This window comes from Alosa pseudoharengus, unplaced genomic scaffold (assembly GCF_046254945.1).
Source record: "Alosa pseudoharengus isolate Yale_2024_CS ecotype anadromous, Long Island Sound unplaced genomic scaffold, YU_APseudo_1.1 YU_APseudo_1.1_scf_11, whole genome shotgun sequence".
NCBI lineage: Eukaryota > Metazoa > Chordata > Actinopteri > Clupeiformes > Clupeidae > Alosa > Alosa pseudoharengus.
Window position 1 is genome coordinate 23,928,907 of NW_027468576.1, and position 72,089 is coordinate 24,000,995.

Genomic DNA, 72,089 nt, shown 5'->3' on the forward strand with positions numbered 1-72,089 from the left:
GTAACTTGCCCAACACTGTTAACAGCTCAGCTCAGTGAGAGAAATTCACTCTACCTTCATCAGTGGAGGTATCCTTAGGAAGAGCCTGAGGGCTGAGAAATTTAAGCAAAGCACCTTGAGGGAGAAAGAAAAGATATGTTAGCATTTCCATATTTTGATATTTAGAAGGGATGCAGCTGCTTTCTACCAATGCTTACTGTAAAAACATCCCAAGCTAATGTTATACATTAACCTAGGCCTACTTGTAGCTTAACATAGCATTTAAAAGCATTCTGCTGTTTGAGAATTAGACAGACGCACCTGGTGCTTTAAAGACAGTAAACAGCTGGCGTGCATGAATACTGCTAGACATGAATGTTCCAGTCTGCTTTGATGCACGGAATTTATCGTGTGGTTTTCCTAACCCCCATTTGGTAAATAGATTATCACGGTCGAATAGTTAGTATAACAGAGAAGCTATGCCACTTTCATCAAAACCTATTACAAAGCTATAGCAATGTTATGTCATTAAATACGATAAACAGTGATTCTGGAAAGATCTGCGTCTTCCTTATCCCGTTAATAAACATATTACAGTATGTAACCATATTCCGTCCGTTCGGTTGCTCTAACTGTTCTAGTTTGTTACAAGCAGCATTGGACGTCAAGCAGGTAGTTAACAAAATTTTTTTTTGCTAGGCTAGCCTTCCTGCTGCGACATTACACCATTACAAGTAGAGCTATTTTATTCAGTGTAATTTATCACTTACCACTATCTTGTTTTTTCTTGTCATCCTCTTCCTTTCTCTTCTTTCTTTTCTGGCTTCCGGAGCATAACTCCGCTTCATTATGACTGCCTGTTTTATATTTTCGCGGCAGCAGAGATCACAAACCTGGCTGGCTGTCAGCGACTACTGAGAGGGGCCCCCTTGAGGGGGATCCCGGTATTGCCGGTAACAGTGTCGTTGCACTTTACTGCATTGACTATCAAAGGGGCGCTCACAGTTTGTCGTTGCATTTTATTCTTAACCAGTCGTTGTCTTGGGGCCCCTGGCCAGCTCGGGGCCCCAAGCAATTGCTTGGTTTGCTTGCCTTCTAGCGACGGGCCTGAGTATCTGTAAGCCTGTGCTTTTGGACTTTCAAGAAATCCAGACACAGCAAACACAAAAGAGCTTTATCAGATCAATCCTTTAGTCCAACTGTAAACTGCCAATAATTCATCATGAATCATTTTGCTTTTTAACCAAATAACTTTCAGTGTCCCGCCGGCGGGACGGTTACCCCCCTCCCTCACCTCCCCCCAACATTCTAAATCAATTGTATGCACCATATTGCTATGTAGCATAGTAATGTTATACACCATTTCAAAGCTTTGGCTCTTGGAATCCAAAAATGACAACTTTTTTCATGTACAATCTGTATAGTGCTTTACATTCTCAGATTAATTTTATTATTTCTCAATTAAATTTGATCGAAAATGCCCCCCTCCCCCTCTTCCGCTTTTGGTGATACCCTGACTTCTGGCTGCAGTGTAGCTGCAGCACAATAAGTAGATGCCTCATATTGGGTACTGAAATATTCACAAGAATCCATAGAAATTGAATCTTCATGTTGTATTATCCAATATTAGTTGTACAGATGTATAGTCTATCTTCTACACACTCAGTCAGTCTATATCAGAACACCTGACATACAATCTAAATAGTCCACAAGAAACCTCAAAGTGTTACCTTTCATTTGAGACCAGGATTATGCTTCTACACAAAGGGGTTCATGTGCAGTAAGCATTTGATTGTCAGTATGCATTAATAACAAAAAGTCCTATGGGGAGTATCCATAGGCATTTTACAAAACGCATGGGCATACCTTGGCAAATAATAGTCTAAAGCACTCATATTTTCATTCTATATTGATCAACTTTTGCACACAGCTTCACAAGACCTGGTACTAGGGCTCAGTTGTGTTTCTAAGGGATATCAAGTGACCTAGAGGGCTGAAATATGGTCAGTTCAGAGATGCTTGTAATCCGGCAGAAAGAAAAAACTATATTCTAGCCTCTGTAGCTCTTTGTCAGTACATCACACAGTTATCTTGACTGCTTCCTACGAAAGCTACAGGTTCTCAGCTTTCTATAGAGGTCCAGCACTTGATGGTTGACCCCAAAAGAGGTGGGAACAATGCCCTTGTAAATAGGCACAGTGCAATTTCAGGCAAAAACTTGAAATTTTGTATACTAATGGATACTTCATTCTGACACTAAACTTACCCCAAACATATTTTTTTCTTTTTGACTGATGAGTTTTCGGAAGCATTTCCAATCATCTTTATAAGAGTGCCAAATATTCTGGAGGGCACTATATTTCTTGTGAATCAGAGTTGAATTCCTTCAGTGACTAAAGTTGGTGACTACATGCTCAAATGTTCTTGCTTAACATGATGTTTTCAGAGGATGTATGTCGCCACAGCCTAGATCTTTCATGCTGGAGAAATCCTTTGGTAAAAATACTAATACATACACACAAATTAAGTTACACAGACCTGAGATAGTTGGTTATTCTGAATAATTAAATAAATGACAGGCTACGTTTACTATTTAGCAATAAGGCATTACAACTCTGGCATATGTCCTGGAAAAAGATTACAAACAACATCTCTACAGGCTAAATTGGGGCTTGCATCAACTCTGTCATCAGCTGTAGCTCAAGAAAAGAAATATGGAGGAGATTCTGTTCTGTTGTGTTTTGGGACTGCTTTGCTGTTTCTGGCGCATTTAATCTGTACAGCGCACAATGAAATCTCAAGAGCAAAGATTCTAGAGCTACAGTACATGTATCTTACTCAGCTCTAAAATCTGTCTAGGCATTCTGGAGCAAAACATTCTGCCTACATTCTAAAGTTCTGTCTCAGGTGCAGGTCACGGGTCTTCCAAAAGGATAATCACCCAAAACAGTTAAAAATACCAAAGAATGACTAGGAAGTGCACTATTCTAAAGTGGCCTTTGAGCCCTGATCTGAATCCTATTGGACATTTATAACTCCCTTCAAACCAGCAGATAAATCAGAGCTAAAACAGGGCCAAACTGTATGTGGACAGATGCAGAAGTCTCATCGAGAGCTACATAAATCACGTATTGGCAATGATTGCCTCTAAAGGTTGTGCAACACAATATTGCTGCAACACATCATTTTTGTCCATTCCATTTTCATTTGTTTTATTATGTAAAATAATCTTTCGAATCAAAGGTAAAGGCTGATTTGTATTAAACATGGAATAAATAATGGTTGCCAATCACATGTCAGTTTCAAGTAATTTCAGATAAGATTGTAGGTTTATTTATTGTGGAATGCCTATAAATTGTCCACATCTGTATATTACATTAAATACATGATCCCTTTCTCGTCATGTGTGTATGTATTCTGTGTATGTGTCTGCTCCTTTTCTGGCAAAGGTACCTATATGCAAACTGTGACAGGACAAACTGCAACAAAGAGGAAAGTGGAGAAGAGGAGAGGCATTATCATTCCTTATGATTTTACAGTTCACCCTAGACAATGCCTAGACAATGTATTGAATATGTCAAACTGTCAGTCAGGAACCTACAGTATAATCACAAGGCAAATGTATTGAAAAAAAGTTATAGCCTAGACAATGTATTGAATATGTCAAACTGTCAGTCAGGAACCTATAATCACTAATTACAAGGCAAATGTCAACATACCTGTTATGTTACGTAACCTAATGCTGTAACCATCAGTCCTAAAAAATGCATACAGTAAAATACAAAATATGAGCAACTGTATTCACATAGTTACAATTTAAAATTGGTGGTATTCAGGATACAGTTACACTGATACATTTAAGGGATTACATTTTAAATAATCATAAAATGTAGGTCAAGTTTAGAGTAATAATTAAAAAAAAATGTGTGCATCTCCTCTGATTTATCTACACATTAGTTAACATTAATGAAATAAATTGTTAACCTGACATATGTTCTTTAATTAGCCATATATGAAATTATTTCAGCTTCTGAAGGCCAGTGAGCTGTCTGAATCTGTATGGCCAAGCTTAGATTGAGTCATTGATCACATTATGCATTATGTTGTTTATTACAATATACATTATTACATTGGGATGTTTTATTATATTTTTGGAACATTATGCTATTGTTGGTGTAAAAAAAACAATAAACAAAATACACTGCAATATGTGGCGAAAAGTATTCATTTGAACAGTTGATGTTGCTTGTCACCTTGTCACGGCTTGTCACCTTCATTAGTCCAATGGAGGGGTCCATTGACAAAGTGAAATCATACAAATACGGAACTTGTTGTGCGTCTTTAAATGTCACCGATCACTGCTGTAGCTGTTAGCCGGTTAACCAATATTCCGTATGCAGTTGTAACGCGTCAGAGTTGATGCATGATGCAGGCCTCTGTTGGTGTGCCCAACTTCAGAATGTTCCCCCAACAATTCCTGGCGCAAAGGGGGTGTTAGATGGGAACAGAGACAATAGTGGGAAGTGGTCCAATGGGCGGAGGATTGTATTTCTCCACGCGCATTAGCCGTCGCAAAATATCATCGTGGTCCCTTGGCCAGCTGTATATGTGGGTGTTCTGAAGCCATCTGGGTACGTGCCACTGCAAAAGACAAATTTCCTCTGTCAAACATGATTGGTTAAGCAAGCTGAAACAGGTTGAAAATGCACAGCAGCGAACACGTGGTACTGTATAGTTAGAGGGATGGTCACATTCTCAAAGTGAGAATGGCTGAAACCATTCAAGTGCATGTGAAGCGCAGATATGAAACCAGACGAGAGAATTAGACAATACAGAACAGGAGACATTGTCCATGACCATGACGAAAATGACCCAATGATGATCAACAGTCTTCCCCTCTCCTGAGCTTCACTATGGGTTGTGATATGTTGAAGGCTGTGATATGTTGCATGTCATTTGTAGGTATTTGCTGCATATAATTGTTCTTGAGACTTCACTGTTATGTAACTTGGACCTGAATACACTGAAAACCAAGTCCTCCCCTCATGCGACATGCCCCACGCCCAACTACAATGAAATGTTCAAGTTCTTCACTGAAAGTTTGAACTATGGTTCTGAGTGAGGAGGACTTTTGGGAGCTCAGGGGGTTCAACACATTGGGCTCTATCTTGGCGATCTAAAATGCATGGTCAGTGGCGAATAGCTTAAATAACCTTGCAGACTACATTTTTGGATTATTCTACATTGGACTGCTGCCATTAGAGCTGCAGCCAGCCAGAAGCAGATGGGCTCCCCCTATTAAGTCAGGTTCTGCTCAAGATTTCTTCCTGAAATATGGGAAATTTGATGTGCTTGTAGGGGGTAAAGGGTTAAGGCTGCCAGTCTTTCAGTCATTGTGTTCTTTAAACGTTTGAATATAAAGTCATTTAATCACAACACATACTAAGATCATTCTAAGGCAACCCGCTTAGAGTCCACATCAACGGGGCCTAAGCATTTGTTAGCAAAGCCTATATATATATATATATATATACTGCTAAGTATTTCTGATATGTCGATGATTGGATCATGAACGGCTACATGTTCTTGATAATGACTGACTTTGCTCTATTATTGTGTTACATGCTTCAAATGTAAAGCACTTTGAGCTGCATTTTGTGTATGAAATGTGCTATACAAATAAAGCTTATTATTATACAAATAAAGCTTATTATACTAGGGGTGTGTCCAGTCCACATTCAGGGTGGTTTTGTTAGCAAACGTTGGGCGCTTGGTGCAAAAAGGTTCTTATGTTTCTTAATCAGTCATGGGTGTGTTTTGGGCGTAACATACTTTAAACCAATGAAAATGGCCAAAAACCAATGAAAATCTGTCATTCTCTTTAACAGGAAGCACTGTAACTTCAAACAGCACATTGGTATTTTGACAGTCTGTGGCACATTTGAAGGAATCTGCTTGCACGCAAGACCGCATGGAAGAGGTATTCCACTAAACCATGCTTTACTAAAACATAGCAGTATAGCCTACTGTACACGCATCTGCACTCGTCTATTATTTGAACTCATTGGCAAAGTGAAACTAACTTCATCATGGTCTCATAATCAACGACAAAACAGTATACTCAGTTAATTACTTTCACTATTGACTGACAAGGGGTTACCATCGAAAACATATCCTGAAAAAAGCAACACTTACCCCAATAATGTTCGAATGACTGAATAAAAATCCTAAGGCTATTTATCCGAAGTTGTTTGGGACTGCTTGTAAGGACTGCTTACATCTCGTGACAGTGCGTCTCAAGCTGTGCTTTAGATGTGCCTTTCGCTATAGACCAGGTTTTTCTTGGTCAGTGGCGTAATGATTTTTAGAGGGTGTAAGATAGTGATTTTTGGATCAAGCGCCAGACCACACCTTCTGCCACACTCCTGGACGCAAGGCTTAATAAAAGTGAAGCGCATGGCAAAAACAATTGAGTGTAAGATAGGAATAAGCTTTGCATGGGAAAAGAATAAGCTTTGCGCCCCGTTTCTGATCGTCAAGATAGAACCGTTAAACTTTTACAGGTCATGTGTATAAAGTAACAAATATTTTCTCAAGGGCTGGTAAAGGCATGCAGCGAGGAGTATGTTTAACACAGTCTGAACACAAACAAGATGTACTGTAGCGGTACAAACTATGACCGCCAATCAGTCCTGCACATTCTCAGCAGAAATAAATCACACTTATCAACTTCTTTCCATCTCCTACTCCATCCCCTACTCTGAAAACTCCTTCTTTGTGTATGTAAGTAAGTGTGTACATGTTTGTGTTTGCTTCTGAGTGTGTGAGAGAGCTTGTCTGTCATCTACAGTACAGGCCGTCAGGAGAGCAGGTTATGGGCTATGTTGATGCAGCCTCTTCAAACAAACATACCACAAAAATGTGCAGTGGTTCAATATGAAAACACATCTATGTAAGGTGCACAAACTGAGCACACATAAGATAAAATAAAAGGTAAAAAAATCTTGTTGATGTAGATTCATGAACAATCACGTGAATATCAATATTCAAACAGCAAGAATGAAGCTCACCTTTTTAGCTCCTGGAAACAGAATAGGTATGAACCTGAAATTTTTGCAGCCATTCTGAATGAATTCATTCTGAAGCTATGAAAACAAAAACAATACAGAAACCAGTAAGTAGTAGTGCACTGGGTCTGCTCTGCAAGGTATTTTTAATAATTAGGAAAGTTACTCAAAGTATATACTATATTTGACAAATTAGTATGTTAATTAAAATACAAATGTTGCAAATACACATTTAGCTGAGACCACATGGAAAGCCTATAATATGAGGAAGAGTGTATTATACTCCACCTGCTTATGAATGTAAACAGTGTTTAAGGTCTCATCGTCCTCTGTGTAGGCTGTTGTGCTGGTCACCGTCTCGTAGTACTTCGGACTGATGACAAAAATAATCAAGTAGTCTTTCTAAATGACATCAAGACAGAAAGGTAGCTGGGATTAGTCATTAGAGAGATAAAGTCCAAAGTCTACACACAAACAACTTGGGGTTAAGTGCCTCGCTCAAGGGCAAAACGGTGGATTCAGCAGATTCAGAGTGACAGATGGCCACACAGTAAAATGAATAGTGTGATAATTGCTCATCTATCAGAAAAAACATTTTTTTTGGTGTGTAGGGATGGCTGTGAAGCCTTTTCATGTAGATTTTTGCTCCTTGTAAAAACATAGTTGTCAGTAAAATCAGTGTTGTCTGTAATTAGCTAGAAACTGTAGGCTGATAACACCATTTTCAGGTCCACGGTTTCAGTCAGGGTTAAAACAGATCAGACATAGTAGTACTTCTAATTAAAACAGATCAGACATAGTAGTACTTCTATAGTCACAAACTTGTTTAGATGCTTTTAAAGCTTCCAATCATATAGGTTGGACCACTTGATATATCACTTTTCTTTGCTAGCACTATTCACTATTGTGAAATTTTCCGTATGTGTTTAGGGTTAATGTCATGTTTGACTCAAGAGTCTGATGATGGACACCATTTTGCGTGACGTTGTGTCCGATTGTCTCTAACATTGTGTCCTCTGATTCATGGTCAGATGAAATCTGCAAATGCCTAACTTTTCCAAAACAGTCTCAAGCATTAGCGACGTCATGCTCTGCCACTCTGTCTTCAGCTGACACCATCTTTAAAGGAGATGTTAAACTCGACACTGCAGACACAAGTGTGAAGTTTGTCAGACAAACGGTTTGAGAAATATTTGAAGAACAGACAGACAGACGTTCCTGTATATCATAGATAGATGTTGAGCCTAAACTCAGAAGTGTGTCCGCCAGAGGCGAACATTCATGGCGAACTTGTTTTCTTTTGCATTTTTAGATTTGACTGTTTTTGTGTAAACAAATCAATAACAATTCAAGTCAAATCATGTTCTTTCTAGTAAAGAGGCCATTTAAAGAAGGCTTGAGACACAGTGCTTTGCTTTACCTCACTGATGTAACGCTCCATGAAGTCTATCTTGTTGATGCTTCTGAACTGCTGCTCAAACATGTCAATCTGTAGATCACAGAAACACGTCAGATTTTACATGTAATTACAGAGGGTTTAGGACACAAATACACACTAAAACACACAACAACAAAATCAGTTGATACTACAAATTCAAAAAGTCAGAAGAATTGCACATTATTCTTGTATAGTATACTAAAGGGATGCCTGTTCACTTTAGTATATTGCAGGTATGATGTGCAACACTACGTGTTGAATGGGTCTAATATATTCACAGAATTGAAGCAGATGACATGACTAATGGTTTAATTCAATTTAATATGTGGTATTGTGTTGTATAGTAAACAAAAGCAGTTTATAGGTTTTGGTCTCACATGTGTGTAGAAGCCATTGTGCCTAAGCAGTGCCACAAAATTGATGACCTCCTTCACATGTTCGTCATTATCCGTCTCATATGTGACAAACACCTTTCCTATATTTGTCAAGGAGATGTTAAACAAACAAACAAACAAGCAAACAAGACACAACAAAACAAATATGAGAAAATAAATCAACTCGAGTCAATCTGTGCAACAAAACATACTTCATATACTTAAGTCATGATGATGGAATATCGAGCTATCTAATCATTTATCAGCCATGACTCTGAAGGTTTTAAAGTCCCTTTCTAACCAAATACAGACAGACTAAACCTTTAATGTACAGTATATGCTGTACTATGTTCTGGAACAGGGTCTATGGTCTTAATTACCACATATATGCCTTGGACTCTGTAATGTAAATAGATCTACACGTGCATTATTGAGTTCTAATTGTTTGATGTAGAATTGCATACACACTTTGTTCAAAGGAGAGTTGTGCTGTGTCCGACTTTGGTCCAGGGTTCACAGGACTGTGGTCTCTGCAAAGACATCAGAAGCAGACAATGTTGTAATCAAGGTAATGACTAATGACTAATGACAATGCCTGGGTGGCACATATGTGGTTGCAGATGTGTGTAAAATAATAATGTCAATTACAAAACACATTTCAAGCAAAACAGCTCACAGTATAATCAATAAATAAATGCAGCTGTTAAAACATAGACAAAAGAGCAAAGGGGAAAAGTAAGTTACATATTGCCAAGAAAAGAGGAAGTCCTGAACATGAAATTACCTGTGAATGCTGTTTCTGTGTAAAGGTCCAATCGGATTAGGGCCTGAGGGAGAGAGAGAGAGAGAGAGAGAGAGAGAGAGAGAGAGAGAGAGAGAGAGAGAGAAAAGGGAGGGGTACAAGTTACAGTACATACAGTAGTGTTCCTGTAATTAGGTTGTGGTTCTTCATTGAAGTTTAGTGGAAGTTTTACATGAGGCTGTTCACCAGGCGAACCGGTTGAAGAAATTAGTTTTATAATAAAGACTTTGTTTGCACTCTCTCAATATTAGCTAAAGTTTGTGGATCTTCCCTGTGAGATGGATCTTTCTAAAATGGCCATGCTACACCCCTCAACCAAGCTTCATGAACCAAGTTTATTTCAGTATCTTTGCCTAATCCTGCTGTCTAACAGACTGACAGACTAAACCCAAAGGAAAACATAACTTCCAAGTTGGAGGTAATTATGAGCTACGCTTACAAAAAGCATGAGAACATGACATTGGACCCTAGTGTATCTGTGTCCTGCTGAATGTATTCATGTTGTCACACATTGCTCCATCTTCAACTCTAACCTATGTACTGTATGAGGATAATTAGGGTGCAAAATGTCAAATAGAGACATCTGGGGAAGAGGCCTGAAAAGGTGAACTTGGATACCATCATGTGCTTAGGTTTGCTGCCAGAAAAACCTCTTGTTGTGAAATCACTAAGTAAGGGAAAGATGCCAATCTTTGCATTAAAGCAACTTACTCTGCATTACACCGGAATGGCCTTAGGCATTGTTATGTCAGTAAAGAGTTAAAGTAGACAATCTGGGGCTGTCATTTTCTGTTTTTGGATAAATACATACAGACAAACATACCGGTCAAAAGTTTGGGGTCACTTCGAAATTTCCATTCCACTCCATTATAGAAAGAGTACCAGCTGAGATCAGTTGCATTGTTTTTTTATTCAGGGCAGCAGTTTTCAGATTACATTATGTGTTTACATAATTGCAATTCTAAGTGACCCCAAACTTTTGACCAGTAGTATACATATATACATTGCATACATTATAGACACTACATACAGTCTTTTCCAAACATCCCACCACCAAGACACCTCAGTGATATATCGCACACAAAGCACAGTCTGTCAAATGCATATCTCCTTACCAGGCAAAAATGGTTATTAGTCTGTGTCATTTGTGCTTTTCCTCAATCTGAATCTGCTATGTGTAAAACAGTCAGCTGTTTATGGAAAATTCTAAAACTGATAGTCCCGGTCCTTGATTGTGATTGGCTGAATCACGTTTGATGCCGTTGTAAAATGCAGCATAAACATACACCTTGACCGCATTTCGTTCTATATTACTGTGCTACCATAACTTGATACAAAAGTTAAAGTAGCTTGGCAACCATTCAGGTAGAGGAAATATATTTCTTGCCGGTTGATTATCTATGAATAAATCCTTACATTTCTCGTTGCTGTGGCTTTACTGTATGAAACTTTGCCAGGTATTTATAGCAACAGTTTTAGAAAAGCAATAAGCCCCGAGAGGCCATAGGTTACACTGATTTTACAACAGCTAAGGGGCGTTGTTAGGCACGACGCGCTAGCGGAGTCTTAAATAGACAGGGTCCAAGGCTTGTTACGGGTCCAAGTGCCCACGGGGACCCAGGTTCGAATCCGACCTGCGGTCATGTCCCGATCCCACCCCATCTCTCTCTCCTGCTTACTTCCTGTCTCACTCTTCACTGTCCTATACAAATAAAGGCAAAAAAAGCCCCAAAAATATACTTTAAAAAGAAAAAAAATAGACAGGGGGTCTGCATTCTGAAACAAACTTACAGGAGGGCAGGTAGGGTCTGGGGTTCCCAGGGGCCTGATGGGGTACTGGGTCTATCCTCAACACTTCCATGGGACACTGGGCACAGCAGGCCATCCTCCACCGTGGGTGGGGATAAAGGTGGAAGTTTTGCAGCGCAGCTGGCATGGGGAGGGAGTGGAGAGAGCATGGCTGCTCCAGACCACTCTGGTCGGGGCTGCACCTCCCTGACAGGGGCAGGGAGCCGCAGTGGGGCCGGGAGAAGCTCATCTCTGACTGGTAATGGGAATGACTTCCAGAGATCATGAAGGAGGGCAGAGGTCCAGCTGAGTAGCCGTCCAATGAGCTGTCACAGGCGGGCATTGGATGGTGCCAGACACCTTTGTGCGGGTTGAGGGTGCTCTGAGATTCCTCCGTCCGGCTCGGGAAAGGAGTTGGCTGGCTGTAGCCTGCTGGGAGTCCAAGCGGCCGCTGGTAGGGGACATAACTGGACGTTTCGCTGGAAATGGAAAGGTTGGAAACCGTGCACTGTGTCCTGGTAGGCTGCCTAGAGCCATCTGGGAATTGAAAGAGAGAGCTGTTAAAGTCTGACGATGGACTGCACTGTTTTGGCCGAGGGCTGCCCAAGGCACCGTCCATTGCGCCATCTTTGCTCAGAGTCTCATCATCCTCCTGGGGGTAGTTGACTGAGTGTGGCTGAGGACAGCAGCTGGAAAGATGGGAGACAAACTGTTAGTTTGTGGTGTTTTATATTTAAACAAGAAAGAAAAAAGAAAAAAAGAACACTGTATCTCTTGGAAGATATGCACATTTAGTAAACCACCTATGTGCAAAGATAACAGAATAGTGATCTCATGCAGGAAATGTATGTATTTGTGTATCACAGGCCATTCATACATAAAAAACAACAACAATTGCATGATTTAAAACCAAAAATTCAAAGACTTCGGAATTATCTACAGATTTGTGCTGTAACCAACATTTATTTAAATGGTTACACTTTAGTGTAAAAGAGCATAAGCCCCACACCACACCCCCTGCTCACTACACAACTGTGGGAAAATGAAAAGTATTTACAAACTCAGAGAGAAACATACCACTCATGTGGGGAAATTCGGGAAACACATTCACCCTTGTTACATTATCTGATATTTAAATGCCAAACCAAACAACAGTCATAATACACTTACTCATCACAATTTCATGAGTCAGAGATAAATGGGTTGTAAGCTGTCTTGAAGAAAATGAAACCATCATCTCTGCATGATATCATTCAGTATGGGAGAGGAAGAGCAATTACATTAACAGTTGTAAGTTAAAATTTGAGTACCGTAGTAGCCTAAGTTGTAATGAAAGCACAAACTAATAAATCCACAAACTGGTCTTCAGAAGGTTGATGAAAAACTGTATAAATTATAATTTTAAAGTTTTAAGAATTCTATTTTCCTGTGAAAACAAGTAGGGCGGCTATTTTTCTGTCGGAAAAAATGCGCAATGGTAGCAAAAATCAAGGTCAAAATGAGGGGGACCCCAACAACCACAGAGTGAGTGACGCCAGAGAAAATTACCCAAATGAACAGGGTAAACACTGTTGGGCAATGGGCAAAATATTTTTAAAACACAATGGCCAGAAAAGTGATGACTTAACTAACGGAAGACAGTCAAACTTTTCTCATTTGTCTTTGATTTGACATGTGTTTCACACGGTAGGTAAGTGACTGAAGCGTCCTTTACTTGCCATATCTTCAATCAACATCACACAAGACGCGTAATATCGAGAGCTGCGTGTTTTCCTGTCAACGCGCACCAGATAACATCAGTAAGCGTCTGAGGATGTTTGTCCTGTCTCTACTTTAGCCTACTTTGTTAAACATTTAAAAGGGGGGGGGGGGGGGAAACTCCTCTCACAATGAACTACATAAGTCTGTAATTTATTAAAACTTGAATATGTAAGCTGTTTCACAGAAACAAGTGTAAATGTTGGCTTGACTGACAATTAAGTGCAAATGTTTGCTTGGCTTGTTCCGAGGTTCAAAGTAAATACCCCCGAAGTTATACGAGTTGTTCTATAATTATAAACTCAAATATCTTCCTCGCCATTGTATAGAAACTGACCTAAACACCATTCACCATGGAACAACCCAGTAGGTTACATTTTAAATGAAAATGGGCCAACGATTTCAAGCAATATCATGATTTTGCTTCACAGGTAAAGAAAATCAATGTGGTTAGGCTTCACTTAACCTACATAACACTTTCTCATTCTGTCATACCTTATACTGTACATACCTCATTCTGTAACGTATAACTGTTCCACCGGCAGTCCAAACATGCCACAATCTTGAGTTCTGTGAATAATCCTTTGTTTCGTTCAGCGCACAGTTCATCCACCAATCGCTCGAGCTTCTGAACGTGTGCGCTGCTCTGACAGATAATTTACAGCCTAACTGTGGGAAGGGTTTGACTTCCGGTGAAGGTATGCCTACAGTAGGGTAGATTTTAGCTGTTGTCTATTTTCGAGAAGGCCCTATGCCTTCACAGCCCTTACCTTGCACCTCACTACAACAACATCAAAAGTAATGAAAAGGCACTTTTAAAAAGGCTTTGTAGGCCTACTCAAAATAAGGTAAGGCCTAGGTTATAGTGCCCTCCAATTTTTTTTTTTTTTTTTTTTATCGTGATAGGCTATAGGCTACCACATGGCACAATACTTTATTATCCAAATATCCATTGGATAGAATGACTTAAAAAGTGGGGTGGGTGAAACACACACACACACACCACACATACAGTAACTGTAGACTGAGTAGCCTACAGTTGAGACACTTTTTGCCCACACAAAATCAAACAAAAAATAGATACTGAAAATAAGTGATTTTCCACACGACATTCCACATGCCATTTCCTTAGCTTGTAGACTTAAATATTATCAATCAATAATGCCCATAAGTAGTTTATATTTTCCACAATTAGCTCATAAACATAAGGTGCATTTTTTGTCTTGACTGTGTCTCAACTGTATACAGTTGAGACACCTACCCGGTAGCCTAGTTGAGACAACCATCTTTAATGATGTAGTTAACTAACCGTTAGTTGGAAAGTTGAATAAATAAAAACATAGCAATTGCAAAGTGTTTGTAGTTCAAATTCATTAATTTCATAGTGTCTTAGCGTTGGATAAAAGAATAACATCATGAACAAAATGTGACACAGGAACAGATATGGCGAACAGTAGCCTACAAATGGAACGTTCAAGTAATAACACAATCCAATGTGTCTCAATTGTCCCCCGCTGACCACCTCACACATTTCTCTAGATTTTACAACGACCTTACATGACACAATGCCATAAAATGTGCCAGTTTTTAGGACACAGAATAATGTTTGTAATGATACCATTAACGTTTAACAGTAACATAAGTGTAATGAGCTATTCATTGTCTAAGGTGCATGGTGAAGTGAAATTCTTACTTTGGAAAAAAAAACATTTGCCGATATCCTTGGATGGGAGATACCTGTGTCGTTCAAATTGTCCATGATCAAAGAGTACACTAATACGCGTGTGCATAGCAAAAATCACAACTTGGGCTTGCTGTGCAAGCAAGATATTTAAGGTGTCTCAACTGTACACATGTCTCAACTGTACTCAGTCTACCCTACATATGTGGTGTTTGGGTTTACTGGACCCGAGTGTAATAGATGCTACCTTGTGTCCTCCTCCTAACTGGGCCTGCTGTGTGTGTGTGTGCGTGATTGTTGTCTTCCTGCACCTGCTACAGGGGTAAACGGCAAATATGAAGCAGGGTACATGATGTCTTCATTGCCAATTGAGCTAAAGTATACATCAGATAAGCATTTTTACAAAACATTTTATGGCTATATTGATTTAAAAGCCTAATAATGTGATGGGTTCACCAGACTCGGGAACATTGGCTGAGTAACAAAAATATGAACACATTACACTGTAGGACCAGTTTCAGAATATATTCTTCGGTTGTCCACCAGAGGCCCCTATTGGGAATACCCTGAAACCTCCAGAGGACCTACCAGTAATAACCTCCAATGTTAACTTGACACTGGAGACTACCGGTAGTCATGTGTTGCCTGAATCATGGACCCTGATGTGACTTGCATGCATGCCCTCCTCTGGTCTCAGTAGGCTACTGCAGAGTTTTTCAACCACTGTGCCGGGGCACACTAGTGTGCCGTGAGAGATCATCAGGTGTGCCGCAGAAAATTACCCAAATGTCACTCACTGGTCCAGAAAAGCAACTGTTGCATCAAAGAATGTATAACCACATGCTCTCATTGATTGTATGATTGCACTATTTGTGGTATGCAGGCATTGTACAACGGGGGCCCCATATCCAGTATTCACAGAATCATCACATATCCAGTTCATAACAACAATTAAACCAATTAAAACAACAATATAGTCAACTTCAAATGAAACAGAGGGCGCTTGTTTTATTGAGCAGGTCTTGCATAGAAGCCATAATAAGGCCATATCTGTGTATTATTTGAAATTTTAGGCTATGGTATGTTTATTTTTTCTTCACACAGGATGTGTGTGTGCCGTGGGACATTTTAAGTGTCAAAAGTGTGCTGTGCATGGCACAAAAAAGGTGGAAAAACACTGGGCTACTGGACCTCTGATCACCAATTTCTGATGACACGATATCAACGTTTTAGAATACCATTGCCATGGCAAAATATATCACGATAACGATATTATCGCAATATCAATAGCAATCATCATTATAAAAGACAGCAATCACTTAAAGTAGGGCTAGACTATATATTTATTTTATTCTAAAAGTTTTCCCTCTTCAAAAACATACCATTCAAGCCTACAGTACAACTCCCACTTTCTCTCATAAAACAAAATGCCCAAAACCAGGTCAACAACATGGCTATTTTCAATAAGACATATTTGAACATGAAATTGAACCAGCCCTATATCACTGTATATTTGAGTACCTGTAGTTTCATTGTTTGCCCATGTTCAGGGTGGAAAAGAAAAAAGAAAGATTTGCATAAGACAAGTCAAATTGGTGTTTTTAAAAATAAGGGATCATGGAGAATAAAGAAAAAATCTAAAAATATCTTTGTTTATTTCCACAAGGTGTTTGGGTACTCTGAAAGTGAGAACCAAAATTATTTTTCAGACTTGTTAGGTCTGCTGTTCAGACCCTGAAGGGATTTCTTTTTTGTTCATTTTTGTGAGAGTATTTCTACTTATCTCAATAAGGAAAATAAATTAAGAGCCTATGTTGAGTACAAATATGTCTTTCGCCATACTGCTGCAATGCCTTAGTTTACACAGTAGAAAAAAACAGAATATTATCAAATCTTCATTCTGTACACAGCTAAATGATCCTACGCTCTCTTTCTATCTTCATTTGTTCTCTGTGTAAATGGTGTCCATACTTTATACAGATTATATGTCATGTGAGAAATATCCCCCAGTTACACTACTATGGTATACTTTAAATATACAGATAAAATGTATGACAATACAGACTGTGAAACATTAATGACTAAGATGTTATGAAATACAAGTATAACTTTATTTCCATTACATTGGAAGCCAAACATCATCCGTGGCAATATTTTCCTTCAGACAGAAAAAAATAAGGTGGTGGCCGTTACAGTACAGGTGTCATTGATCATTGCAGCTTGTGCAGGAATGATGAGCTGCTGACTTTCTTCTGTTTGGAAAAGCAGGACTCTAGCCACGTCTTGTTCACAGCTACAGCCTGGGGGTAGTGGCGTACAAGCTCCCGCAGCTCCTGAGTGCAGACACACACAACACATCAATGTCACATTTACAGTGGGCATCGCTTTCAAATGGCCACTTCAGTCGCGCATTACGAGGCGTGAAGCTGCGTGAAGCTTTAGTACCACTTTCAGCCACTGTGCGTCGCTCTGCCACTGTACATCGCTCTGTCAGTAGCCTGACTGCCGCCCCTTCTGAAAAAGCAGGAGGCTACCAAACATAATTGTTACCGAGAGGAATCCCAGCCTACGAATTCAATAACAAAATAAATCATGCATAATTAAACATTACCTCGATTAAGGCTACTTGGGTATGGCTTAAGGCTTGACTACACGGTGGTAGCGAAAATCGAAATCTGCTATGTTATTGTCAGTGTTGGGGGCAATGCAACTACGCAAATCAAAACAGTGTCTTAATTTACCCTACTTCTTGACTGCAATGTAGTCAGTTGACTGCTTGACATGTCATTTTTATTTTTCTGTTTCTGTACAATAAACAAATACATCTGCTTTATGCCGCAGAATTACATTCAGCTGACTGCAGACGCGCCACTTCCCTCCCGATATTCCAAGATTAAGATAGTAGCCTATACAAAAAGCATAGGCTACTATCATAAAAATTCGTTAAAACGAATAGCTATTTGCAATTTGACAAAACACTGGTCCTCATTTTGCGAATGCGAGGAAGATATGAGCCTGTTGCATTTAGTTAGATGTCCGAGTCACGCATGTTTGAAAACCACTGGCTCGTAATCACAATAATTTAACACACGACAGTTGGATAGCCTACTTCATCATGTCCCCATGCCTACATTTTTGTGAGTAGCATAGAGATCGTTAAAAACAATAAAGTAGCCTATGTCTCTCCGTTTGGGACATCGAAAACGTATAGCCTATTTTTAATAGGGTAGACTACCGTAGGAGATGCTGACTGGCAAAGGCCTCGGGATAACACGTTATCTCCACTATCATCAGTAATGCCCCTTGATCAAAGTGGGGAATTAAATAAAAGTTTGAGAACCACTGGGTTAACAAGTTACCTGCAGTCCAAAGCAATATTCTGATGATCGGCGATGATATCGGCAAATGTTTGTTTTCCAAAGTAAGAATTTCACTTGACCATGCACCTTCGACAATGAATAGCTCATTACACTTGTTACTGTTAAACGTAGGCCTAACTGGTATCATTACAAACATTATTCTGTGTCCTAAAACTGGCATATTTTATGGCATTGTGTCATGTAAATTCGTTGCAAAATCTAGAGAAATGTGTGAGGTGGTCTGGTCAGCGGGGGACAATTGAGACACACATTGGATTGTGTTATTACTTGAACATTCCACACATATCCACAGCTGTGGTAGGCCTATCAGGGGCAGGAGGATTACTGTTAGCGCAGGCTTTATATAAAAGTCTTCAACAGAAGGCCTCGAATGCAGGCTTGCCCTGTGGTTTGCGCAGCCTACAGTAAATAACAGACCCGCCACAATGTGCGGTATGATGCTTTTTTACGAGCAAGATGTTTTTGGTGCCCTACGCACACTGCATGTTCTTAAATAACAATGATCATCAGTAATATTCGACCATTCATTTGTGTAAATGGGCAAGCGTGACCACCTTGATTGGCTGATGATTGTAACGCGGGCATGATTCCAAACACCTCCCTTACGATAATGAGTGACAGGTGACAGGTCTCAGAATGCGTGCGCTACACAAGGACGGAAGATGATGAATAACTGGGGCCGTAGGCTATTCACAAAGGCTTTTATCTTACCACTAGGAGTAGGCTACTCCTAAATCGCACTAAAAGATTTTAGCTTGGAGTTTTCTCTTAAAAGTTATTCACAAAGCCTTTCAGACAACTCCTAAACTAAGAGTGAGTCTTCGTTGCTATGGATGACGTCATTACTCATGCACGAGCTTGACTGAAGTGACCACCTTGATTGGCTGACGATTGTAACGCGGGAATGATTCCAAACACCTCCCTTCCGATGATGAGTGACAGGTGACAGGTCGGAGAATGCGTGCGCTACACAAGTAGTGAGAAGGAAGATGATTAATAACTGAATAAAAAGGCCTAGCCTAAATGAATAATGAGTAAGGCAAAACAAATAGCCTAGTAGCCTAATGAAACATACGGATTGATTAAATTATTCTGTTACTATGCCTACGTTTGCAAAAGAGAACATTTTAATTTGATGCACAATAATGTTACATTTAATTTACATTTTGACAATGATTAGCCTAGTTTTGGTTGTTGTTGGTGGCGTTATTGCATGTTAGTTATGCCTACAATGCAAAATTGCTTCCTCACTATTGAAAGCTGCATAGGATTTCAAAACACGGCAAAATGCCGCAGGTTTGTGAATAGGTGTGAGTTCTTTTAAGCTGTCAGAGGTGGGAAGGTGTGATTTGTTGGGGGCAGGGCCGAATTAACTGGTCACAAATGTCTGATGGCCCCCCTTCCCCCCCAGCCAACGTGAATCGGGTGGTCAGTTAATAGGCTGAAGATTTTTCCTGCCATCTAAGGCAGCGGTCCCCAAACACCGGGCCGCGGCCGGTACATTCCTAACCGGGCCGTAGCCTATACGACATGAGTTTTAAAAAAATGCATGCAAACTAAACTCGCAATACTGTCACGTTTTTACATGGCATAGGCCTATATGCAGTTGTTTGATCGCACACATGTTTGCATTTTGCCAGGTCTATTTTCTTACGTCTGTCCCGCCTTCAACACTTTACATATTGCCTTCAGCGCTGAGCAGCCTCAGGTCAGCTCACTTCACTTGATCAGTTCTTGGCGAACGGTAGTGTCACACGAAGTTAGCTAAACTGCTAGAATGAGCATCAAAAAACAAGCATCTTTAGCAGACACTGGCCAGGGTGTTTAAGTTGCGAGAGCCGCTGCAGAGATTTCTTACAGAAAAAAAGTCACCGTTAGCTGCACATTTTAGTGATGAGGACTGGGTGTCAAAACTCGCTTACCTATGTGGCATATTTGGGTTGCTTAATGACCTCAACCTGTCACTCCAGGGGAGAATGACGACTGTATTTAAACTGGCAGATAAAGTCGCTGCATTTAAAGCCAAGCTTGATTTGTGGGGACGAATGGGGACGGGGTGTATTTGATATGTTCCAAACAGTAGTGGGGGTTTTGGGAGAGACTGAGGCAGGGCCCTTTCTCTTGCAGCTGGTGCGCGATTACCTTGTTGCGCTTTCAAATGAGTTTGAGCGTTAGGCTACTTCCCATCCTCCAAAGATCCACGGCAAACCAATGAGTGGGTCCGCAACCCATTTGTCAATATCCCGAATAGTCCTAACATGTCAGCGCAGGAGGAAGAGCAGTTGATCGAAATTGCAAATGACTGTGGTCTTAAGAGTGTGTATAAGGAAACCTCTCTGGCGGGTTTTTGGATCAAAACCAAAGCAGAATATCCCGAGATAGCCGTAAAAGCGCTGAAAACGTTGCTACCATTTCCCACCACGTAGGGGAGCGCGGGGCACAAAGTAACGCGGGGTTAAATGTAACACGGACTTTTTCCCTATTTGCAGGGGGTTGATCGAGGCATGCTATTGGTCAGTTAATCACATTACTATGAGACGGTGTTCCACAAATTTTCAGTCAGTATGGACGTGTTTCCACGTAGATCTGCAGCAAAACGCCTTTTGAAGACATCAACTTAAATGTCTAGGTGGTACTTGTCTTAACATTACTGAGTTGTGGGTGCAGCTCACTGACTCCAATCTTCTATCATCTTAATAACCGTCTTGTAGGCTAAAAATGAACACCGTTTTGAAACATGTAGCCAACTCATAGCAGGAGCTAGCTTATCTTATAACAAACGTGACCCAGCGGGGTTAGTTGTAACGCGCTGTTACAACTAAGCCACTCATACTGTACAATGATGTTGCAATACAAAAATATGCGCGTATTAGTGTTAGTTTAGTTAGTTTTTGTGATGTTTTGCATTTTGCCTCATGTGTTTTCAGGTTTGAGGGCTTTTCTTGGCAGGATTGACCTTGGTTAGACTCTTTGCTTCCATTGGCGCATATTTCTCCGTATAGAAAATAAAGTCAATTTTCGACACACGTCTGTTGTTAGTTCATGACTTATGTATCATAAATAGTCAGATCCTATTCTATCATACACATTCAGATACATTTATTGAATTAATTTAATTAAAAACAGCCGTTGGGATGTGTTACAACTAACCCCGCATATGGGGCAGGTTGTAACATTTCACCTATCGCCACTCTCGGTGGAATTGTAAAAGAACAGTAGCTCCTACAAACAAACTTCCAGTGCATATGTGTAACAGAGATATGCATGTTGCTTGTTAAAAAGTATAACTAGTGAAACTCAAATGATTTTAGAATTATTTAGCCTTAACCAAAAAGTGTTACTTTGTGCCCCGCGCTCCCCTATCTATGCGAGGCCGGGTTTTCTGCAATGACTGCAACTAAAACCAAATTGCGCAATCGACTGGACATTTCAAACACACTGAGGATGTCACTGTCTTGTTGCAGGGAACAAGCACAGGGCTCCCACTGATTATATTCATAATGCATGTTTAGTTCCCATGTTTTGTTCCCATATTTTGTTAAGCATGTTCACACTTGATAGATGTAGCTTCAAGTTGTTCAATTTTCATAGTTCATATTGTTACATTTTCACTTCTTCAAGTTCACGTTTTTCACGTTTTTAAGAGTTCGTTACCTTCACTGTTCATACATAACTGGAGCTAGTTCTTTTCAAGTAATGCATGCACAACACATATGGAACATGGAACCCCCGAACCCCCAATACCCCCCCCCCCCCACGGTCCGTGAAAAAAAAATGGGAATCAAACCGGTCGTCGAATCAAAGTTGTCAACATTTTGAATATTAGTGTCGGGTGAATTGAAATGTTCTCAAAGTAGCCTTATGGCTGAAAGCTGCTTGGGATCCCCCCGTCAAGCAATATAACCATACAAACGCGCTTCCTGCACTCATTGTTTCAAAAAACTGAACTGAAGAGCTGTGAACGGCACGGCACGGTATGCCCAATGAAAATAAATTAACGCAACGCAATGCAACACAACACAGACACCGCTTCTCTCGCGTCAGTCACTGACATGAACAAAACACAGAACCCGCTTCTCTCACGGCAGTCACTGCAGTAGCCTAGAATAAATGCATGGGGAAAAACACTTCCCCATGACAAAGACATCGTAAAACACTGAAAGTTAATATTTTGTCACTAGCAACATATCGGAACTCCCCCTATTACCGTCGGTCCCGTATTTCCACCGTCTTGCGTGTATGTGTCACTTATATCCATTTCTATACAAACCAAGACAGCGGACTCCTAAAGAGACGCAACCACCCACACCATAGGTGTATCTAAATTAGCTATGTACCAAAAATGACATTTTACCGTGACTCAAAGAGCTGTAAACAGTGTTGTAAGGCTGCGTGTACACAACCGCTTGGAGCTCCAGTGGAATTTTAATTTCACGACAAGAATTCTCGGTCTAACCGTCCATGTGCCGTTAAGAACCAAACCAGATTTTGTTCAATCTACACACCTATGGCTACTGAAAAATGTAAGGTTCATTTAGCAAATGTTATTTTGAAGTGTTAAAAAACATCGTTGTTTTAGAATTTCTGAACAAAAGTGGTGATAATTGGGGGTGTTACGATACATCTGTCCTTTGTCAATGTGTTATGTTCCAAATAGCCTATGCGTAATTCTGCTGTCTAAAGTTGTATGTTTATGACATTCAAGCAAGGAAAACGATGATTTGAACACATCTGTTTTGTTGGAATGGCAAGGGGTAGCAACAGGGCAACACAGAGACAGGCCCGATGGCAGGGTTGTTATGACAGTATTAAAATCTGGGATAGCCTATTCTACGGCAAGACAGCGGGGGAAAGTTAAAATACGTGATAAACACGGAAAAAGTTGGCATGCATTGTTTCGGTCCCCATGCACAGGGATTATTTGTCATATTATTAATCACATATGATTATTTGTGAAATTGTGCAAACAGGCGCAACACATTTGAAAAGGAAGGACTGGTAGCATGCAAGCTCACGAAAGATTGATTTAAGAACGTTATCACAGTGTGTGGCTGTGGCGCAAAGCAGCGCGGGCGGAAGACGGCAAGGGGAGGGTCATGTCTTTTTTAACAATTCTGTCGGAGGGTCATTGAACAATTTCTAGCAGGCAAGGGAGGGTCATGCAACTTTTGACTGAAGCACTCAAAATTCATCCGGTGGCCCCTTCAATAAATAACGAACAGTCCCTAGATTGCTGCTGGGCTAGGCTATATGTCTTGGTTCATGTCCGTTCACAACTCATTGCCGTCAAACGCGTAGCCTATCTCGCGGTTGCATCCATTACAAACAAACATGCAATGTGAACGTCTGGGATTGGGAAGAGCACTAAATGCTCTACTGAATAAGCACGAAGTCAAACCTTTAAATGAAAAACACTCTTTAATAATCAAAAAAATAAACCGCTAATGAAGTAAACTTGTGACCTTAAAAAATCGTTTATGCCTGTAACTCCGTGATAACAGGACGTAACAGGAAGGCATTTGGCTGAGCAACGGAGGTTAATATGCTCTATATTTGTCCAAATGATGTCTGTCTATCATCGTTGCACTCGGAGAAAACCAGAATGTTTAATTTGTCCTGCGTTTCTTCTACGGCTGCAAACGGGATTCACTCGCAGTTAACCAAATATTTCTTTATTAGGGCAGGGCAGGCATATTTTTGGCTATTAAATTATTTCTAAACCAGTCTGCTAAAGTCTGTAGTGAAGTCTGTGTAGGGTTTTCCAGGCTCCATTTCTTTTTACGAGACACCCTACTCACTTGAGCCGTCTACCGGTTGTTTGGGTTGTTGCAGCGTCTCACTGGGAAAATACAAATTAAAGTCGCGTGATACCGCGTGATCCCACGCGCGGACCGCGAGTGAAGCTGGCCAAGTCGAAGCACTGCCCACTGTAGGAGGAGCAATGTTCATGCAGGAGCAGCTCCAGGTCAATCTGGTCAGGGGCCAAGCGGCTAATTCCAACGTGTACCCAAGCCTTAAGAAATTACATGCTCGGTAACAAGGAGCAGGAATACATTTGATCTGATAACCTCATCATGTAAAGAGCTATTTTGTTAAAATCATAGTGTAGCATTAGTAAAAACACTGTTGTTGCCATACGGTACACACAAGTATTTGGTTGGCATCATGTTAGGCCCACATAGATTTACTTTGATAATGTCAGGTCTCATAGATGAAAATCTGTGAGAACTGTCTGCCAACTACCCAATAAAGGCAACCTATTTTCTAAAAAGCCAAGGCTGCTTTAAGGAAGTATGGTCATTTCTAAATGCTTCAACATATATATATATATATATATATATATATATATAAGCCTACCTGTGTGTATGCAGGATTATCCACCTCTGCCACGATATGAGTGACGTGTGAACTCATGATGTCCTCTTCGTCACCGTCATAGGTGCAATTATGGTTAAGGCAAACCAGCTCTTGTTTAACTCTAAAAACTCTCAACACATTCCCAATGTAAGTATGACAGACTTAAGCAATAATGTATGTATAACACATGTATGTATGTGTTGAATTTTACAACGGCATCAAACACGATTCAGCCAATCATAATCAAGGACCAAAACATTTTAGAAATGTGAATTTGTATGTCATGCGAGTTCATGTCTGAACTGATAATGTCATTATTATCATTATAATTATTACGTTATAATGACATGATAATGTCATTATTCATATGTCATTATGTCATATTCATTATCATCATCATGATTCAGGTAATGCAGAGCCCTTCATGTAAAAATCTACCTTCAATGACCTTTGCCAAAACTACATGGATTCGGATCAATAACAAAAACACCTTTCAAGAAAGTTCAACGAAACACACCTATCGTAAAAGCACCAACTACCGCCCCTTTCGTTCGAAAATTCTAACAACAATGTTTTTTAATACTTCAAAATAACATTTAATAAATTAACCTTACATTTTTCAGGTGTGTACATTTGAACCAAATCTGGTTTGGTTCTTACCAGGGATTTTACTGCCTGAAATATCTGATTTTGTTTACCACGTTCAGAGTTTAGTTCTGGGATGGTGGGTGCCTATTTCCGCCCTTTCACACGGCACATGAACGGTTAGACCAAGAATTCTCGTCGCCAATCAAAATTCCACTGGAGCTCCAAGCGGATTTCTACACGCAGCCTTACAACACTGTTTACAGCTCTTCGAGTCACGGTAAAATGTAATTTTTAGATTTAGATACACTTATGGTGAGGGTGCTTGCGTTTTTGTAGGAATCCGCCGTCTTGGTTTGTATAGAAATTAATATTAAGTGACACATACACGTAAGAGAGCGGAAATAGGGGATGGGCAGGAATAGGTGGCGTTCCTATAAAGTGGTGTAGAAAATAGTTGTTGCTAGTACCAATAAGTCCTGTTCTTACTTGTATAGTTTTACCATTTACAAATAAGCAATTACCTCCAACACTCCAATAAAGGCAACCTGTGAGTGATTCAGCATACTCAGTGTTAACCACTGAGGACATTACCATCTCAAAACAAAGCAATACAGTTACCATAACCTTTTGGGAGATCAAAGTAACAAGTTATTGTTGATTTTGCAACTCGAATAATTGTAGATACGGTAATTAATTGCACTAAGCACCTGAAAAGATATGCAATGAGGTGGCGGGACAGCCTCTTCTTGTCTGATGCCGCCATGTTGTAGAAGAAGACGCGAACGCCGCTCATGAAATCAGACAGGCTGAACGTGGTCGTAGCCGTGCTGTGACTGGACCCGGCCGGCTCTACAGAACCGTCTCCCCTAGCTGCTCCCCCGGGACTCGAGGAACGCTGGGAGGCAGGCGATGCCGGAGAGTCAGGCGGAGACAGGAGTGCTGTTTGGGCTGGTGGGGAGACGCTCTGGTCGCCGGCTGGTCGATGTGCAGATGTGGACGGAGTCGAGCTGGAAGCCCTGCGATAGTAGTATCTAGACAAGATTAAGGACTAATGACAGGCAACAGTACTACTTATTTGGCTCTATACTTATCCACAATTATTAACCCTTTATTCCCAAACAGACACCCGCTATTGAACCCAACACTTGAACACTTGTCTTCTCTTTGTGATATGGAGAAAAATCACTTTTTCAATCGTTGTGAGCGCTGTGCAGCAGAACTGCTTTCTTTAGCTAATATTCTTCTTTTTTTGCTAATATTTTATCCAGAAATTCCGACTTTGTGTGCAGCTGAAATGGATACATGGATGTTGGAACGCCCCTTGTGACCAGGTGTTTCCGAATGAGCCTCTCGGTGCCATACCAGTTAAAGGCCTTTGTTGCGTGTCCAATGCGGGGTAGGTGGACACTTGCTGGAAGAGACAATGGACACTACATACTTAACTTCAGTCTCTAATGGTAGTGAATTTAAGGCAGAGATATACTGATGAATACAGAAAGATACTTAATTTTGGCCCAAAGAAAATGCAGGCAAGTAATAAGCGATACAAAATACTTCTTCTATACATCTATAGATAGATACTGTAGATAGGCAGACATTACTGTTTTTTCTGATTTTGTGAATGTGAACCAAGTTTACCTCTTTTGTCCTTGGCCACCTTGGATATCTTCCTGAGGCCCTCCTCCAGGGCACTGAGCTGGATGCCAGAGAGGTTGTTTGCCTTGTCCCGCATCTGGGCCACGATCAGCGCCAGCTGCAAGAAAAACTAAAATAAGTGGGTGTCATCAACATGTTTAATTTATTTGAGTTCCATTCCTGACATCCTGGTGCCAAGACAACACACATCATTCAACACACCATTTCATCATTCCCCTTTTCATCAGCCCCCTCCCCCCCATACACACACAAAATACACCTTCTTAATTACTGCTACTTGTACTTGATTCCGTTCCATTGAGTTCCATTCCATCATATCCTTCAGTGAAACAATATAGGCTCTGATGCCTTAAAATGATGCTCACTCACATGGTCTTTCCCATCCAGTCTGGATTGCTTATCATCAATGAGGAAAAAGAGTACGTGCCCCAGCTTCAAGTCTAAAACAAGAATATTGTTAGATCAACAAGAAACTACTAGCAACTGTTTAGTACAGGTGTTTCATGAGTGGGGGCATAAACAGGGGTATGGTTTGGATGTGGCACCTTTCATGTCCCCAGCCAGTTCGTATTGCTTGCGTGGCTCATCAGACCGAAGCTCCAGTGCAGTGAACAGGCCGCCTCGCCCCCAGCGACCAGAGTCATCTGTAAACACGCATAAGCACGCGCACATACACACACACATGCGCGCACGCACACGCGCACACACACATACAGTACACACACGGACACAGATCAACACATGAGCAAAGAATCAGCACATAGTACATCAGCATATGCCAGGAAGAAGTTTATCATGGACATACACACAAATGTATACATAGCCCACACACCTCACACTGAACACACTGAAACAAATGCACACACACACACACACACACACACACACACACACACACACACACACACACACACACACACACACACACACACACACACACACACACACACACACACACACACACACACACACACACACACACACACTTGGGGAAAGTCAAAATTGTTGCTAATGATGCTTATACAAAATGTGCCTGTAATGTGCAGTGAGCCCTCTTTCTACAGGACATTTGCGTTGACAGAGAAACTACTGATTTAAAAGCCCACTGTAGCCCAGTCTTTCTTCCCCTAAACGGTGCAACTTCCCCTAAGGTGATGACTGGTGATTATGCAGCTGCATCTCTCATTGATGCTAAGTGTTCATGTCCCAGGAGGCTTTAAATCACACTTCCGCACCTTTTTGGATGATCTCATTTACGCTTGTGAAGAGACTGACAGAAAGCGAGTGGGAGAGAGAGAGCTGGGTTGAGATCGGGAAATGACCCGGATTGCATTTGATTGTTTTACAAGTGTTGGGTTTCCAATGCTTCCCATGCTTTATATATATATATATATATATTCATATCTCATCTTTGGGTACAGTACTTATCATTTAGCTTTATATTTTTTTAGCCTTTTATTTTTTGCTTTGTTTTACCTCTTTACATTTTATTTTTGTTTTATTCTATTTTATTTTATTTAACTTTATTCCATTTAACACTGTTATTGCCTAACTTTATTCATGGAGTCATGCACACTTGTCTATGTATTGTCAAGGCATATTGAACTGCCTAACTTGCTCTACCTGTAAAGCACCTTTGGCTCAACTGTTGTTCGTTTAAATGTGCTATACAAATAAAATGACTTGACTTGACCAAATAGAAATGGGGGGTTGGGAGGGCTACACATGTCAAAAGGTGTGTGTGTGCAAACACATTCAGTCGGTGTCCATGGCTGTGGTGAGAGGTGCAGTGCTGCCTACCGACACAGTGGACTATGATGGCATCCTCCTTGGCCACGTTAGGGTGTGTGACGTCCCCCAGCACGTAGCGGATGGCCAAGTGCTCAGAGTCGGTGGAGCAGCCACTAGCAGCGTCGTCGTCTTCATCCTCCTCCTCCTCCTCCTCTTCGCCTTCTGAGTCCAGAGCGGGCAAACATGTAGATGTATACCCGCATGATTCCCACCAGGCCATCCTACACACACACAGACACACACACACACACAAACAAATGCACAGACATAAACAAACGCACAAACGCATTACATTTGAACCATTTCACCACATTTTTTCTATGTTTAAGATCATTTTAGGCTATTTCCTCCTTCTCACTCCTGACTGTTTTCTGTACACTTCGGTCTTCCTCCTGCAGGTGTGGTCTGGTGTGGTGTGGTGCGGTGCGGTGCGGTGCGGTCTGGTGTGATATGGTCTGGTGTGGTGTTGTGTGGTGCGGTGTGATAAGGTACTGTGTGGTGTGGTGTGGTGCGGTGTGGTCTGCTGTGATGTGGTCTGGTGTGATAAGGTACTGTGTGATGTGGTGTGGTGTGGTCTGGTGTGATAAGGTACTGTGTGATGTGGTGTGGTGTGGTCTGGTGTGATGTGGTGTGGTCTGGTGTGATAAGGTACTGTGTGATGTGGTGCGGTGTGGTCTGGTATGATGTGGTGTGGTCTGGTGTGATGTGGTGTGGTCTGGTGTGATGTGGTGTGGTGTGGTCTGGTGTGATAAGGTAACTGTGTGATGTGGTGTGGTGTGGTCTGGTGTGGTCTGGTGTGATGTGGTGTGGTCTGGTGTGATGTGGTGTGGTGTGGTCTGGTGTGATGTGGTGTGGTCTGGTGTGGTCTGGTGTGGTCTGGTGTGGTCTGGTGTGATAAGGTAACTGTGTGATGTGGTGTGGTGTGGTCTGGTGTGATGTGGTGTGATGTGATGTGGTGTGGTGTGGTCTGGTGTGGTCTGGTGTGATAAGGTACTGTGTGATGTGGTGTGGTCTGGTCTGATGTGATGTGGTGTAGTCTGGTGTGATAAGGTATTGTGTGATGTGGTGCTGTGCGGGACGGTGTGGTCTGGTGTGATAAGGTACTGTGTGATGTGGTGTGGTCTGGTGTGGTCTGGTGTGATAAGGTACTGTGTGATGTGGTGCGGTGTGGTCTGGTGTAGTCTGGTGTGATAAGGTACTGTGTGATGTGGTGCGGTGCGGGACGGTGTGGTCTGGTGTGATGTGGTGCGGTGCGGGACGGTGTGGTCTGGTGTGATGTGGTGCGGTGCGGGACGGTGTGGTCTGGTGTGATAAGGTACTGTGTGATGTGGTGCTGTGCGGGACGGTGTGGTCTGGTGTGATGTGGTGCTGTGCGGGACGGTGTGGTGCGGTGCGGGACGGTGTGGTCTGGTGTGATGTGGTGCGGTGCGGGACGGTGTGGTCTGGTGTGATAAGGTACTGTGTGATGTGGTGCGGTGCGGGACGGTGTGGTGCGGTGCGGGACGGTGTGGTGCGGTGCGGGACGGTGTGGTCTGGTATGATGTGGTGCGGTGCGGGACGGTGTGGTCTGGTGTGATGTGGTGCGGTGCGGGACGGTGTGGTCTGGTGTGATGTGGTGCGGTGCGGGACGGTGTGGTGCGGTGCGGGACGGTGTGGTCTGGTGTGATGTGGTGCGGTGCGGTGCGGGACGGTGTGGTCTGGTGTGATGTGGTGCGGTGCGGGACGGTGTGGTCTGGTGTGATGTGATGTGGTGCGGGACGGTGTGGTCTGGTGTGATGTGGTGCGGTGCGGGACGGTGTGGTCTGGTGTGATGTGGTGCGGTGCGGGACGGTGTGGTCTGGTGTGATGTGGTGCGGTGCGGGACGGTGTGGTCTGGTGTGATGTGGTGCGGTGCGGGACGGTGTGGTACGGTGCGGGACGGTGTGGTGCGGTGCGGGGCGGTGTGGTGCGGTGCGGGACGGTGTGGTCTGGTGTGATGTGATGTGGTGCGGGACGGTGTGGTCTGGTGTGATAAGGTACTGTGTGATGTGGTGCGGTGCGGGACGGTGTGGTCTGGTGTGATGTGGTGCGGTGCGGGACGGTGTGGTCTGGTGTGATGTGGTGCGGTGCGGGACGGTGTGGTGCGGTGCGGGACGGTGCGGTGCGGTGCGGGACGGTGTGGTGCGGTGCGGGACGGTGCGGTGCGGTGCGGGACGGTGTGGTGCGGGACGGTGTGGTGTGGTGCGGTGCGGGACGGGACGGTGTGGTGCGGTGCGGGACGGTGTGGTGCGGTGCGGGACGGTGTGGTGCGGTTATGGCTCGTCTCACTTCTTGCGCTGCCTCTGCTCCTCCTGCCTCTTGCGGCGGTCCTCCATCAGCTTGGCCCTCTTGGCGGTGGCCTCCTGCCTCCGCTGCCTCCGCTCCTCCAGCTCGGCTGTGCTCAGGGGCCGCTTCAGCTTCAGGGGACTCCGCAGGGGCCCCGCAAGAGACGCCTGCGGCAGACCACACACACACACACACACACACACACACACACACACACATGTAACTCACATGCATGCACGCAAACAATTCACACACATAAACATAATCAACGCCCATACAAACAAGAAATAAACATACACATATGCACATATACAAAGAGATAAGCATTTTTGCACAACCTAGGCATGTATACAGACATAGACACACACACAAGCCATGCACAACAGATTTCATGTGGGTTATCCAAACAAAACACCTGCACACCTAAATGACACTTTAAGGCACTGATCGAAGCTTAAAATGAAGGACAACCCGATGGTTTGTGCAGTATAGCGGTGTGTGTGATGAGATCTCGCGATACTACAAGGTCACAATATTTCTCAAGGTAAAAATCTTTCTCGTGGAGTATCTAGCTGTAGCCAGCATGACTGACAAGTCAGACGAAATTAGCGTAGAAGGTGCCCCAGCCGCTTTTACAAGTTGGTTGGTTGTCAGACAGGAGGTGTAGTTTTGTTCAGCAGTGTTACAGCCTCTGGAAAGAAGCTGTACCTGAGCCTGCTGTATTGCCTGCCAGATGGAAGTAGGGTGAAAAGACCATGGTTTGGGTGGCTGGCATCCTTGACAATAGATTTGGCTTTGTTTGTACAGCGTTTATGTGTTGTGGATGGAGGGGAGTTGGGAGCCAATAGTCCTTTGGGCAAATTCCCTCTACACACAATAGGACAGCGCTATGATAGATAGATAGATACTTTATTGATCCCCAAGGGGAAATTCAAGAATGAGTCCCATGCGTTTTCCCACAAGCGGAGCTAGTTGGCTAGTTCAAACTTTTGCACTCGTGTCACGCTGTTCGCCAACAGCAAAATCCATCTCTTTTGATTTCAAGTAGCCTAGCAGGGAATTCAAGCCAAACCGTTGCAACTTTGCCAACTTTGCAATCATTATGTTAAGCCCGCCTAACGTCTCTACACACAATGTGTGTTATTGATGTGTGCAAGAAGGGTTCCCACCCATTTTCAAAACCTTTCCATGACTTTTCAATGACCCTGGGAACCCTGTGTGTGTGTGTGTGTGTGTGTGTGTGTGTGTGTGTGTGTGTCAGGGTCCTTACTCCAATGTTACCGCGCAACGCTCTTCCCTCGCTGCCAGCCTCCTGCAGCTGGTCTAGTTGTTCCTGCAGCAGCGAGCTGAAGGCCTCCTGGTCCTCTGCGCTGGGGTCCCGCGAGTAGTCCTTCCCCTCAAAGTAGTACATGTGGTCTGGAGGACAGAGGACAACCATTACACGACCAGACAAAAGACTTCCGAAATAGCTTCACAGTCACTTGTTCACTGTGTGTTTGGAGGGGATCGTTTCATAGTTGAAAAGCTCGACTCAAGCATGTACAATCAATTAAACAGTCATTAATAGCGGACAGGTGGAAGACAGTTGTAGCCAGCAGTTCAAATGTATGTATATGATATGTATGTGTATGACAACTGCCAAAACTGGATGTAAAGCTACTGGTATGTCAAGCTACAATTCCTGTCTATAAGGCTACGTTTACACAATCAGTTAAATGTGACACAGATCGGATGTGCTCTACGACAATGTAAAATGGAAAAATATGCATTTAGTACAGTACGCTGTGTTTGGAAAATAGGGTCCCGCTGGATTTTCATGTAAAAATTGATTTTTTTGCATATTTTGCTAATATAGAGTCTAAGGAACAAGATTTTTTTTGTCTTCAAATTTTCACGATCCATCTTTAGTGTTTTTTTCTGTATGTTTTAAAATAAGTGATTATATCTAGTACGAAAAGTGATTTTCACATTTTCTTCTATTTTTTTGACAATTAATTCCACTTTTTGCACACAAAACCCCCAGATAATGTAGAAAGGTTGTTGGTTCTAAAACAATATCCATAGTTTTCAAACTTTGAGTGTCTGAAAAGTGTAAAAACACCTCCACCCTTGTTGCCTATGTCAAAAACGATTTCTTAATCTTTGCTTTTCTTGATGCTTTCCTTGACCTGCCATGTCATTCTATTGTCTACCTTAAGATAAATTTGTCTTGGAAATAATCTAAAATAGTACAGGCAACACAGTACACCACTAGGTGTCATAGGCATGGGTAGTTGAGTAACAGTAGGCAAAATTAAGAAACAAAAGAATATAAGGTACAAACAAACAGACAAACCACGGATGGCCCTCTCACAGCCTGAACTAATACAAAAAAAAAAAACTCAAGGGAAAACATTGCTTAGACACTAAATCATGTGCATTTGCTCTCTTTAAAAGCAACGGGTTATCCACAGCCAACAGGCCGGGCGTGCGAGAGAAGCAATGAAGTTTTAGAATTAAGAATGAAGCCATGTTCTTCCAACAACAACAACCACAAACACCCATGCGGCAAAAATATCAAATGACCGGTTGTGTTCTCCCAGAGAGAAAGCTACGTATATGATCACCACCCACGGGTGGGCGTGTAAGCCAGCGCTGCAGGTCAGCCTTTCCACATACACATCTGGCTTTAAAGTTCACCCTCCTGGTAGCATACCTATCTACTGCCAAGGCCTGAAGGGGACGGGAAGAATATTTACTTCTGCTACACTGGCAGAGAACTCATGTGAAACAGAATGTGGGAGGTGGAAGGGGTTTGAATGCTGTCCGGCAGTATTATGAGTGGAAGGTCTCTTCCCCATACGGCCTGATCTTATAGTGTGTGCCAATTCTATCAAGACACTCCACAATTTCATACTTGGTAGACACCCATGTATCCTGGATTTTGTGGCGACCGTTAAAATGGTTCTTGCAAAAGAGTCACTGTACATTATACTTAGCAGACACTTCTTGACCAAAGTCACTTACATACTGTATGTCAGCTATATTACAAGGGATCACATTGTCCCCGGAGCAACTTGGGGTTAAGTGCCTTGCTCAAGGGCATAACAGTGAAAGCCGGGAATTGAACCGACAACTTTCAGGCTACTGCACGCTAGCCCAGCTCCTTAACCACTACACTACCACTGCCCACTTGAAAGACTAGAGTGCCAGGTGGTAATATGGGTACAGTGTCAGGACCGCACACTGCAATCTCCCAGAAGAACTACATTTACTGAGTTAAAAACATAACTGATGACCCTGGTGGGTCAAAACGTTGCGTTATGTGTTATGATTGCAGTGTGCGGACAACTACTCTTCTTTCCTTGATAAGCTTTTTTGTCCTGCACCTGGCCTCAGTGAGGTTGGATGTGCATACAACCACTTTGAAGAGGACTACAGTGTTAGGACCACCATGCCTACGATATGCCGCAGCCTCTTCTAAGTGTCTCCTAGCACTAGCATAGACAGAAGTCAGGTACTCTTGATGTTGCACCACCCAATCAGTCGGTGGACTGTCCCTGTGGTCACCTCCAGTATTTCCAAGTAGGTAGTCGACTGGTAACTGTGGCTTCTGACCGAACATAAGCTCGTATGGGGAGTGCTGTGTGGACTGGTACATGGTGGTATTATAGGCGAACAGGAGCTGAGGGAGCAACTGGGGCCATTTACGCTTCTTTTCAGGGGGTAAGGTCCTGAGCAAGTCATGAAGTGTCCTGTTGAAAGTGGTGGTTCTAGTCTTTGTTATGATGTAGGTGTCACACAGGTGCTTCAACAGCTCCCCCTCAAAGCTGCGCCCCTGATCAGAGTGGATTCTCCTTGGCACACCATACACATAGAACCATCTCTCAGTTAGAATCTTAGCTACGGTGGAAGCTCTCTGATAAGGGGTGGGAAAGGCCTGGGTAAACTTTGAGAAAACATTTGTGACTACCAGAACGTTCTCCTATGCTAGCCCAATCCAAGAGAGTAAAGTCAATGGAGATTATCTACAAAGGCTTAACAAAGGCTAACATATTTCCCAAGAAGGTTCTGGCTTGGGTTGTCTTGCTTTAGCAACCACACAGTGCTCACACTCAGAACGCCACTTTTGCATCTCATGCCACATCTGGGGCCAGAAGCACCTCTGTCATATCAAATCTGTGGTCCTGTCCACCCCCAGATGGCCGTGGTTGTTGTGTAGGCTAGTGAGCACTTCAACTCGCAACACCTTTGGCAGCAAAAGCTGCAGCACTGGATCCCTGGAAGGAGGAGCCTAGATCGCTCGGTACAAGGTCCCATCCACTTCCTGCATCTGGGACCACTGCTTTATCAGCTGCGGACTTCCCTTGGTTCACTCCACTTGTCTTAACGGGTATGTGGTCGTCCCTGTCACCAAAACCACAGGTATCTGGAAATACAGGGATCAGTACCTAGCAGGACTTTCAGGTCTCTTTTGGTTTGACCAGGGATGGTGTCCACCATACAAGATTCTGTCATCCAAGAGTCTTGGATAGGTGCACTCGAGGCTTGCATGTTGGCTATGGCAAGCGGCAGGGGGACGTCCAGGCTGTGTGACACAGATCGCAAAGAGTTGTGGGAAGCCTAGAAAGGGTATCGGCATTGCAATTAGCTGTCCCAGGACGATATTTGATGTTATAATAAAGAGGGCAAGCTGAGAAACCCTGCACTGTTCCAGAGCGCCCAGTTTCGCTGACTGCAGGTATTGGAGGGGTTGTTGTCAGTGTACACGGTGAACGTGTTGCCCAGGAGATACTTGCCATTTTGATTGTGATTGCCCACTTGACTGCAAGGAGTTTGAGTTTCATGGCACTATAATTTGACATGTTCCTCTCACTTGGCCGCAAGCCCCGGCTAGCAAAGGCTATTGGTCGCTGTAACCCATCCTTCTCCTGTGACAGAACTGCCCCCAATCCTGCATGGCATGCATCCGTCTCTAAGATAAAGGGATGACTGAAATCGGCATAACCTAGGACTGGTGCTTGAACAAGCCATTCTTTTGAGGCTCTGAATCCAGAAAAAGTTCTGAAGGCAAACCTGAACGTCACTACATTTAATGTTAACTATCCAATATTCAGATGTCTGTAATTGAAATGTATGCAAATTAGCGCATAATTAATGAGATATTGTTAAATTACATGCATAAACATATATTTTCAGAAAACTTGTAATGCAAAAAAATATTGTCTCTACATAAATAATCAACTAGTAAAGTTTCATAAGAATACCAAAGAGTTACATTTTTTACCCTATTCACCCATTCTATGTTGCCTATGGAGGCCAGTTTTAGGCCGCAAATGCTAATTAGCAGGTTTAAAACTAAAAAATCAGCTAAGTAAATATGATATTCAGAATCAGCACCCAAAAATTAGGCAGAATACCCTCTTTACCAGTGTTTTCTCACATTTAACCCCCAAGTGACAGTAGTCCCAGTCTTAATTATGCATTATATAAATGATGATGTCATCTAAGTGTGAAAATGGATCGTGAAAATTTGAAGACAAAAAAAATCTTGTTCCTTAGACTCAATACTAGCAAAATATGCAAAAAAATCTATTTTTACAAGAAAATCCAGCGGAATTACACAAGACACCGTACTAATTCGGATGTTTTGAGATCAGATACAGGCCTCATTCATATGTGGAAATTAATCAGATATGAATCTGATATATGCCAATGTGACTGCAGTCTAAATAGGCAGATTGGATATCCCGTCCTTCTCAACTTGCGTAAACAACTAGCCACTGAAATACCCTAATGCAAGCAAATTTCGTGCATTTACAGTGCTATCTGTTTGCTTTGCATGTGCATGTGGATTGTCTCAAGTGTTATACAAATTAGTGAACCATGTAAACACAGATATGGGCCACTCTCAAATGTAGATATAGGCAGAAAATCGGAAATGTACATCAAGGCCTGCAGTGTAAAACACAAGTGACAGTCTCCAATAATACAAGAGATCAAGGAGTCTACAAGTCAGACAGATCTTACTCTGGCCATCCGTGTCTGATTCTGTGTCTTCGTCCTCTGTTGAGGGGACGGGATCGTCCTCTGTGAGCCACTGGCCGTCGCGAGACTGACCTAGGATCAGTCCCAGTTCCACGTCCTGCACCGAGCTCTCGTCCGACGCTAGAAGCTTATCCACCCCGAACTTCAGGATGTCACTCAGCTGCAGCCTCAAGTGAGGAAAGAAAGAGAGAATGAGTCATCCAGGAAGAGAAAAGAATTCAGAAAACTAGAGGGGGCGATGACAGTGGATGACAGGTCTTTAAGAGATTGATTGATTGATCCCTTCTTAAAACACAACATGAGATGAAACACAGGCCTATATAGCAGCTGTAGCTGCAGGCCTTTCCATTGGTTAGTCTGGGGACCATCTTGCACATCTCCCCTTCAGCACTCAAGCTAACTCACTCACGACACATCTGTCTCACGGAAGGGGAATGACAACTACAGCAACACAGCAAGACCCTAGACCACAGGCTGAACTCACTTACATACACGTGCATACTATTCCAAAGTAGTTGCACAGTGCAGCAATGCTAATCAGGTATCGTCATACCCTGAAATTAAAAACGCTATGACACACCCATTTGATCAGAATCGGTACTTTACAAATGGTGCTGTAGTCAGGTTTTTAATAAGAGATGTATTCACTTTGGCTGTATCAATGTACAAGAGTGGGACAGACTGGTTTCCAGAATTGAATTGAAACTGGCTCTTAAATTCCAATTCAATTTTTGAATTTCACTTGCATTTCAATTGAGGTAGCAAACAGGAAGCAGAATTGCAATTCAAATTTTACACAATCCTGCTGTATTCACACACCCACAAGGCGCACACACACACACACACACACACACACACACACACACACACACCTGAAGTCCATTGGCAGCAGACTGGGCCTGGTCGAGCAGTGAGAAGCGTCCGCCCTCGATGACCGTGTTGGTGAGCTGCAGCTTGCTGATTGCGCGCCTGTAGATGATCTCCTCCACCGTGTCCCGGCCCACCAGCCGGATCACCTTCACCGCCCTAGACCGCAGAAGAACCAAATAGGATGCCACGCCAAACTAAATGGACATCCATCTACAGTAAGTGGTTCTTTTAACAGGGTAACTTTTTATCAATGTTTGTTGATATTGTTAATGCTATTAGTCTGTTGTCATGATTTTTACATTTCTTTGTTTTTCCTTTACAACAAAAATGTACCTTACTTACAGTACACAGTCACAACTGCAATTAACAAGAACCAACTACTATAACTTTTGGGCCAAGCCTTAAGTGAGCTTGTAACGATTAAGAATTTGACAATTTTACTGAGGCCATATGAGACAGTTTGTGTGTGTATGAAAGTGTGTGCGAACCTTGTCTGGCCAATCCGGTGGGCTCGAGCTGCAGCCTGGAGGTCATTCTGTGGGTTGAAGTCACTGTCAACGAATATGACTGTATCCGCCGCCGTGAGGTTCATGCCCACGCCACCTGTGGCACAAAGAGAACGAGATAGAGAGAGGGCCTTCAATACACAGCCTGTTTCCAATACCCAGCCCTGATAGCTGACGTGTAATGGAGCGAGTCAGGCTCCAGGCATTACTATGTCAATAAACAGGGTTCCCACACCTTGGTTAAGATCAAATTCAAGGACCTTTCAAGGACTTTCCAGGACCAATATCCTCAAATTGAAGGACCTAATATGTCGATAAATTTCAAGCCCGAGCATGGTTAAATCATGTTACCTCAAGGATACCTTGTCGCAATTTTCTTTTATTTTTGGACATCTGACAGATGTGGTAGGCCTATTCTATTTTTCATGAAGTACAGTAAACGTCTAGTTTTTTCTAAATAAGTTAAACTCGTTACCATGAACCTGCTGGTTTATTCTAGCCTGGCTAACGTCAGACCTCATCTCAGTCGGACACACAATGAAAAACACAAGCGAGTCAGTCAACGAGAGACAGGTGTGGCAAGCCCAAAAAATCCAAAAGTAATGGAAGTAAATCGAAGTATAGCCATTACTTTCCCCTCCAAGAAATTAAAGGAATAAATGTAATCGTGAAATGTACATTATGCCCTGGGGGAAAGTGCCTCACGTCGGTGTCAAATAACACAAACTTAGGCTACTCAAACATCTTTCAACGTTGCATGCTTCCACAATATTAGTGACCACCGAAGGAGAAGGAGACAGTGCTACAAAACCTAAGCAGCTGAAGCTTGATTTTTAAGGCCCCACCACACGTTTTGTCTTAGACCAAACTGAACAAACTGGTAGCCAGGTATGGAGGATATGCTGCCATTATCTACGGTTGAGTCGATCTCATTAAGGACAGTTGCCAAAATACCGGTCAGAGGGAGAGGGTCAGAGGAGGGGTAGCCCTACCATGTAGACGTTTTCGAACTAGGCTTATAGACGGCCAATATACTTCAGGGGCAATAAATATCAAAAGTTCCAAAACATCTATTGTGTTATTTGTATCGATCCACTATAAAAACATAATATCTACATGGCATTTGATTGGAGGCTAGTTTCACTTTGTCCCACAGCAACATTAAAATAGTTTTGATTTGTGTACATTGTTTCTGTTAGTAATGTATTGTATCTCATTATCATAAATAATTGAACATGCACATGTATTTTAAGTTCCGTTAGAGGGGTGGAGGTGGGGTCACATTTGGGCCTTTAAAAATGTACTTGAAAGTAACGCAATAGTTACTTTTGGAAGTAACTAGTTACTTTTATAATTTGTAACTGAGTAAGTAATTTAGTTACTTTTTGGAAGAAGTAACTAGTAACTGTAACTAATTACTTTTTAAAAGTAACTTGCCCAACACTGCTCAACAATAATGGGTTGTTTTACATGTACATGGAACTTGCTGTGACTGCTTATTATAGCTATATGTCTGATGTAATAACATTGTGTATATTGATTGCGTTGAACCGTTCGTCCGTAACAGCCAATCGAAATTGGCGGCAAAGCCGCCAAACAGGAAGTGAGCTCATATCTCAGCAACCCTTTCAGGTATCATAACCAAACTTAGTACATAGACTCATGACCCCATCAGGAGGACGCTCAAAAATGTTGATGACCTTTGACCTCTAGGGGGCGCTGCAATTAGCAAAAATGCATTTTGGCCTGTAGTTGTTGATGTGTTTGGAATTAAAACGTACTAGTGGTGTCTGGTAATACTGTTGGAGGTCCTGTATGAGGGACCCACAGGATAGGTTGACCCCAGTGTAAGGGACCCCAGAGATGGGTGAAGCATGTGTGTAGGTCACCCTGGGATGGGAGAAATATGGCTGGTGGTTGCACAAGGGACGCCAGTGTGCGTGAAGTGCATGGGCAAGCTTCCCAAAAGGGAGGGCAGTGTGACGGAGTACCGTCACTATACTTGAGTATGCGCTCTGACTGCCATACCAATGGGCCTGGCTCTTTGGCGTTGCGGTCAAGCTGCAGGGTTAGTACCCCAGAGACCCAGGTTCAAGACCGGGTGGGGTCTTGAACCTGGGTCTCCAGGGTAGTGACCCCACCCGGTCTTGAACCTGGGTCTCCGGGGTACTAACCCTGCAGCTTGACCGTCACAAAGAAATAATTTTGAAAGTAGAGTATAAATGATGTTAATTCCTCTGTGTTGCAGTTAAGCCGTGAGTTTTGATGAGACTTAACATCAAGTTTGAAAGCTGCTGAAAAATCAGTGGCTGTAGAGGGTTTTATTGTGCGACAACAGTGTGTTGAAGTGCGCAGTTTAGTACATGGTAGTGTAAACTCAAACAAAATGGGCATATGATCAGAGAAAATAGCATGGCATATATCGAGGTTATAGACAGGAATACCACATGACCGTACCAGATCTAGTGTATGGCCCTGTAAATGTGTAGGGCGGGCCCATCACAGATTGTATCAGATTAAAAGAATCAATGACATTTACAAAATCTTTAACCATCGGCTTAGCCTGGCAGCAAATATGGATATTAAAGTTCCCGACAATATGTACCCAGTCATATTTTGCCATTATTTCAGGCAGAAAATCCGTAAAATCATTAATGAAGTCCTTGTTGTATTTAGGAGGTTGGTAGATTACCGTAAACAGCATCATACACAAAAGCATATACACAAAAGCAAACGCACACATGCACACACTCATTTACATTCACAAAAATGGCAAGAGTAGGGAATGAAGTAGGAGATGGAGACAAATTGACAAGCGTGATTTATTTTTGTGGAGAGAATGTGCAGGACTGAGTGGCTGTCATATTTTGTACCGCTTTGCGTTACATCTAGTTTTTGCTGTATTAGGCTACAGTGTGCAATTTGTGGTTGGTAGTGTGCCGCTGGATTTTTTTTAAAATAAAAAAAATGTACCGTGGCTCAAAAAAGGTTGAAACAGGTATAAATGGACCTCCAATTTGTACATCGAGAGGCACGGATATATTCATGATCACTAATATTGTATGTGATATCACAACACACACACACAATTACTGTACTCAACGACTGAGATTTGTCCTATGATCTATCTCAAAATCTTAACTCCATGCCCTCCCCGGGAGCCCACCTGACCCCACAGTTTGAGAACCCCAGATCTAAAGCACACAGTCATTCAGAGTCACAGTCACATTGACTTATTTGTGGCGACCCACCACAATATCAACATTGACCACCACACAATGATTTTCCAGGTTGTACTAAATTGTGCTTAAATCTGGTTCGCATCATAACCACGCTGTGCTAATTTGTTAAAAACTGTTGACATGGTAATGGAATTCAATTATGTGGGAAACACTGATTAGGGTGTCCCGTGTTACTAAAGGGAGACCCACCGGCCTTGGTGCTGAGGAGGAAGACAAACACATCCTTGGTGCTGAAGTTCTTGATGGCCAGGTTACGTTCCTCACCGCGCACAGAACCATCGAGACGCTCATAGCTGTAACCTGCAAGCACAGCAAAGTTAGCAGCACAAAACTGTCAGAGATTTCTTGAACACATGTGGGGCACGCATACACACACACATACAGGAAACAGGAGCACACACCACAGATTGTGCAGTGTGTGTGTGTGTGTGTGTGTGTGTGTGCAAGGGAAAGAGCTGTGCTCAATGGGTGAAAGGAGTCATCGAGGTCAAACTCACCCCACAAAGACCACAAGCTTTATAAACAGGAAAGATCTCAGACTTCAGCTACACATGCAAAATGACTACAGCAACACCACTTCAACATGATTCATATGATAACATGCTCATCAGTTCTTAAACTCACATAATAAACATAATCAGGTACGTTAGTGTGTCAGTTGGAATAGTATCCCATGGCATAGCAGCATCTGGCTTCACACACAGTATAGCCATATAATGTATAATCATATCATGTATCATTTCTTATTATATATGATATATAGTTATGGTTTGTACGTTTTATGTTTTTTGTTGAATGAAAACTCATAATTGTCACTGTTGACTTTTGATATTGTTATGGATATTGTTGCTATTATTACTTTTACTATTATGCTTAATGTAGATCTTTCAACTTTACCTGAAACTATTATTATTAACTCACGTAGTGTTCATAATACTCTAAGTCACTTTGGACAAAAGTGTCTGCCAAGTACCATAACCATATCCATCACCATAATGGTAAAGTGCATTAATGTTTGTAATGCTCATTGTAATGCATATCATTTCATAGGAAAAATGATAGATTTTGATTTGCCAGTTGGGGGATGAATGATTGAAAGCATAATGATACATTGGTACATCAGCGGTTCTCTGTACCTCTATATTCCAAGTAGTCCTGTAGTATGTCCAGCATCCTAGTCATCTGAGAAAACAGCAGAACACGATGGCCCCTGGTTGTATACAAGCACATGCAGACACAGACAAAGATACACACACACGCACACACACAAACACACACAAACACACACACACACTTTCAAAGGCTGAGTTTTTGGCAGATCACATTTATGAAAAGGTTTACCACAAAATATTTTTTCTATTCAAAAATCAAATCATGCAATAATAAAATAATAAATGCCATCCTTGTATTGTTAATATAAATTGTTCATTAGTGAAGTGGCTGTGACTCACTCTTTGCACAGATATGCTAAAATACTGTCCAGTAGAAACAGTTTGCCACTGGCCTCCACCAAATGTTCACCCATTTCAAAGGGCTCTGGCTCAACACCTAATACAAAGAATGGCACAGAGACAGACAGACAGACAGAAACATCATTTGAAAATCATGGGGAAAACACTACCCTGAGTCGGCTTCTTCTTTAAACGGAACCGTTTGTTTCCTTTGCGTGCTATAAAGGCATGACTATTGCCGATAGTGGCAACTGGCCGATATGCGGGATAACGGCCTTCGCGCTGTCCTGATATACGGAATTATTGAACTTGGCGAAGGAAACTCTTTCTTTGCCCCCGCCTTGTCCATTAATTCTGTATATCGGGACACCTCGGCGGCCATTATCCCTTACATAGAACATATTCATTTGACTAATAACCAGTAACATGATACAATGCTAAAAACTGTATGAAGCACCCCTACAGTTCCAACAGCCATCTATGCAAACCCTCCCCAATTTGTGGTAGAAATTCAAAACACAATAGTGAACAAGAGCTAATAGTGGGGGCATGGTGGATCAGTGGTAACGTCAATGCCTGAAAATCAGTTGGCCCAGGTTTCGATTCCCGAACCCACCGTTGCAAGTCAATGTCACTTTGGATGAAAGTATCTGCTAAATACCACACCAACTTTGAGACAAACAACTGATATCTCAGGTCGACATGTTATTGTGAGGGTCTCACCATCAAACAGGTAAGGGTGGTCCACACACTTCCTGAGCTGCATGAGGATGTTCAGCAGCCTGGTCTTACCGGCCTGCTCTGCCCCAAAGGCATCTGAGGTCAGAGAAGGACAGTCGAATCAGGAAAAGGCACAACCCCACCATCTCCACCCACCCACAAACACCCACACCCATTGTTTATTTATTTATTTTTATTTAGTTTATTTATTATTCATTTAGTCTTATTTCCTCCTTGATCTATTTTATTATTTTATTGTATTAATTACTATTATTATTACTGTTAATCTTTTTTTTTTCTTGAAACTTGAACTTGAACACAAAACAGACACTTGACTGCACGGTTAAGCCCCTGGCATGAACCTGTGAAGTTGCTGCACCTCAGCCTGGGAGGTAGACTTTGCTAGCAAGTTGTTTAAAACCCTAAGATGTACCACTACAAGCACGTCTTAAGGTGTGGAAAGTGAGGTTTATTCACCTCACCGCTACTATACCATCACAGTTGATTACAGTCACACAGTTACCCACATTAACCTCCCCCAACACACACACACACACAAAGCACCATGTAGTCACACATAAAAATACCTACAGTACTACATTCATTCCCATTCACACACACATACACATACACACACACACATGCATTATGCGTCCACAGACACCCACATAGGAAGAGAGCAATGGGAAAGTGGGTAACTGCCTCTCACCCAGGTCCTTCATCAAGATGGCCTTGTAGTATTTCTTCTGCAGGGCGGACATGCCATGGAACACCACCAGCTCGGTCTTCTTGGGCAGCTCGGCTGCCACCTCGGCCTTGACCCTCCGCAGCAGGAAAGGCTCCAGGATGCGGTGGAGCTCGGGCGCTGTGGACCATAGAGAGGTTCCAGTTAAGCCATCTATGCTTAACTTTAAATAAGGATACGGATGGAGCCTTCTGTCTGCACTCATTTCTTCCATCTTTTACACATTTTCTGACAGCTAATAGATATGAACAAAATGGATCACCGTTAGAAACACGTACAAAAGGGAGCATAAATGGAATAACATAAGAGAAGGAAACATTCTGTAGGACAAAAAAAATCCAAAGGGTTCATATCACTAATTTCATTCTTCACAGTGAAGATTCCTATGTTTCGACAGAGAATATGATAACGGCGGAAACATCTGTCTGAAATTTCCTCTCGAAATAATGTAAATTTAATACTAGCCAATCTGATACTCTACCCAGGGCCGAGTCTGTCTGGATGTCTGCATAGGTGCTGACAAAGTCGTCTGCGTCGTCGGCAGGAAACAGGCTGGGCTGGATGAAGCTGAGCAGGGAGTAGACCTCCTTCAGGTTGTTCTGGATGGGCGTGCCCGTCAGCAGGACTCTAAAGCCCACGGAGAACTGGACAGGGAACAAGGGGACAAGGGGAGGACAGAAGTGCAGGGCTTAGAGCAAGGAAAAACTTCTGTGTCTGAGAAACTTCATTCAAAGTCATTAGAATATCTGTATATCTATATACTGTAAATAATTATTTATTTGTAAATCTTGAATGTCTTGGCCCACGCTTGAAAGAACTTCTTTATGAAACTTAACTTTGGAAGTGTAAAAACAGAGGACTGTTTCATATATAAATGAATATAAAGCGATCAGTTTTCTGATCCAGCAAAGAAAAAAACATTATGCTCTCAACAGTGTCTTTTTTTTGGCAGGGTTCTGAGTACAGATTTATAATGGTTGCCATGAAATTGACTCCAGATATATCATTAAAAAGTTGTCTAGAATATCAAACACCCCATTATAGTTCATTACAGCACATACGTTTATACCCAAGAATGAACTGTCTCCTTATGGGGAGAGTGACACTAAGAAACATAATTCACTTAAGAATATCTGGAAAGAATATATGGAATAAAGGAGATTTTTCAGAATTTCAGAGTAGTGTTCAACACATCACATATCAAATTACCAGTTTTACGAAATTTAATTTTGCAGATTTAAAAATGTATTTTTGCAGATTCAGACATACTTGTGTCAAGGAAGAAAAATGGAGAGGGAATAAAAAACAGGCTGAGGGGAAATGAGCATGACTATGATGGGAACGGAAGACTGCAGGCACCTGGTTTAGTGTCTGGTGTAACAAAGAGTTCTGGTTCTTAAGCCTGTGGGCCTCATCCACCACCAAGACCTTCCACTTCCACCTAGAGGAACACAAGCATGCTTGCTGATCATGTGCACATACAACATTTGAATGTTTCATCACCGTGTTCAGTCCCAGTAGAACTGTGAATTATCTCTAGTCATATGCTTTATATACAAAAACAAACCACAGGCTTACCTTTTTAAAAACGAAGAATCTTTAAGACACATCTGTGAAATAACAGGAAAATACTGTAAACCAATTCAGTCTTCAAATACAGGTCTAACATATTGTATATCTACATGTACACAAACAACTTTCATACAAAAAAACATCAGTTCATTCTCCCCTCTGCATGTCCATGTTATTGCAAAACACTGCATTTCCTCTACCAATGGGGTTCTTGTATTACTTTGTTTTATAGACTTGGCATGGTACAGATGAACTACCCTTCATCAAGGAAAGAAACCAACAGCACTGAGGCCTGTGGGGACTAGCGAGAGGGTCAGATGTTCACTGAAAACGCATGCAACTACGTAAACTCTCACACTCACCTCATAGGTAGTGAGTAAGACGTGAAAGTGTCCGTTGTCCAGCAGCTCCGTCTGAAGCTCTGCCCTCTTCTCCTTGTCTCCAGTGTAACACACCACAGACAGGCCAGGGGAGAAGCTACGAGACACAAACACGTGTTTATGTTTATGTTTGGCAAACGCTTCTGTCCAAAACGACAGCATATGAAGACATTAGTTGAAAATAATAGCTTCAAATCAAGGCAAATCAAGGCAAGACCAGAAACTTTAGTAACCAAAACCATAACCATAACCATAATTAAACACATCTTCAGGAAAGTCTCAGGTCATAAAGAGGACAGTAACCATCAAGGGAAGGGGTCAAGATAAAGACATCTCATGATGAATATGGACAAGGATGATGCCTCACTGAGAATAGGTAAAAGTCTCCCCCTAGTGGAGTGCTGATGTTTGGTAAGCCACTTATGATGGAAATGGAAGTGAAAAACCATAAATTTATTTACAGTATTCAGATGTGATTTCTTGGCCAACAGTGTGTACAAGAATTTGAAATATCACCCACTGCTTATCACATGCTTTACATGAACTGTGACACATGATATGTTTCAAAACAAAAAATCCTTCCTAAAATCCTGTTACATTATTTCCTCCTGAACTACTCTCATCATCCTCCTACATAAAAATATGAACAACATTCATGCAGGACATAGAAGTGAGAAAGGGAAGTGACAGAGCTATGTAGTAATAATGAGAAACAGTCACCCATCCACCCACTTCAGACTTCATGGGAAGACAGCCTCCCTAAAGTAAGGCTGATCACATTAAAGGAACTGTGTGCCTCATGCTGTGAGCTGACACTTGCACATATTGTGCAAATGCAATTGCAAATTGCGCATAAAAGTGTCCTTTTTCATTTCTGTAGTACTGGCCTATTAACTAAGGATTGCAAGTCGTAAATCTAACAAAGAAAAGTCCAAACAAAACAATGAGATGAAAATGATTAAAACACAAAGAGATTGATTCTTCTTCCCCATAATATAACTTTACAAATCATGGGAAAGTTCAGAGAAGATATATCCTAACAGTAGTATAGTCATAAAAGATCCAGCAGGTCCTAGACCAAAGTTCTCTGGGGATGGCTCTCTTAAAGGTGCAGTCAGCGATCATACGTGATTTCAAGCCCATAACATTTTTTGTCACGTTCAGCAATCATCTCCTCAAGATCTGCTAGTTGCCCACTCGTGAGTACACTGTAAAAGAAACGGTCTCAATCTGTCCCCCAAACAAAAACAAAACCCTGTGTGGAGTTTCTATGGAAATACTGAAGAGAGGAGTGAGGGATCTCCCTGGTGTGTTTCGTTTGGTCCTTGGTTAAAATTGCTGTTTTGGACAAAAGCGTCTCATAATAATTTTAAATTTAAACATAAACATGAACAAACGCATGGGACTCATAGCGCTGCCGCTGTCCTATTGCGTGCAGAGGGAATTTGAAAGACAACTGATTATCCCGCCCCTCGGACTGAGCACTGCGAACGGTGAGTGCCCAGACCCTACATTTTAATGTGGGTCTGGCCCGTCAGGCTAATCGCTGACTGCATCAACACACAATGCATTTGTTTTATCTCGAAATAAAGGCTTCAAACTCATTTTGATGCAACAATGACTTATAATAAGGAGAATAAAGTCTCTGACATTGATAATGCATGCCGAAATATGCCGTTGAATATTCACCCCAAGGGGCATAAACATAAATTCTTCCATGGTGTAGCCCAGGGCAACATACAGTATGTTCAGCTTTCCTACCGTTGCATCTCCTGTCTCCAGTTCTCTAACACAGACAGCGGGCTCAGCACCAGAAAAGGCCCTGCCTTCCCCAAAGCTCCTTTGGTGTAGACCAGCAGGGATATTGTCTGAAAGAGGCAGACAGAAACAAATCAAAGACAACTGAACACTCTGGTTAAAGATAGGTTGCTTAGCATGTATTTCTAGCTAATTCAATTCTAGGCTAGTCATCCATTCAGTGATGTAGCATATTTACACATCTAGAACTATCAGTAAAATCATTATTGATCATAACGCATTGATTGGATGCTATAATACATGTATATAGCCTATGTAAGGAGCAAATCTATTGTATCCAATAAAATAGGATATTTCGGCAAAAACATCACTGGTGTGTTCCATTGTAACATAGAGACATATGTAGCTGGATGAGAACTAACCTGACATGTCTTCCCAAGGCCCATCTCATCTCCTAAGATACAACCTTCCTGATGTTTCAGGCACTGTGTCAGCCACCTCACTCCATCCAACTGATAAGACCTAAGCTGAATGCCTGTGAAATACAATCACACAAGATCACCAGGGAACCACTGAACTATTTTGCAATATTGAAAGTCAATTTGTTAACAGAAACAGACAACATTTGTAGTAATTTGCTCTCATTTGTAAGAAGCATTTAAAATGTTCTAATGAATAATTCAAGAGTGTGGGAGGCTTAAATCAATCATCTTTTTGGTACTTGATACTCAAACACTTTTTTTAACAGAATGCAAACAATGAAATGACTTTCAAGAAAGCAATCGGAATGTCTGCAAAACTGATGTTTTGGGAAAACAAGTCTAACCCAAAATAGTTATAGGATGGAAAAGAAGAGACTTAACAGTATAGATTAAGTTGGTGTTTTGGTTGATTACCCTTATGTGTAAACGTTATTGTCAACTGCACGCAATAGCACGCAATGGCATAGTAGAGTTGCTTATTATACCGGTAATAACATTAGCCTACCATTAATAATAGTCTGGGGCATGTTGTGACATGCTCAGAACAAGACACCCATAACTTTACTGATCTAAGTTACTAGGGTCCTTTGTAGGAAAACTGTGAGCTGGCTATTCACAAAGCCTAAATGACTTCCAATACATTTCTACAGTAGTGTGTCTAGTGTAACATATTTAGAGGCTTTTTAAGTGAACAAATATGACTTCAAGCTGTTGATACGGAGCTAGATAATTAACGTTAGCCAGCCAGCTAGCCACCTTTAAACTGTCGTCCAGTTATCACCACGCACCTGTCAATCCCCAGCGTTTTAAATCATTTTCATCCAGATCTGACAGGACTTTCTCTGGAATCTTAGACGCTCTTCGAACAAAAGTGGACATGGTTTGTCCAGTTCATGTAAACAACACTTCAGTGAAAGTTGAGTCACAAAACAATACAGGGAAGCGCGCCACTTTGACGTAGATATCACAACTTCCTTGAAGAGGCGGGAGTTTGGGTTCAAGCTATGTTACTATTGGACGGTAGGCGCCTATTGCACTGAGCGTCATAGCCTTAAGACCACAGCAGTAGAAAAAAAATGAATGTGACATAGGCCTTGTAATCTCCGCTCTAACTTCGGATAGGCTAGGTTTTACTACCGTAAATGTAGACAAATAAGATGACGGGGACATGCAGTCATTATATTACTATTGCCAGAGCCCGTTATTAGACATTCTCTGCTATTGCTTAGTTCATAACAGAGCCATTTTTGTTTTGGCTCAAAAAGCCTCCATTTGTCTAAATTGGCAATCAAATAGTCAATATCCCTATAGGCCATATGATGTCAGTGCATTTTAGGCTAACTTTTTAGTTTTTAGGCTTTTCAATAAAATCCCCAAGGAGTGAACGACCAAGGAATTCACATAGACAGTAAAAGAAAGGGAATTCATGACACAGATTAGCACATAGGCCTACCTGTCAACACTCGTTTTTCCCGGGTTCTCCTGTATTTCAAGGTCATCTCGCACCCTCCCGTTTTGTTATTTCTCCCGGAAAACTCCCGTAATTTGCATGGCCATCAAACTTCATTTCAAAATCATTAATCCATTCATTTTTTCTATTAGTCTGACATCTCCCAGGTTGCCAGATTGTATATGAAATACACCCTACACATACATGATCACTTAGTTTCAATTTCAACCGTTTTGTCATAGGCTAAAACCAGGCAACCCAAAACCCAAATATAGCGGGTGCCGACTGCGCAGCCTGAGTCTCGTCGTAAGCAAGCGGGCTTGAATGGACTACTCCAGCTGTTGTGAAATTGTTGGGAATTTAATTGATTAACACATCACATAAACTGTTATTGAGTGTTGTTGATATACTGAACTTGTGCCCTCTGAACCAAATCTGACAACAAGCAGCTTGGAGTTTTGGAAGTAGGCTGCAGGCAGGCAGCTGATACATAGCCTAACAGGCATGTGTAAGGTGCGCAAGGTCTCCCGTAAGGTAAAAGCAACGACCGAAATGCAGTGTATGAAACGTATTAAAATATGCAAACACACATCCGGTATAAACACTGACCTCCTCCCCCCGCCCCCCCCCCCCAAAAAAAAAAAAAAAATCTCCATTTTTTGGAAAGCTAAATGTTGACAGGTATGGATTAGCAGTGGATGAAATGACATGGCTGGATAAACATGTCATATAGACCTAGGCTACATTGTTCAGCAGACCCACAGTCAGATTTATTATCAGCATGCATCCAAGAGTTACATGTCATAAGTGGTAAGTAGGCCTACAGTCTTAAACAAGATCAATACATGAGAAAATATGACATACAGTGGGTTGGAGTGTAGTTCTTTTTAAGTTCCTTCAGTAGTGTAGGCCTGGGCCTACACACTGATAACTCAGCTGAAATAAACAGAAAACAGACATTTACATGAACATAGTTTTCTTGAGCAAAGAAGTTGACTAACTCTCAGCTATTGGGTATTGTCAATATAAGTTTTTTTTCATGGCAAAATATCCCATGCTTCTCTGTTAACTCCATAACCTACCAAAGTCCTGTCATCATTTAACCACATCAGTGTTGACCCTTGGGAATAAGTTTCTGGTAGCAGTATCTCCATGGAAATACACCACCACAAAACTAAAAAGCGGAAGCCTGGCATAACAGAAGATGAGGGGAGTGAAGCAAATGTGTTTTGCTGAAGTGAGAAAGGAAGCCACCACTGAGATGAAATCTGGTTGGTTTGTCACAGGGAGTCTGTTAACAAATCAAGTCACAGCTACAAAGTGCACACACGCACGTAGGCTACTATACAGCCTACACATACATAGCCAACATAGCAACCATCAAATAATCTCTGAACATGGATGAGTTAGGTAAGTATACAATATCTTCTCCTGCTGCTTTATATGTTTCAAGTACTTTTACTTTTACTTTCCATGCCTGATAGTAGAGACACTCCTGAGATGTTTAAGGTCAAACTTTCAATGATGATCAACTTTGTTCCTGATGGGATGTTTGTGTTGTGAATGTGAAATGAGTGGGGCTGTGTGGTGTCTCTTACCATAAAAGTTCACTCTGACGGGAATGGCTGCCTGGGTTTTTTTTTTTTTTCAGAACACATGGTGATTTCTGTTTTCCACATGGTGATTTCGGATATTTACCTTTTATAAACATCTTATGCAAAAGACTAAACATCTCTTTTAATTTTATTTTATTCTATTTAGTAACACTGATCATGTTCTTTGAATGACCATTGTGTTTAGAGAGGTAGGCCTGAAAAAATCATGGGTTGGCAAGTGGGTTTGATCCAAACATTCATTCATTCATTTACGAATGTGCATGTGTTAGCTCCACAGCACATATAATATGTTCCTTTTTTAGACTGTTGGATCATGACCAACAAGAGTGTCAATATGTTTTTTTTTTCTGGTTTAATGCCCAGGTAGTGTTCATAGTGATCTGTGTTATTCTGTGTCTCAGTTGGAATAAAAGTGTAAATTGTTAGATGTAATCCAGTGTAAAACTGCAGTGAAACATCTCAGGTCTTTCATCAACTCAGTTCAAATGAATAGGTCTGTTTGGTGCAGTTTTATGAGAAAGGGGAGGCCCCATTGGCATGTAAGGTTTACGCCATTCGATAAAAGGCTGTATGCCAAGACGCTGTATTTTTTTTTTTTTTTACATTTCTTTTACATTTTCTTTTACAAGTAAAGACATGGGGAGTTTACTACTTCTTAACTATTCTTAAGTGCTCTTCATGTAGTTTTTCAGGAAAGATGTTTTAGTCACCAGCCTTTGGTGGTTCAACTTATTACTCAAATGTTGTCAGCATTCTGATGGGGAACGTTGGGTGAATTTCAGAGTAAACTTGTTTGTCACCCAATTTGCTCTTTCACTTCCGTCAGTGTAATATATGACTCACTTCCTCAGGAAATAAGTTAGCTCATGGCTGTCTTCACCTTGCAAACCACATTTGACAAAGTAGTAGGCTATATCTGCCCCTTTATTTGAAAGTGAATTTATAAATACATGTCATTGTGTAAAGGTCATGTTTAGGTGTACTAAATGTCTACTAAATGTCTAATAGAGATGAGAGACACTAGTATCACTACTGTAAATGCAGTTTCACATATCAGCGAATATAATTTTTTGGTGTTTCGCTACTATTCAAATGCAACAACAAAATTGTATGTATGTACTACAGAGGAAAGTAACTGTTAAGCATTTGAGCTCTTCACTACAAATTCATTTTCTAAAACATGGATATTGGATAGTATCTCTCTTCTTACCATTTGACCAGGTGCCTGTCCAGTGCTGGGGCTCCACTTACGGATGAACTTGCTATATCAATTTGATATCCAGGAAAAGCATATTAATAAACTGGAGCTCTGGACAGGTTGCTGGAGCTCAGAGGCCTATAAGTCTATAGTGCCCAAATGTATTTTATTGTGTATATATTTTTTTCAGATTTACTCCTTGAAGAATTGGCTCAGACCTCTGACAAAAGTACAATTGCCCCTGGAGCAGTTGTTAAGACGACAGTGGTGTCTACGAACACAGAAACAAGGAACAGTGGATATGGGGTAGGAGCTTTAAGTACACCTGTATGTGTACAGTTTTGTCTTTTGGTTTAAGGTCATTTTACAGATCACCCCAGTCACAGATCTGAACGGAGGTCTTTTTAACCGTTTGTAACAGATTCCAACACCAGCTCACACAAGAACAGGACAGCCCTCTGCCAGCAATGTTTACAGGTACATAACAATGTTATGTAGTATGACACCTTAAGTTCAGGCAGGTAGATGACGCTTTGCTGCTATTGCTTGGTTCTCTACAAATTTGATGCAGTCTATCGGTTTCTGTTAAATTGGATAAGTGTGTGCACTGCCTTTCTTCCTTCCTTCATTCTTTCATTCCTTCATTCCTTCCTTCTACCTCTTACTCTTTCTAACACCTCCTTCGACTACACTTTGACTATTCTTGACTATTCTTATAGCCTAACAAGCCTAACTGACTTTGACACTCATTCTCTGGTGCTCTTGTGGTGTTTGTAAAGTTATTTTTTTGTGATTAACTTTTTATTGAAAGTTTCACAACATAAACAAAACTACACTAACACACAAGCATCAGTACATCCGTCACCACAGTAAAAGGAAAAATCAAAACCAAAGAGAACAGTTGTACACCCCTTAATAAGTAAAATAAAAGACAAAAGAGAAGATGGGCCCATAAATTAAAAATGAAAACAAATAAACAACATTTTTTACAAACACATGCGTTATTAGTCTCTAAGGAGCTCGTTCAATTCTACCACTACGTATCCCCAGGCCGACACAGTTTGGGGCTTCGCCCGGTTAAATCTGGCTGTTGAGTATTCCAAATTAGCCATATATTGCGCATTCAACAATCAGTGTTTCAGTAGGCCTACATTTATCTCTATATTGGGTTTGTAAAGTTATATGTATTGTTCCCTAAAGTCTCCTTTGCAATGTGGCTCCTCATTTTGTAAGTCACTTCTGCCAAATGAATAAATGTAAAGGTAGATCAAATAGAGGAATGCAGCAGTGTCAAAAATGGGATGAATTATTCCTCCTCCCTGTTTTAATCAGTAAACCATCAGCTCAAGGGGCCAGTGAACCAATGAGTCCAGCTACAGCCACCCGAGAGCTGGACTCCATCATGAAAGAGCTGCTGGGACTGGATCTGGAGGTAAGATCTGCAGCTCACACTCCCCTGCCTCCACTTCCTATTAATTTGTACCACTCAACGATGTTCTACAACCTGTCAACAGGGGGCAGCATATTCCTCCTCAATGGATATTTATGTATGTGTGAGATGCAGGTAAACAATTCATGGATGTTACTAGATAACAGGAGCAGAGTGCTGCTGCTGCTAACTCTGATGTGAATTTTAAGACATTGTTTTCACATTCCATGAGGAAAAGTTGACTTAGAGAAACCAAATGTACATAATCTAAATGTTGGCTTATAAGTCTTAAGTATTGTCTTGACATGTTATTTCCTGATAGGTCCCAGAAACAGGGTCTCCATCAGCCCCACCACCTCTCGCTCAGAAAGAGAGACGGAGTGTGAAAGATAAGACAGAGAGGAGTGTGGAAGTATCGGTCGACACGTCAAAGTCACCTGAGACATGCACAGACGTAGCCAAGCCAAAGAAGACTGATGCCATTGATGATCTTCTGGGGGGCCTCAGCTCCGACATGGAGAAGATGGGGGTTCGCACCACTGCCAAGGGCCACTGTGCTTCCTGTGGCAAGTGCATTGTTGGAAAGGTAAAGACTGTGGGCCCTAATTTATAGTATAGCTTGGGGGGCTTTTTGCCTTTTTTCAGTAAGAGAGACGAGGGTGAGATCGGGAATGGGTCACGGGTTAGGATCTAACTCCAGGATGCTGCCACTTGAGCCATAGCTCCTCCAGCATTGCTTTCCCCTGAAGACTTGCCCAAGTTCTCTGTCAGTCTCTGATTTTCCTCTCCCTTGTTTGTCCACATGTAGATGATCACGGCTCTGGGGCAGGTGTGGCATCCTGAGCACTTTGTGTGCTTCGAGTGTAAACAGGAGCTGGGCACAACAGGTTTCTTTGAGAGAGATGGCAAACCCTACTGCGAGAAAGACTACCAGGACATCTACTCACCCAAATGTGCCTACTGCAAAGGCGCCATTGTGCATGTAAAGTTGAATCCTGAAAATGCTGTTCAACAATATATATATACTATAAGTATATGTATTCTTAGAATACTTATACCACTACTACATAGTTTTACAAACGAAGAAAGTGCATTTTATGTGGACAGTTAAGAACTGTTCAATGAAATCTCTTATCAAGAGGAGTATCTGTATGATCTGTGAATGGCTTGGCAATATTCTCTAAAACATAAATAGAAGTTGTACAGTAGCTGTAGGTTATTTCAGTGGCCACTATGTATTTGCTGCTCAGCTATTTCAGTATTCATTAAATCTCTATTGCCTTAGTGTCGGATATTACCTACACCCAAGTACTGCCACTTTAAATTAGGTTTAGTGGAACTGGTTTATTTTCCAGTCTGATCAGCCAGCAATCGCTGTATTTGCCTTTCTATATTTAATTCAGAACATCCTGACGGCTATGGATCGTACCTGGCACCCAGAACACTTCTTCTGTACCCACTGTGGAGAGCTGTTTGGAACGGATGGTAAAGCACCCACAGTAGCCTACAAAACAGCCATATTTAACGTTTACTTACTCAAAAAGGACATTGTAGAGCTCTAATAGTTGCCTGGAAAACTGTGAAGAGTCTGCTAATCTCCACTGATAGTGAAGTCCTGCTTTTTTTTAAATGTAAAGTATAAACAAAAGTGACATGGAGGAGAGTAATGGAATATATAGAAATTATTAAGATTGTTCACTATGTTAGTATTCATGTTTCTCAAAATTACCGACTAAATCCAAGCAGGTGCATGGATTACACCTTATTTGAAAAAGGAAATTTAAGCTTCTCTTCTCTAAACCTGTCAGTCATGTAAAAATAACATGCCAGCTATCTTTATTTTGTGGATGACTGATTCGAAGAAGAATCATGAGCTTTTGCGGAAGGTGACAAAAGTGTGTCACTTCCAAAACTGTGGTAAGAGCAGTATAACCAGAGTGCCAGAGTGCAAGCGTGACTGGCCGACTGTTTTCTGCACAGGGTTCATGGAGAAGGAGGGGAAGCCATACTGCACCAAAGACTTCTATCAGCTCTTTGCACCCAAGTGCTCTGGCTGCAGCCTTCCGGTGAAGGAGAACTACCTGACAGCCGCCAATGGCGTGTGGCACCCGGACTGCTTTGTCTGTGCCGTAAGTCAAGTGGTCCAAATCATGACAGAATTATTCAAGGGCTCTGTTAAAATGTCCTTCAAAAGGCTGCAGTTTCACATGGTTATGGAATAATGGAAATATTTCAGGCATTTGCAATAACCAATAATGTCATCATTGTTATTATCAAATAAAAAAAGTTTATTGAAAAAAGGCAGTTTAGAGGCTATACAATTTAGCTGAAGGCAGCTTATTGTTCTGTTACTGGTTTACCTTGATATCCTCATAAAAACTTGTGAATACATTCCTTGGGCCATTACACAGTCATGACATAGCTGTATACTGTGACAAGCTCTTAATCCCTCTGTTCATCCATGCCCTTGTTCATACTTTTGCAGGACTGTTTGCAGCCTTTCAATGACGGGTGTTTCCTTGACATGGACGGTCGCCCCTTGTGCTCCCTGGACTTCCACAAGCGGCAGGGGACGCTCTGCGGGAGCTGTGGAGCTCCCATCACCGGCCGCCTCATCGCCGCCATGGGCCACAAATTCCACCCCGAGCACTTTGTCTGCGCCTTCTGCCTCCGGCAGCTCAGTCAGGGTGTGTTCCAGGAGCAGGAGGGCAAGCCGTACTGCAAGGGTTGCCACGGGAAACTGTTCATGACAAAGTGACACAGTGCTGTTTTTATACCCACAGGAAATCAGTTGGGTTTGGTTAAGGTGATGTTCAGCAATTGTTCAACAACAATTTTAAAGACTGAACTTGAGTTTCAACAAACCATCTGGTCTCTTTGTAGATTGACTGTCGAAGTAAAGTTTCATCAATCCTGTAGGCATTGTGTTCTATGGATGGGAGAGGAATTTGATTCTGCAATATTCTCCTTTTAATGATTCTGGCTGGATTTACTGTTTTTCTTTTACTTTTTGGATACTATAGCTATAGCTACTCTAAATCAAATTACACCAGATAAACTGCTTGCTGCTAATGTATAGTACAAAAGACACATAGTGCTAAAACCACCAACATGGCAGCATAGTAGCCTAATAATCAAATGTAATAAAGGATTGTAAAGTTACACTAGTCATTAATTTCCCCTTTTATTGTTTTTCATTATTGGTTTTATCTATGGGCAGTTTAGCCCACTGTGGTTTTGGTTAGCCTATAACAAACCAACAGAGAGGACTAAAGGACAGCCAGAACACATGACTCTTTTCCCTCAGCTACCACTGCTGCTGGTGCTCTTCGGCTCTTATTATTTCTGCTACCACAATCACTAGGCCTACTACATGTTACGAGCGCAAGAGAAACAAAAAATACAGAAATAATAGCATTGATGGCATGACAATTAGATTGCCTTCAGACGTCCTGTGCCTGTCCAGTTTGTCCACTTGGCGTGCGGAGCACTGATCTAAAGATTTTTTTTAGATATCAGTGGTGGGGAGTCCCACGGCATTCCGACTGCAGTTCATCATAAGCCTTGCTGTATAGCCCTGACAGCTCTCTCTGGCACTCGGTGACTTGTAATCCACCAGGCCACGGCCACGCCAGGGTCTCTAGTGCCGGGCTAACCACCCCATCAAGATGACAGCAGGAATTAGAGGGCAATTTGCCTCAGCACTTTCAATTATCTAGTCTGCCGGACAAATTTCAGGCTGCCGGAGATGTGGCCAAATGTGCAAACAGCAATCAGGAAACAGCCTGCAGGTGTTTTGATTAAACACATTTAATGAGACTGAGACGTTTAAGTGTGAGCTATTGTTTCCTTGCCATGTTGGAATAAACCGAAAATACTTCCCAAAAGATTGTCGGAACATGTATTTTTTTCCTGATTCCATAAACTGAGGCCAAACACCTGCAAGCTTTTCTGCCTGCTGCTTCCCTGGCTGCAGTGTAAGGAATGGGCAGTAAACCTGTAAAAAAAGTATGCTGAACATCAACAAATATTTTTCGGTTCTGCGAAAGAGCTTACAACTGCAAATGAGCTAATAGCTGGTCGTTGATCAAATGGCCACTCTAAAACCATTTCACAGTGTGCAAAGAATCTGCATTTAATTTTAAGTATGAACACTGCGCCAGGTAAACATGTTTTTAGAGTTAGGATCATGGCATATTAAAAATTGTGATACAAATGATTCTGGACCCGCTTTTATGAACAGGTTCAATGGTCCACCCCAACATAATAATTGCTCAACCTTATAAATACTTTCCACATCTCATTTACCATTAGAGGTCATTCTCCAACTCCAAATGCCATCGGAGAACAGCTATCACAATTTTATAAACTAGTATTTATGTCATTTACAGGAGTTCGTATGATGGTTCTTATTAGATTTGAGCCTTTCCCTTCTTGAAGCATTTTAGAGAACAGTTTGATCCTCCTGATCCCTGTTGGGGGTTTCTGGGCTTTGTGCAGAGAGAGTCGCAGCATGGAAGGCTGACAGCAGCATAAGAGCAGTCAAGAGGGTGCGAAAGGATAAATCACAATGTCACCACCGAATTAGAAGACACTCCGACTCTCCTTCTCTGTATTAAAACAAGCCGTTGTCACAACACTGGCCGAGGCCTTCTCCTCTGTTTACAACCCCTCTGCTCTCATAACTGTAAGGCCTACTCTAATGTAGAGTTTCCTGCACACAGGATTGGCTCAGCGTTTGTATGACAATGACTCAGCTTGGAAAGGCAGCCAAACAGCGCAGACATTTTAAGTTGCGACACTAATCCTGTCAAACTGTGTACAGACAGCCCGGATGGCTGCCGAGGGATACTGCAGTCTGCTATACTAATTGAGATGCAGCCAGAAGAATAAACAAGCAGGAGAATCCCAAGGCATGCTGTAAATGTGGAGAGAGGGACAGGGGAAGAAGGAGAGAGGGAAAGAGAGAGAGAGAGAGAGAGAGAGAGAGAGAGAGAAACTGTTCTGATGCATGGGTGGAAGTATGAAATTGAGTATGAAGTTTTCACAGGAATTAGAAAAGGGCCCCTGAAATAAAACACCATCTGTGGGGGTTAGTGTGTGTGTGTGTGTGGGGGGGGGGGGGGGGGGGGCAGTGGAACCCAGGTGGCATTTACAGCTGAGCACGGGGGTAAGAGAAGCCTGTGTGTGTGCGCCGGACCATGTCATCAGAGCGGGAGCTTTTGGAGGCAGGGAAGTGGAACGAGAGGAGAGGTGCCCCAGAGTGACACTGAAACGTTACTCGGCTTCTAAACTGCCCGTGGCCCCTCGGTCACCCTGCGAAGGGCACTGGAATGCCCAGACAGGTATAGTCCCACTGAGGGTCACAGACCTGGCAGGGCAAGAGAACGCGCGACCCCTTAGAACTACCACAAGGGCCAATAACTGTCCAGCGGGGCCGAGGCTCTGACTGCCAAGTTTATCAGCTCAACTGCCCACACACACACACACACACACACACACACACACACACACACACACACACACACACACACACACACACACACACACACACACACAGACATCACACTTGTGACCTGACCTGCGGAGGTTCGTTTTCCAAAAAAATGTGCATGGTTAAAATGAAACATAGCCTATAAAAACGGAGTGGAAACACAAGGTGATGCGGAGAGGTCAGGACAGATATAGGATATGCCCACAGACAAAGGAGCCAGTTGTGCTATATGTGAACACAAAAAGTGTTTCACTGATCGCCGTGAAAATATGTTTTAACAAGTATTAAACCAAGGCTGGTAAGCAGGATGGACGATCATGGCACAAAAACGCTCTTTGCTCAGCTGACTGGAGACGCAAAACGCTGCTGACAATTATTGGCTACGCCGCCGTGTGAATGCTATTAAAGTGAAAATAGAAACCGTTTGTCAAACAAAGTCATGATTAATTTGCGAGTATAAAAGAACGATTTGTGGCCAACCACAACATGGGCTATGATATGGCATTTCCACCACACATATACCAGTGCCTGTGCTTTCTCTGGTTAATGTCGCCGGAGCTGCGTTTGTTCAGAAGTGAAATTACCATAGCTCTGACACAAGCTGGACTGTTCCTGTAACCTAACTCCAGCAGGTAATACTGAGTAATGTGTTTTTGTAACTGATCTCACAGAGAAACCATCCGGTTTGAACGTATACGCTTCTGACAAAATCAGGACACAGCAGAAACATTTGTGTGTATGTGAATGTGTGTGTGTGTGTGTGTGTGTGTGTGTGTTTGTGAATGTATGTGTGTGTGTGTGTGTGTGTATGTGAGAGAGAGAGAGAGAGAGAGACTGTGTGTGTGTGTTTCAAACTTCAAAGCTCTTGTCTCAATTGCAAAACTATCTCAAAATGCCGTTTGACTGAAGCCAGCGAACCATATTAAAGGGATATTGATTTCCAAGGGCTGGTCAGTCTCAAGATGAATGCCACACTCATAGAGCAGCAGCAGCACATCAATACCCTCAGAGTTACTGTTTCCAGTGCAGAATAGATGTGTTCTGTAAGTGAAAGGGAAACATGACGGCTTCAACACCCGCCTAATTGCTTCCCTGTGACAGTGAGCGGCGAAATTAATTAGAGGTGCACATTCATGGCCCTGTGCCGGCCGGCCCACCCTCACCTGTGTTTGTCTTGGCCCGCCGGTGGCAGGCCGCAGGTATCACACCTGATTAATGACTGGCTCCTCTGTACCGGAGGACTTCCTGTTGTCCTTGGCCAAGGACCTGCCTGCCAGCACATATATACGCACACACACAGACACACAGACACACACACACACACACACACACACACACTCAAGAACACACACAGACACACTCAAGAACACACACAGACACAAATACATACACACATACACACATACCTTTACAGACAGACACATACAGTACACGCACATGCACACAGACACACACATATACACACACTCATTCATCATTCACACACACATTGGCGCAACATCCACATGTGTGCGCACACATTTTATACATGTATAACTTCATATCAACAGCTTTGGATTTTCATACAGTCTAGTCAAAGTGTTTGGGCACATTTGGGTGCAGGTTTCTGTACAGTACAACAAAACTATGATACTACATGGACCTCTCTGCTCGCTATTCTCTAACTACACATACTGAAAGATCTCTCTGGTGCTTGCTGGCAGTTCCTCTCAACCAGCGTTCCAGCCATGTAAACACAGAAGACCGTCTGCTTACCGACTTCAAAACACAGAACAATCTGCTCATTAATCCTGATTTGCTCGCATGAATATTTTTATAGCACCAGCCTTCTTGTTTTAACGGGATGGAATGCAAACAAGTCATCATTTGAATGACTTCAACTTTTCTCCGCACTGAAAACATGATATTGACAATATACTAGCATTTTATAGATACCAGGTTTTACTGCTCTCAAATGAAAACAACACCCATCCTATGTTGCACTGCGTTATCCGGCAACAACAACAACAACAAAAATCAACTCTACAGGCATACATGTACACACAACTGTGCGTGCGGAGAGGTCAATGTGCTTTCCATTGTCTCCTCAGTTTCTCCATCGGCCCTTCCCTGAGCCAACCACGCCTGGTTTTAAGCCCTGTCCTGCATGTGTTCTTTATCAGATGTTTAGATATCTGATTTGAGTCAGAGGCTTAACACATGATTTGGCTGGGATGTGGTTCTCAGTTCCTGTCCTCCGGGCCGTACGAATGAATGCATCTGTCCATCCTGCTGTCAGCTCTGTCTTCTGAGGGATCCCATCCAAGACCAGCCATGGTTGATGGGGTTAGACATGCATCAGGGAAAGAACAGTGATTCATTTGACAGGACCCACGCAGTACAGCGAAAAACAAAACAGCCGTCTAATTGCACCAACAGGACCATCTATTGTCCAGTGATTGCTGTCTGACACCGGATGTCCGCCGACCTCTGAATACATGAAAAATTGTTAATGTTATTGCCTTGTGGCTCTGTCAAAACTACATATAATAAATAAGACTCGTTCGTAAACACGCATCTACTGTATATCTTATGTACAACATAACTGTACACACACATATTTCAAACCCCCCCACCCCCCCCGTGGGCCCCAAGGCATGGACGCCGATCACGCCAGCCAAATAACGCAGACACACACTCTACATCAAAGTTAGAGCCCAGATTTATGGGTGCTTGTGTTGGAGGAATGTGAGAGGATGTAGTTACAGTAGGAACATTTGAAGGTTCTGGGTGCATTGCATTGTGTATGTCTATGTGTGTGTGTGTGTGTGTGTGTGTGTGTGTGTGTGTGTGTGTGTGTGTGTGTGTGTGTGTGTGGGTGTGTATGTCTCTGTCTATTTTTCTGTGCGAGCATGTGCTGTTTGCTTGTGTGTTTCATGTGTGTGTGTGTGTTTGTGTGTTTCCATGCCCACGTGTGTGTGTGTGTGGGAGCCGCGTCTGGCGGGCCGCGTCGCTGTGGGAGAGCAGAGCCGAGCAGTGCGGGCGGAGAGGTGGTGGGGGAGCAGAGGGCGCCGCGCACTGTGAGCTCAGGCCCCGGATCATTACGAGATTTGTTTTAAGGAGGAACGGTTAACCGCATAATGACTCTGCTGACGGAGAGCTGAATGGCCTCCTGGGCCGGACGGGCACTGGCCAAGGCGAGGCCGGCAGCCGGGTGATAAATCACAGACGCTGCAGCGATGGGGGGGTGATGGTGGTGTGTGTGTGTGTGTGTGTGTGTGTGTGTGGGTGTGTGTGTCTCTGTGTGGGGCGGGGGGCAGATGTGGAGAAAGAGATGTGAGTTTTGTGTGTGTGTGTGTGTGTGTGTGTGTGTGTGTGTGTGTGTGTGTGTGTGTGTGTGTGTGTGTGTGTGTGTGGGTGTGTGTGTCTGTGTGTGTGTATGTGTGTGGGGGGGGGGCAGATGTGGAGAAGAGGATATGAATAGTGTGTATGTGGTGTATGTGTGTGTGTGGGGGGGGGGGCAGATGTGGAGAAGAATATGAATAGATATGAATAGTGTGTGTGTGTGTGTGTGTGTGTGTGTGTGGTGGGGTGGGGTGGGGTGCACTCAGAGACCCCCTCTGTGAGCCCCTACACTGTGGAAAACACTCTCACTTTCACAACAGACAGTAAGAGCCACTTCCACAGAACCCCCTCCCCCTCTCGCTTTTTCGCTGTCTCTCTGTGTTATTCTTTTAATTTCATTAAAAATCCATCTGGAGGCCATGAAACCTCTTGACTCGAGCTTGATTCATGTTCGACTCGCCCCACGCTGATGGAAGAGGCATGTTATTTCATCCCCGACAGTTGTCTGATTAAAAGATTCCTGCTGCATCCCAGCAGAGAGGGCAGCCGGCTGAGCCCGACCCTGCTTCCGTAAATAAGACCGTGCATCATCTCAGTTTAAAAAAAAAAAACTATCCAGATGATGTATTTGTGATGAAAAGGGCACAGTCATTCATTTCAGATGCATAATAATTCTCTGGTATCATTCCAAGCCCCCCTCTTCTGTCGATGGGAGGCATGTAAGGATAGGGACCTTGTGTGCCAGAATAGAAACAGACCATTTGTAATCTTCTTTAAACTGCTCACTGTGAGGCCAAGCTGCTCATTGTAGTGCAGCTTTTAATGCTTTCAGTGGTCTCTTCTCACGCCGTACATTGAAGGGTTCTGTTCTATGTGCGTTTGTTGGACACAGAACGTTGTACACACGTTGTACATTGAAGAGTTCTGTTCTCTGTACATCCTGTGTTTCTGAGGATTCTCGTCATTATAATAACATTTCACGCGTTGCTGGCTCGAATGAATCATTCCTCTCTCATCCTCACAATCCCCACAGGCCATCTGTCTTCATCAAACTGATCTAGTCTGTACACACCTGAAATGGTTTCCCTCCATCAGCCCTGAATTCTCTCTCTCTCAAGACTGACGTACAGTCAGAGTCAGATGCTACAAAAGCATACCAGGAACGCTATAGTGTTGGCTTTTGTCTATCTCGGTCACTATCTCTCTCTCTCTCTCTCTCTCTCTCTTTCTCTTTCTCTCTCTTGGTGCTTTTGAAAATGTTTCCACTAAAGAGCCAAACACTCCGCCAGCGGCTCAAAGGAGGATTATCTCTTACAGTAAATTGCAAATGCTGCACTTCATTTAGCTGACAATCCAGTCAGTCTCGTGAAAAGAAAATCAAAGTATGTGCATGCGAAGCTGCCACTTTAATAATGAACAAATTGCTTGATGAGGAAACACCAGTTGTCAGATAGAGGCAAAAAAAGGCTCTTTGCTGACCTAAATAACTGACAGGAAAGATGAATGTGAAAAGCTCTGCTGCTCAGAAACCAAACATCTGTACAGCCAAACAAACGCTCTGTCTGTCCACATTGCACCCCCCCCCCCCACCACCACCACACCCCCACCCCCACCCGCCTCCTCCTTCTCCCCATCATTGCTGAGTAAGGGGAAACTGGTATTTTTATTTGACTTGTCCTTGATTTTACCAAGTCTGGCATTCAGAATACATCCTTATTTTGGACGCTGACCTGGCCATTTGAGGGGAGAAAAAGAATGGAGTAAAAATGGGGAGTAAAGAATGAGCCAAATATTTAATGGCCTCTATCTCTCGTGCACCACTCGACCACTTAGTATCCATTTATTCCATTCCACATGAACGTTGAGCTCTCATAAGACACCACTGTAACCATTCACACTGTCGACAGACCCAGCTCGGATACACTCACAGAGCGAGGCTCATTGTCTTCGCCAACGGTCCATGACAGTAAGCTTCCCTCCCCGCTGGTGTCTGCTGGTGTCATGAAGTTATTCTTCATTGTCAGGTCCTATCAGCGCACCCAGCCAGCATGCATGTTCAGCAGCCAGCCATGGCCCATTTAAAAGCCTGTCGATGGGCGATAAGCTGGGAAGCCGTCACCGGCGCTGGCTGTGACTTGTCCGAGAGAGATGCTTGAGAGATGGTGCGAGGGCTGACGAGAGGCTTGTTTATTATGTCTGCGCTCCAAGGACACATCCAAATGAAATCATACACTCCAGTTTTGGCGGTGGTTGGGGTGGGGTGATGGGAAATAGGGAACGGGGAATGGGGGGCGGCTGAAGGGAAGGGGGTTGAGGGTTGAGGGTTGAGGAGGAAAGCAAGGCAAAAGTTGGGAAAAAATGTGTAAAAAAAAAAAAATCTCAGCCCAGAGATTGGAGTGCCATTCTAGAACCGCAGTGGTTTCAGCACAAGCCGGCCTTATGCCATAAATCAAGTTTCCAGCCTGCTGATATTTGCAGTGTTTTTAACCTCCTGGTGTGAAGTGTGTGTTTTAACTCTCTGTGGTCCTTCCCACTAACTGGCGCCGTTAAAACAGAGCCTGTTTGCATCACCGTGGGCATTTCAGACAGACAGATTACCCGCTGAGGAGAGACTCTCACCTCTCACCAGCATAGACGCTGGTCATATAATCTCATAAGGACCCATTGACGGGACGGGCGCTTATCAGGGCCCTTGCTAATAGCCAAGGACCCGTTCCAGAACATTCCGGCCTGAAGCCTCACTGCTGTGCGTATTACTGCAGAGGCCCTGGCCAGCTCTGCATGGAGACCAGGTTTTGGGAGAAGTCGGCTTCGGCGGCAAAAATCTTCTCGGGTGTGTCCACAGCCTGGGGGGACCAATGACTGTCATCACTGGAGTTATTGATGTGTTGGTTCGCAGACACTGGGAGGTGGGCGGGTGTGGAGGGGGCTCGAAGCTCCTGTTAGAGGCCCATCACTCTCCGTCCCAGGATGAGATCGAGAAACAGCACGGCCTTTCAGTGCAGCTCCCTCTACACATTCCACAGAAGCATCAAACTTATGGCCCTGGACACACGTGAACAATATATATGCAGTGTCCTTAAGTGCTGCAATAAATAAGACAAGGACATTAAAAAGTTTGTGACATTCCCATAAAATCAGGAACAAAATGTCCTCAGTAAAAGCACAGGCACACAGATTCATTTATAGGTTCACCCATGTGCATATCCTGCAAGTATATGGGGATATCTTCAGGTAGTGCACTGCACACACCACCCCTCGCTGGCCAATAAATAAATGGAAAAATGAAAGGAGATGGTGTGGCTTGTTTTCCTTCTTCGCAGCGTACAGTAGATCACAGTTCAGACCACTGACACATGTTGAAGATCAGCAGCAGAGGTAGAAAATTACCTCTGCTCTTTTCCAAGAACCGCTCTGTTTAAGTGTGTGTGTATGTGTGGCTGTGTGTGTGTGTGTGTGCATGTGTGTGTGTGTATGTGTGTGTGGCTGTGTGTGTGTGTGTGTGTGTGTGTGTGTGTGTGTGTGTGTGTGTGTGTGTGTGTGTGTGTGTGTGTGCGTATGTGTGTGTGTGTGTGTGTGTGTATGTGTGTGTGTGTGTTAGGGTGTGGGTGTGTGTGTGTGTGTGTGTGTGTGTGTGTGTGCGTGTGTGTGTGTGTGTGTGTGTGTGTGTGTGTGTGTCAGTGTGTGTGTGTGTAATTGTCTGACTGCGCTGAGTGTGCTTGTGTTGGACTGGACAATGTGTACATCTGAGTGTACTTACAGTATTCAAATGTGTGCCAGCAAGTGTGTATGCTTGTGTCCATCAATATGTGTGTGTGTACGTGTGTCTGAGTGTGTGCATATTTTTGTGTAAGAGAGAAATGGGGAGTAAGACAGAGGGAGAGGAGAAGACAGAAAGAACAGGAGGTAAAGAAAGAAAGAAAGAGTGAAGAAAGAAAAAGAGTGAGAAAGAGAGTGTCTATATAAATGTGTGTGTGTGAGAGAGAGGTTAGTCTGTATGTATTCATAAAGGCCTGTTTCATGCTCTCCCCTGTGTGTGTAGGAGGGTGGGGGGCGCCCAGGACTTCCTGACAGACCCAGTTGACAGCCCCCTGGCCCTTCTGCTTAAAGTCAGCTGAGAGATTGGCCAAACTGCAGTCAAGCAGTGAAGGGTCAAACGCTGTTTTGAAAGAAACTAAATGGAATTACTTATGCTTACTTATGTGTCTGAATGGAAAATTCATTTCCTTGAGGTGCAATTTTACATCTAATATCTTCCTCAAAGCATTAGCTGCCCCCCAAAAAAGCAATCAATGTTGATGACTACCAAACCTGTCAGCCAATAGGGAAGCCAGAAGATTGTAAAGGTTAAAAGCATACAATACACAATGTATATCCTTGTATTCCAGTTCTTATAACAACATATTATCACATTATCATATTATATAAGAATCAACATCGACATGTACACACAAACACATATAATATGCCTGGCTCCCTTTCAATAAGTGGACTGCTGTGTAGACCCAGCCAAACTCCAGAACAGTGCTGGATTTATGATTAAGGGTGTGGGATCCTAAGCCTTTTCCTTCATCACATACGGTTCAGACATGGAGTGCAAAACAACATAAGAAAAAAGAAATATGCACAACAACAAAGATAATGAAACAAATCAGCAGATAGGTCATAATCTTGGGTCATCCCTTTTCTTCACAGAAACATGCCTCTACTAAGTCTCCACAGCAACTCTGAACTCTGTGAAAAGTCGTCCGTCTCCCACAGCCCCGGGGTTTGGGTTCGCCCGGGCGTTTCTGTGCCTGCTGCCATTAATCACTGAGGATCTGAGAGCGGCGCTATCTCCACACCGGGGCCCCCTATCCCACGCTATCGAGACAAGGCGTCCGAGTTAACAAGTTTGCCCTCTTGCTACTATCTCTACGTGGCCTGTCAGAGTTAGGGATCGGGTTACGCGCCTGTAGCATGACAACCATCCCACCCCATCCCAACACCACCCACCACCACCACCACCTCTCTTGTTGAAAAAGGGACCTCAGTTGACCCGGGAGTGGAAAGCAGACATCATGGATTTTGAACTCGCTGCCATCTTCCCACCCCTTCACATGCCAGCCTAGTCATTTTTTGCCCTTAGCCTTACAAACTCTCCATCATGGATGTTCTCACATGCATGAACAATGCACAAAAACCCTGACTGTCTGAAAGACTGAAATGTTCGAATGTAACCAAAAAGAAGAAAAAGAAGAAGAAGAAGAAGAAGAAGAAGAACAAGAACAATAACAAGAAGAAGAAGAGGAGGTGGAGGAAGAAAAAAAAAAAGAAACCACGAAGAGGCCAGGCCCTGACCAATCCCAGCGAGATGATTGAGTTGTGGCAGAACAGAGAGTGTGGGAGCTTACCAGCACAATCAATTAACCCTGAACGAACACAGCCATGCGAAGAATTCTCCCAGAGCCCCCCTGACTGGTCCGAAGCCGCCCCAGACACAGGACGGCCTTTGTCTCCTCAGGGGCTGTCTCCTCCATACAGCCTCTGGAGTTTATTAAGAAGACAAAACAAACAAGAATACACGCAGCATGGCCCGACCAGCATGACACGACAGAACCGATGTGTGGAGAATATCTCTCGACTTTGCCATTGTGTTTGAGGACAAATGAGCCATATTTAATCATATTCGGGTGTGCTAGGGAAGTATTAAGGTTAGAGCCAGTGTGCGTTGTATCCATTGATTCAAGGGGGGAAAGCAGGCTGAGTGTGGATGAAATATCTCTCCGATGGAAATCTCCCTTTGGCCGAGTCTTATCTCCAGAGTCACCTTCGCCCATCATCTTGAGCAACAAGCTGGAGGCTCCTCCGAGGATTAGTGTGTCCAAGCAAACGCAAAGCCGTTGACTGCAAACAATGTTGTTGCTGTTTTGCTTTTCCACCCAAACAATACTACAATATTATTACGTCCACGTCCACACCAAAAAACCTCTTTGTCAGAGCACCGGAAAAAGCTTTCAAGCCGAATTACAATAGACATCACGGCCCTCCCACGGGGACCAGTGCCGAGTGGCCACAGTTTTCATTTTCCGATTCTTTTTACAATTCTAATGTGACCAGATTTACTTAGCAGCAGGACCGGCCGTGGTCATTTCCCTCTCCACCACAAAGAGGGTCTGAGGATGGGGGGACGTGATAGCAGGGGTCCCCTGTGAAGCGGGATAGAATTATTCATGGGGCTCTCTGATCAAGGAGGGCGGCACGACGGCATCAGGGGATGACTCTGTGAGCCAAACCTTTGATGTGATTGTGCTGTTTGCGTGTGGCGATATTAAGCATGTGGCCTCCCACTCACACTCTCTCTTTTAGACACACACACACACACACACTACACACACACACTACACACACACACACACACACACACACACACACACACACACACACACACACACACACACACACACACACACACACACACACACACACACGTGCACTTAGAGACAAATACAAATGGACATTCATACGGCAGATACAGTTTTCAGCAAATATGTTCTGATCCCTAAGACTAATTCTATATTTCATCTTGTGAAGTGCCAAAAGTATGCTAATGTCTTCAGTCGAGCACTGCTTAAGGTTAAAACTGTGCAATATTCCTCACCAAATACAACCCTGTCATGTCATCCACTCCTCCCTGCTAATCCACCTCTCTTCCTCCCTACCCCTATCTCCCTCTTGGTCGTGTTGTGATGGCTGAGAGATATCTAGCGCGGCAGAGACGGCCTGTGTTTACATGCCATTGGGGGCTTTGTCCTGCACAAGCTCACTGGTGACTTATGAAACGCATAAACAGAGAGTGCAATGGTTCAGGCCTCCTCTGCCGTTGTCCCCAAACATCTCTCCTCTCCTCTTGTGTCCCCTTCTCTCCTAGTCTCTCCTCCTCTCCTCTCATCTCCTCTCCTCTTGTTTAATCTCCTCTCCGCTGCTCTCCTCCTCTCCTTTTTTCTCCTCTCCTCCTCTTCTTTCCTCTCCTCCTCTCCTCTCCTCTGCACTCCCCCTCTCCTCTCATCTCTCCTCTGTTTCTTCTCAGTGCCACTCTGGACTCTTTTATCAGCCAGACATGAAAACACCAGCAGGGAGAAGACCACATATGAGTAAAAATAAAACCGCTCTCAGTCTAGGACAGCTCTCATTGCTCTCTCTCTCCCTTATCTGGTCTTATCTGGCACGGCATGATGAGAGCATTGCGCATGTCTTAGTGGTTAAACTCAACACTGAGGAGTCCTTCTGGTCAGGCTGACCCTCCAATGACCACTCCACACCATAACCCCCCCCCCCCCCCAACACACACACACAGACACACACACACAACCCTGATACCCAACCCAGCCTCTTACCCCCTGCTATCTCAGGATATCCGGAACAGAGCAACTTAAACAATATTTTCTGTCGCGATGACTCCAGGTCAGTGAGATTCAAAGTCGAAGTGAGCAGAGAGAGATTACGGTCAAGATGAAGTCTTGAGGGCTCGATAGAAAGCGCTGCCAAGTGCGTGCTGGACCTGGATGGGGCTACGGTCCATCTCGCTTCACCTTGTCTTTGTAGTTGGGCCCCCGAAAAGCCTGCCAGTAAGCTTTTTTGCTCACAAGAGATGAATCAATCGAGCTCCCTTTATACTTTCGCTTTGCTTTTTGCTGCTTTGCTGTGATCTTTCCCGCATTTGTGTCTGCTTTCATTTCCTTTGATGCGTTGTCAAATTGTCTCATTTGTGTGCAGCACTTCTTCCAGGCCAACAATGCAGCACATATGACCAGTAGGGGTCCCTCTAAACATAGTCAATCAGATTGAAACAGGATCCCTCACCCACCACAGCACAGTAGCCAAGCTGCACGTTATTTATGAGAAGATACAGCATATCCATGATCAGAATGACCAATATAGCCGTTTAGAAGATAGGAATCAGTTTTCTGTCTGGAGTACTCAAAGATTATGTAGATATTTATATGTGAAATAGTCTTGGACAGTTTTACTGGCCTTTGCTTACTGTGAGCATCTATACATGTGCCTCATCTGCCAGGTGAGGAATTGGTCCAAGACAAGATTCCCAAGCTTTGAATGAGCATTGCTTCTGCTTGAGGTCAGAATAACTTATCCATATTAAATTTGTCTGAGCACACACTGTCCTCTGTGATATATGGAACAAGTCTACAGCAACAGACGGAAAAAGAAAATGATATACTCAGCACCATTTAACAGCTATCAGACGCCTTCAGACACAGTCACAAATAAATGGATTGGTATGGGAAAAATGCTTTGATCTGCGGTGGTTTGACCACATGCACATTCACTTTGTCTTTCATTCCATCTTTCTCGTAGACACACACACACACACACACACACACACACACACACTGTCCAAGCTTACATGCCCCAAGACACCCGTTGGGTGGAAAAGTGTTTTCTGTGGTTTGCAAACAGAACATTAAGTTTTAAGTCCCTTCTTTTCCCCCATAGTCTGGCTCTTGTGCGTGTCGATGTACCATAACCCCCCCTGGCCTCACTCCAAGAAACCTCCGGCAGCCGCAGCCATAAGCCTGCGTTCTCAGCAGCCAAGAATGTGAAATTCGCTTGTTCCTGCTGGCGGCTTTGCGCAAGGTGTGCTTTAAACAGGTAACAGTGTCTGCAGGTGTTCATATTAAAGCAGCTGACATGGAAAGTCAAACAGGGCCTGGCACATGCAAGAACATAAGCGTGCATGTGTGTGTGTGCGTGTGTGTGCGTATGTGTGAGTGTGAGTGTGTGTGTGTGCATGTTTGGTGGGGGGTATGGAGGTAGCCGACAGGAAAGCCTGCCAATACCCAGTCCAAAACCACTCTCATATCA

The 72,089-nt window shown here is 42.9% G+C and overlaps 3 protein-coding genes across 5 annotated transcripts; 1 reads left to right on the forward strand and 2 right to left on the reverse strand.

Moving 5' to 3' along the window:
* Window positions 1-3,279: 3,279 nt before the first annotated feature.
* On the reverse strand, window positions 3,280-13,839 carry traf3ip2l (TRAF3 interacting protein 2-like). 2 transcript variants are annotated; one of them, XR_012985949.1, is made up of 10 exons: window positions 13,718-13,839; window positions 11,452-12,137; window positions 9,643-9,685; window positions 9,327-9,388; window positions 8,862-8,959; window positions 8,467-8,535; window positions 7,335-7,448; window positions 7,050-7,124; window positions 3,699-4,620; window positions 3,280-3,458 (listed from the first exon to the last, which is right to left on the reverse strand). XR_012985949.1 is itself a non-coding variant. In XM_076278505.1 (9 exons), the coding sequence occupies exons 1-9, from the start codon at window positions 13,813-13,815 to the stop codon at window positions 4,474-4,476; spliced, it is 1,392 nt and encodes a 463-aa protein (XP_076134620.1). In that variant the 5' UTR covers window positions 13,816-13,839; the 3' UTR covers window positions 3,280-4,473. The 2 variants fall into 2 exon arrangements, 1 of the variants encoding a protein (XP_076134620.1); XM_076278505.1 differs by having other exon boundaries at window positions 3,280-4,620.
* A 2,415-nt stretch (window positions 13,840-16,254) lies between these two features.
* Window positions 16,255-49,660, reverse strand: chd1l (chromodomain helicase DNA binding protein 1-like). 2 transcript variants are annotated; one of them, XM_076278506.1, is made up of 25 exons: window positions 49,505-49,660; window positions 48,657-48,769; window positions 48,238-48,344; window positions 46,459-46,573; window positions 46,103-46,134; window positions 45,884-45,965; window positions 45,006-45,168; window positions 44,489-44,644; window positions 43,783-43,875; window positions 43,060-43,156; window positions 42,745-42,818; window positions 41,798-41,908; window positions 38,349-38,463; window positions 37,863-38,016; window positions 36,973-37,150; window positions 32,234-32,379; window positions 30,967-31,130; window positions 28,669-28,880; window positions 27,414-27,512; window positions 27,238-27,308; window positions 26,851-26,965; window positions 26,515-26,623; window positions 25,932-26,243; window positions 24,625-24,706; window positions 16,255-17,220 (listed from the first exon to the last, which is right to left on the reverse strand). In XM_076278506.1, exons 1-25 carry the CDS (start codon window positions 49,593-49,595, stop codon window positions 17,098-17,100), a joined length of 3,114 nt encoding a protein of 1,037 aa, XP_076134621.1. In that variant the 5' UTR covers window positions 49,596-49,660; the 3' UTR covers window positions 16,255-17,097. The 2 variants fall into 2 exon arrangements, with proteins under 2 accessions (XP_076134621.1, XP_076134622.1); XM_076278507.1 differs by lacking the exon at window positions 24,625-24,706 and having other exon boundaries at window positions 25,920-26,243.
* Window positions 49,661-51,467: 1,807 nt separating this feature from the next.
* lpxn (leupaxin) lies at window positions 51,468-57,571 on the forward strand. Its single transcript, XM_076278508.1, has 9 exons — window positions 51,468-51,576; window positions 53,171-53,286; window positions 53,402-53,457; window positions 54,313-54,412; window positions 54,732-54,995; window positions 55,218-55,391; window positions 55,813-55,894; window positions 56,390-56,538; window positions 56,895-57,571. The coding sequence occupies exons 1-9, from the start codon at window positions 51,564-51,566 to the stop codon at window positions 57,165-57,167; spliced, it is 1,227 nt and encodes a 408-aa protein (XP_076134623.1). The 5' UTR covers window positions 51,468-51,563; the 3' UTR covers window positions 57,168-57,571.
* The last annotated feature ends 14,518 nt before the right edge of the window (window positions 57,572-72,089 follow it).

Excerpts from the sequence above, each read along its gene's own strand:
- traf3ip2l (XM_076278505.1), bottom strand. The coding sequence starts at position 13,815 with ATGAACTGTGCGCTGAACGAAACAAAGGATTATTCACAGAACTCAAGA. Across the intron at positions 8,960-9,326 it reads ACAACTCTCCTTTGAACAAA|GAAAGGTGTTTGTCACATAT; the intron begins GTGTGTATGCAA and ends TGACAAATATAG. Across the intron at positions 7,449-8,466 it reads TGGAGCGTTACATCAGTGAG|AAAGACTACTTGATTATTTT; the intron begins GTAAAGCAAAGC and ends GATGTCATTTAG.
- chd1l (XM_076278506.1), bottom strand. The coding sequence starts at position 49,595 with ATGTCCACTTTTGTTCGAAGAGCGTCTAAGATTCCAGAGAAAGTCCTG. Across the intron at positions 46,135-46,458 it reads TCTTACTCACTACCTATGAG|ATGTGTCTTAAAGATTCTTC; the intron begins GTGAGTGTGAGA and ends GTTATTTCACAG. Across the intron at positions 38,017-38,348 it reads CACCGGATTGGCCAGACAAG|GGCGGTGAAGGTGATCCGGC; the intron begins GTTCGCACACAC and ends TCTGCGGTCTAG.
- lpxn (XM_076278508.1), top strand. Across the intron at positions 54,413-54,731 it reads TGCTGGGACTGGATCTGGAG|GTCCCAGAAACAGGGTCTCC; the intron begins GTAAGATCTGCA and ends ATTTCCTGATAG. Across the intron at positions 54,996-55,217 it reads GCAAGTGCATTGTTGGAAAG|ATGATCACGGCTCTGGGGCA; the intron begins GTAAAGACTGTG and ends GTCCACATGTAG.